Here is a 72,089-nt window from a genome sequence, read left to right on the forward strand (position 1 = left end):
ACAGTTTAATATACCAAAAACTGAAGGCTGAGGTTTTGGCACACAAGGAAGACTTTTATCTTTTACAACCCATCTCGTAACATAAGCAAACCTATCTTTAGCATCTATATTCTTATCACTACCATGCCATAACCGTGAATCAAAAACTATCGCATCTCCTGCTGAAATAGGTAGTGACTTAATTTTATAATTTTCCCGGTTATCCGAGTATTGATCCAAAAAGTATGGATGCCAAAAATCAACTAGAGGCTGTATTTTCCAGTTGTGACTATCTTCTATAACTTGTAGTGCACCTGAAGTTTTATTGACATTATTCAAAGCTAGCCAAACAGAAAAATGATAAGGGTCATTAAAGCTATAAGAGATGTCCTGATGGAAGGGAACTGCATCTATTAAATCAGCAGTTTTACATATAACATTTGATTTTTTCTGCAGTATCTGGCATTGAAGTGACTTTTCAAGATAATTTTTAATAATTTTATCTAATACTTGAGATACAATTCTAGTTACCTGAGATGATGTACCCCATCTTCCAGTGCAGTTTAAATAGTCAGAAGTTGAAACACCTAATTCTTGAGATAACTTTGATATCTTGCTTATTATATCATTTAAAGACTGAGTTATTAACTCTAAAGGAACTAGATTTTTGATAATAAAAAAACCATTTTTTTGCAATGCTTTCATATATTAACACCTAATGTCAATAACTGATAAATAATCTGTTAAAGGTACAATACTAAAAATTTTAAGCCCTTTTACTTGTTTTAGTATTCTTTTCCAATCGCTCAATGTCCTTAGTTTACCCCCTGTTTCAACCATTACATTAATATCTACAGAACCTCCCACTGGGGAGTAGTAATCTAGGATAGTTTCTATCACTAAAACGCGTGGTATTCCTTTATTTTTTACCAATTTTAAATAAGACAATACCTTATTATCATCATAATGCTGCAGAAAGCGGCAAAAGACACCTAATTCATAATTTGTAGCTGATAATTCTTCTTGAGTTATGAGTTTAATTTTTAAATCTTCTACTGCCTGCCTAGGCACTTTATGTTCGTTGTAATAATATAAGCCTATAGAACCTTTATTGTGTATATCAGAATAAGCAAGAAATAAAGAGTGTACGCCAAATAGCAATATATTTTTAGCACCATCTATATTAACCCTAGAATTAAACTCTTTAGTGTCAAACCTGGAATATCCTAGCAATGCTTGGTAAAACGCTATTTTCCTGTCTTCTGATGTTTCTTTCTCCTTAAAAGATTCAAATGAAGATATTGACTCCTGCCTTAATATATCGGCAATTTTTAACCAATTCTTTTCAGCGGCAACCCTTGCCCACATTGCTGCTGCTTTAGGCAAAAATGGTATTTCCTTAAAACACTTACCTTTTGATGATAGTTGCCATAAGTCCTTGTTCTTATCGTAATCAATAAACCCTATTTCCCACAACGCCCTTAACAGCCTTTCTAGATTTGGAACGATAATATTTAACTTTTGAGATAAAACTGGCATAGTTGCAGGTAAGATATTTAACAAATCAAGTTCAATAGCAACATTTGCGAGGTAAGTTTTCCAAAAGGCTGAAAGTTCTGCAGAAATCTTATGCACTTGAGATTCTTTATCTAAATCAAAAATACTAAACTTTACGTTTCCGGTAATATCGATCTGTCCTAATACACCTTCAAAAGTTTCAACTTTTGCCATGCCATTATAGAATGCTTCTACCATTTTAAATCTTTGCCGGTAAACAGGATTGCCATTAATATCTATATGAAACCAGCCATGCTTATCTTCTGCAATAGCAAATCCTTTATGAAAAACATTAAGCTTTTTATACCATTTATTATGTACTAACTTTCCATGATTATTAATATGTGTAGCTTTACCATCTTTATGGACTACAGCGATACCATCCTTAAAATCCCCAACATAATTGTATTCTTGCTCATAAACTCTATTGCCGTTCAAATCAATATGAAAAAACTTATCATGCTTTCTAATCACACAAATATCTTCTTGGTAATTTCCAATCCATTGATACGAATGTTTGTATACTCTACATCCAGATGGATCAATATGGTAATACCCTGTGTCATCTTCTACGGCTGCTCTATTGCAGTAAAATCCAAAAGTTTTTAAAAATCTGTCGCGATAAATTGCTTCTCCCATTGCATCGATGTGATAAGCGCCTGTCTCATCATAAACTGGTGCAAGGCCAGGCTCGTGAAATTTATCAACTCTAATAAATCTATTTTTGTACAAAGGATTTTCTGACAATTGGTGAAACCTTTCACAGGGGGAAACCCTAATAGATTTAAGGTACTCACTATCTTTCATTAATTGACTAATGGTTTTCTCATGTTGCATGTTTTGCATAATTCATAGTTTAAATAATTCTTTTGTAAGTTTAGGTACTCGCTACTTTGCCATATTTCCTCCAGTTTAACTTCATTAACATTGCCAAAATCTCCTAATGTTTTGCGTAGTTCATCTGGAGCACAGCAGGGACTAAACTTGCCTTCATTGTTTATCCATGCTTCTTTACCTAAAAATGGGCACTGACCACCTGGAGCCAAATCCTTGATACCCTCTTGAGAAAGGATCGTAAAATTTTCTAATTTTATCTTTTTACCATTTGGCAATAGCATATTATCCCTAAGTTCATATAACCTTCCCACCTCCGTATTCCATCTACTAATTGCTAATTCATCTCTCCTCATAGATAGATCCTTAATTTCCTTAAAATGTGCCCAAAGATGATGTCCTTTAACTCTATCTATGCCATTTTTTATAGCCATCTCAACTATGTCGTAAAGTTCATGTAAATTACTTTCTAAAAATGTTAATTGTAAAGTAACGGTACACCTTTCACCTGTATCGCTAAAGTATTTATCTCTAACTTCAAGGAAAGTTTTTAAATTTTCTGTCACTACTTCCCATTTTGAACCTTTCATGATTCTTTCATGAGTTTCTTTAGTTGCCCCATTCCAGGAAATCTTAACATCAGATAAAATTGGTACCAATAGTTCAGCCCATTTTCTAGCTCCTTTAATAGGAAAAGAACCATTGGTCGTGAGGTTAAGCTTCAGGCCGAACTCATGGCACAAATTGATTATTTCATCAAAGCTTTTATACATTAAAGGCTCACCCATAGTAGAAGGAATGATTTCCCTTAAAGGTGTTCCATCTGCTTCCTTAATTACCTTCCTGATAGTTTCTATTGACATTATCTTGGGTTTTATCCCTTTAGCTTTCTTCTCCTCTTTAACTTTACTATATGGTGAAAAGCATTCACACATTACACAAGCAAAGTTGCAGTAATCTGGATTAGTATCAAAAGTAATTCTCCAAGGACCAGGTTTTGTAGCCACTGATTTGCCTTTATTTTCAATAACATTACGGTAAATTTTGTTAAGTTTCTCAGTATGCTCACTTATAGAAGGTACATTACCATTTTTAGTATAAAGATAGCCTCTTTGGGTCAGTTCACTGTATAATTCCTGGTCTGTAGATAGGACTTGCATTTTTTCTGACAAACTATTTGTATCTCTATGCTTAAATAATAGTCCGTTTATTCCATCTCTTACATATTCTGCCATGCCACCATAATCAGCCGTTATTACTGGTACACTCAGTTGCTGTGCTTCATGTATTACTAATGGTGAATTTTCACCCCAAATTGAAGGAACAACTATCGCATCAACTTTATTAAATACATCAGTAACTATATTTTTATTGTTATAACTTCCCATCCATTCTATCCTTTCTTTAACAGCATGTGGAAACTGATCGGCAATCGCTTTTAAAGTTTTAGTTTCTTCCCTTGCCGCTCCCCAAATTCTAAGTTTTGCTTTAGATGATAAGCGAGAAAAAGCCTTCAATAATAGGTCAACACCTTTCTCGGGAGTATGAGTACCTATATAACCGAAAATAAACCCTTTTTCTTGCACCCTATTTCTATTCTTAAGACGATTTAGATCAAAACCATAATCAAGATAAGAAATTTTGTTTATCGGAACATTAAAGTCTTGAGTAAATTTATCCATTAAGAATTTTGACGGAGCAATGAAGTAATCTATATAGTCCACTACTTTCTTTGTTTGCTTCATTCTAGTTGCAACCCATTGTTCCCAATAATTTAAGTCTGAATTCAAGAATTCTTCATCTCCTGTAAAATGCCCCTTGTAACATTGGGTTGCACATTTTTGATCCTTCTGTCCATCACAAAGCCGTAACAAATCTTCAGAATTACGTTGAATAAATCTTCCTCTTGGACACATTAACCAAAAATCATGTAGCGTAAAAATTGTAGGTATATTTTCTTTAAAAGCAACTTCTGGTAAAGTAATTGATAGATGATTAAGATGACCAAAATGTATAAGATCTGGTTGAAAGTTATCTATTATTCTTTTAAATTTTATATTTACTTCTTCATTGATAAATTTGTAACGATATTTAGTTGTAGGTATATTAATTAAATTCAGTAAGATCCGGGAATCACTACAGTCCAGAGCTATAGTATAATGGAAATCAGGTAAGAAGCTGTTTTCATGCCTAGTAAATATTTGTACCTCATTATTATTGGCTAGTTCATGGGCAAGAGTTTGGCTGTAAACCTCCGAACCAGCGCTATAATAAGGAGGGTAACCATGAATAACTTTTAATATTTTCATATATTACCATATCTATATTGTTAGGATATTCTTGTGTATTGTTTTGTAGACTTTTTATAAATTTACCTAATCCTACTTTTAATGAATGCTTTGGAGACCAACCAAGTAGCTCTTTAGCTCTAGTAAAATCACCATGGAACTTAGTTACGTCAAAATTTCTTGGAGGATAAAAATCAATTCTAGAATCACTTTCCGTGACTTTTAATATTGTTTTTGCTAAGTTTTCTAAAGTACATGGGCTATTAGTAGTAAGATGAATAGCAGGAAGAGAAGATTTCTCGTTTTGTAAATATTTAACAGTTAAGTATATACCCTCTATAACATCATCCAAATAGGTAAAATCAAAAACACATTCTTTACCTTCTATCCTAATTGGATCGCCTTTCAATGCATTGATACAGAGTGCAGGAATTACTCTACTACTATGATCTAGTAAACCACCATATACATTTGAGAAGCGTAATATTGCTACATTAAAGTTAGAACCTTTTAAATTTATTACTTGTTCTTCAATAAATGCTTTACCTTTGGCGTAATTATTTATTGGGTTGATACTAGCAGACTCTGCAACTGGTAGTTCCTTTTGTTCTCCATATACTTCTCTACTGCTTGCATATATAAACCATGGTTTATTCGGAAGCGACTTGCAGAATTCTAAGAATTGGATTGTACCATCGACATTAACTTTTTGGCACAATTCAGGATAAAGCTCACCATGTATAACTCTAGAAATTGCAGCCAGATGAATAACCCCCGTACACTTAGCGAGTAGCGGCATTATATCTTCTGAAAAAAAACTGAGTGGGTTGTCGCGAAACCTAATATCGCAGCTTATTACTTCATAACCCTGCTTTTCTAACTTTTCTACTAAAGCCGATCCTATCAAACCTGCAGCACCTGTTATTAATATTCCCATGTGTCCCTCTCACTACAACCAGGAAAATCTTTCACACCTATCATCTTACAAGTAAGACTTAAAAAGCATTATAAAACTAGTATAAAACAAATGTCAACTTAAATTAAGGATCAATGAATAAAAAAATATAGTTATGAAAGAAGGGTTGGTTGTCTTCTTCTATTTGCCTGAAAATAACGTTCTGCTTTGACCAAATCCTCTTTGTTATTTACCCCCATTGCTTCCTTTTCGTCAGCGACTACATAACCTGCACGTAAGTTATTGCTTGCTGCAATGGGTATTATATCATTAAGACAACATTCGTTGGTCGAATCATTAAATTTTACTTCTTTTATTAGGGTATAAAGATCTTTAGCGTATGAAACCATTATTCCAGAGTTTGCAAGAAGAATTTCATCTTCACTTTTCAAGACTTTTTGAACATTGTCATTATCATCAATTACTAATCTTCCATATTGCTTATCTTGACTATTAAATCCAAGAAGAACTAAATTTTTATTATTACACTTTAAACAATCAGTCATTCTCATAACTGTATCACTAGATATAAACGGGGTGTCTCCGTACTGTATTAAAACTATGTCTTGGTCAGATAACCGCTCCAGGCTTTCTAGGGCAATTTTAACTGCAGTGCCAGTACCTGTAATATTTTCTTGAATTATCAATTTTATATTATATTTATCAATTATATCTTTTAAGGTACTAAATCTTTCTAACTCCTTTAGAAAAGGCTTGCTAATGACAATTGATAGACTTTTTAAACTCAGCGGTTTTGCATTGTGAATTATATGCTCTAAAAGAGTAAAATTTCCTACTAGGTGTAGTGTTTTTGAGTACTGTGAATTCATTCTACTGCTTTTTCCTGCTGCTAATATTATCAACGTGTTATCCATACATAACTCAAGAACTTACTAGGAGGTAAGTTAAGTGATAATTAATGAGTTGTAAAGTCTACTATAGTTTCCTAAATGATCCAGAAAAAATAATTAACATGCTTGAAATATATAAATCCTCTATGACGCTAATATAGATTAGCCGATAAAGTAAGCTTCCCAGAACTACTCATTTATATTGACCCATCAGTACTTATACAAAAGCTAGTTGATCGAGAAAATAGGCAAATCCTTATCAACGGCCTACTACTTTTCCTAACTTATGCTTCCTTGTTATATTGTTGAGTATACTTTTTAAATAGTTTTTTTCTGTTTTCTATCAACCAATAGAAGTTTCTTTTAGCCCATAAGGATATTTATATAGGAACTGATATTTTCTATGCTGGCAAGAGTCTTGACGCCGTAAAAAAAACTACTCAATAATTGGGTAACTTCTGATGACATTTTCACTGTACATTTATCGCACAACATTAGTGCTACAATCACAGGTGTAAAGGTATTAAACAACCTTTAAAAAGTTTCACTTTTCCCTTAATCAATTTTTCCTTTGATATAAGTGTTTATTGCTTTTGCCCTCTCTGTTGTTATAATTAACATTTTGTAGTAGTTCAAGATGAGTTTTGCATATTCAGAGAAAATCGTCCATAGAATCAGCATCTAGCTTATCTAGGTTAAAATATATAGTTTTACAAGATGACTATTTATGGAAGAACATGGTGGGGTAAGAAGTGGCTCCAGTCTTTTGACGGAATAGATTATGATAACCGTCTTCCACGTGGCAGAACTTGTGCTAATACTGGTCGAGCTTTTGGTATTAAAATTAATGGTCACATAGTTACAGCTAAAGTTCATAGCTCAGGATCTTACCCATATCGTGGTTCAAAACCTCAACCATATAAAGTCAAAATTATACTCAATGAATTAAGCTCATCAGAACAACAGACCATTCGTCAAATTATTGAAACTTCACCAGCTATATTAGCTAAATTGATAAATAGACAATTATCAGCGAGCTTGTTTGATAAGCTTAATGATCTTGGGATTAAATTATTTCCTTCAAATTGGCAGGAGATGAATGCAAGTTGTAGTTGTCCTGATTGGGCTATGCCTTGTAAACACATTGCTGCTGTAATTTATCTTATTGCTGCAGAAATTGATAAAAACCCCTTCATGATTTTTAATATTCATAATTGTAATTTGTCAGCACTTATCGATGATTTTGGGAATGGAAAATTAGAAAATGCTCAAAACATTTTAAAGATAGATGATATATTTAAGGCATGTTCTAAAATTAGAATACATAACCAAGCAATTTTAAATGATATTGATTTATCAACTATTCCTAACCTTTTTGATTGTATCAGTAGTATTTTAACAGATAATCCACTTTTTTTTGAAAAAAACTTTCATAATATCTTACAGATAGCTTATAAGCATTGGCAAAAGTATCCTGCAGGAAGATTAGTGTACTATCCAGCTTCTAAGAAGGAACTATCAGAAGAGGAGCTATTTATTAAAAGATGGGGAAATATTGAGAATTGGCAAACATTTCAACTATTCATTGATGATCAGCATTACCTTACTCAAGTGAGCAATGGTACAACTAATTTATTTAGGCTCAGTGGAAATGTATTGAGGGATGTAGCACGATTTTTAAATGATATTCCTAGTTCGTTACTCCACAAACTTAACCCTGAACTTCGCTTCATGCATATGATTTCACAGTTTGCACATATGCTAATGGAAAAGTCAGCGCTAATACCACAAGTATTACAAAACAAAAGAGGAGAAGTAATAATTAGGTGGATTCCGGCGTTGTTTAATGAGTCAGTTAAGGAAATTCATAGCAAGATATCATCTATTTGTCCGCCTCTATTGATTAAATATCAAGAAATCGTTATGGAACCAGAGGAACAAGTAAATGTTGCTATCTCTCTCATCCTTTTAGGGTATATAGAAGATAACTTTCCTGCATCACTGGATAAGCATAGAGATAAATCCATCTTTGAATTATTCTTTACTGGAAGATCATACAAGTTTACTGAGTTTAGCAACAAGGAAATACCGCAAGCAATTAATCTCTGGCTTTCACGTCTTTATTTAGCAGATAAACCTTACAAACTCTATTTAATGATAAAAGATCACCATGAAAAATTTGAACTTGAGGTACAGTTATCACTGGATGATGAGAAGTCATTCATCAAGCTGGAAAAAGCACTCTCTAATCAAAACGTAAAGCTTAGTATTTTATCTGATCTTGCACTTTTGTCTGAATATATACCTGAACTAGAAAAGTCGATTGACGATAATAGCACATTATCATTTAATTTAGATAATTTTGCACCATTATTTTTGCATATCTTGCCTGTACTAAGAGCAATAGGCATCAAAGTTATTTTGCCGAAATCTTTACAAAAAATCTTAAAACCACAATTAAGTCTTAATTTGTCTACTAAAGATAAAATAAAAGAAGATCGCGAAAGCTTTTTAACGCTGGAAAATTTATTGAAATTTGATTGGAAAGTAGCAATAGGAGATAAAAAACTAAGCGTTACAGAATTTAAAAAATTGCTAAAAGATTCCCGAAGGCTTGTGCGAATAGTCGATCAGTACGTCCTTTTGGATGACAAAGAGGTAGAAGCTTTATTAAAAAAACTTGATAAATTGCCTGATTATTTAAGTCAAGCAGAGCTTATGCAAGCTGCTCTAACAGGAAAAGTAAATGAAACTAAAGTAGCATTTGACCAGCAGCTTACAAGCTTATTTAATAAACTTAATACTTACACACCTGTTACTACACCAAATAATCTAATAGCACAACTACGCCCATATCAAGAACGTGGATTTAGTTGGCTTGTACAGAACATAGAAAACGGGTTTGGTAGCATAATTGCTGATGATATGGGTCTTGGTAAAACATTACAGGTTATAGCAGCTATTCTGTGTTGCAAAAATACAGGGTTTTTGGATCGGGACAGAGTCTTGGTAGTAGCTCCCACAAGCATATTAAGTAATTGGCAACGAGAGATGGAACGTTTTGCACCAGAATTAAAGCTTTTCGTCTATCACGGACAAAATCGAGAATTGGCAAGTGATTATGATGTAGCTCTAACATCCTATGGTCTTGCACGTCGTGATAAAAAAGAACTTAATAAAATTCGCTGGTTTTTGCTCGTGATTGATGAAGCACAAAATATAAAAAATCCTAATACCGAACAAACCAAGGCAATTAAAACTATTGCAGCAAAACATAAGATAGCTATGAGTGGTACGCCTGTTGAGAATAGGTTGCTTGAGTATTGGAGCATTTTTGACTTTATCAACAAATCTTATCTTGGTACTCCTAAGCAGTTTAAAAGCAGCTTTGCAACACCGATTGAAAAAGCAAGAGATAAAACTTGTCTAGAAAGGTTTATGAAAATCACTAGCCCTTTTATGTTACGTAGGCTTAAGAGTGATAAAAGCATTATTCAGGATTTACCAGATAAAATTGAGAACAATCGTTATTGTTCCCTCACTTCAGAGCAAACAGCGCTTTATCAAAAGGTTGTTGATACAACTATGGAGAAGATAGAAAAAAGTGAAGGGATTGAACGTAAGGGACTAATCTTTAAACTTATCAATGCTTTAAAGCAAATTTGTAACCATCCATCACAGTTTGGCAAGAAAAAGCGTGCGAGTATTGAACAATCCGGTAAAATGCAGATGCTTGAGGAAATATTGATTAGTATTGGTGAAGTTGCAGAAAAATCATTGATATTTACTCAATACACTGAAATGGGTGAGATTATAGCTAGGCTACTTGAAGAAAGGTTTGAATCAGAAGTGCCATTTTTACATGGAGGACTTTCTAGAAAAGCACGTGATACAATGATTAATGACTTTCAAAACTTATTCCAGTCCAACATTCTTATAGTGTCTTTAAAAGCTGGTGGAACAGGGCTTAATTTAACAGCGGCAAACCATGTAATACATTACGATTTATGGTGGAATCCAGCAGTGGAAGCACAAGCAACAGATCGGGCCTATCGTATCGGGCAAGAACGTAATGTCATGGTGTACAGGCTACTTTCAACAGGTACATTTGAAGAGCGTATTGATGAGATGATTCAAAGCAAGAAGGAATTAGCAAACCTAACTATAAGTAGTGGCGAGAGTTGGATTACAGAATTTAACAACGATCAATTAAGAGATTTAGTTAATATAAAAAATGCACTATAATATAGCTGAGTTATTTAATGTAAAGAACCAGCTAACTACCGCTAATAGTTCAAAATAGAGACAAAGATTTATATTTCGTACTTTATGTCTCATTGGTAGGCAAAAAGCCTGTAATTACGTTTTAAAGTGATTCCACTTTAAACTGTACCCTTTAGCACCTGTAATGCCCTTTAAAATTTGAATAAAAAGCATCTTTAATAATTCTATTCATGAACCAAAAAGTAATTGCCGTTTTCAGAAACTTTTCATTTTTACAGATGGCTTGAAAAGATTATCATTAATAGGTAGGCCAAACTCCTCCAAAGAAAAAAGTTTTTAATTTTTTCAGAAAAAGTCATAAGAAACCCGGTATATATATAGTAGAGGGTTTTCTATCAAAGACACCATTATGAATTATATAGCAGAAAGAAAACATTAGTTTTTTTAATTTATTTTAAATATATCAACAGAATAAAAACTAAGTGGTTGACATGGTGAGTAAAATGTAGTAGAATTATAATAGAGTATTTTTCCTTAAAAGAAAGAAGATACTAAAACCTCACTTTTCACCTGAACTGACTTCCTTTACTTGTTAATATATTTTTCAAGCTTTGCCAAGAGAACCCCCACCGTAGTTTTTACTTACATAATGAAAGAGTAAGACCCCAATCAAAACAGCCTTACTCAAAAACCTTTCAAACGCTTAATCTTAAAAGGAGTTTCAACTTATGGTACAAGATTTTTTAACTGATGTCAAACAAAAAAATACTTTAAATGATGAATATTATGATTTTAATAATACTGTAGAACCATTAGAGCAATTTGATGTAGAAGAAATAAAAAGACAACTATTATTAAACATAAGATCATGCCTTTCTTATTTATTCCCAAGGGGAACTTTTCATGGAGATGAATTCCGAATAGGTGATGTGCATGGTAACAAAGGACAAAGCCTCAGAGTAGCATTAACTGGTGGAAAAGCCGGACTCTGGCAGGATTTTGCAACTGGGCAGAAAGGTGATGTTCTTGATATTTGGGCAGGTGCACAGGGAAAAGATACAAAGAGAGACTTTTGTGAAGTGATGGCCTCTATAAGTGAATGTCTTGGATATAACAAGAAATGCGCAAAGGCTGACGAAGACTTCGAGAAATTTATTACCCACAGTTGGAATTATTATGATGAAAATGGTCAGGTCATTGTAAAAATTTATCGTTCTGATCCTCCTAAAGGAAAAAAGCAATATAAGCCTTTTGATGTTAAACAATCTCGGTATGGTGCGCCAAAAGTAAGACCTCTCTATAACATACCAAGTATTTTAAAGTCTGATAAAGTTGTTCTGGTTGAAGGGGAAAAATGTGCAGAAGCGCTGATAGAACAAGGTATCACAGCAACAACAGCAATGTCTGGAGCAAACGCACCAATTGATAAAACAGACTGGTCACCACTTAAAGGTAAGCATATTATCATTTGGCCAGATAATGATGAAGCAGGTAATAAATACGCAAAAAATGCTGAAAAAAAGCTTTTAGAGATCGGAGTTGCATCACTTGCTGTGCTTGAAATTCCTCGAGGTAAGCCTGAGAAATGGGATGCTGCTGATTGTGTAGAGGAAGGTATAGATGTCAAAGAGTTTTTAGCTTCAACTCCGTTGCTTACTATTGATACTCCAGCTACTGATACTTCAAATATGAAAAGTTTAGAAAGATCCACAAAACAGCCACTTAACATTTTAGATTGGAGTGCAGAGCGCTTTGTAGGTCCGGTACCAGAGCAAAAGTTTCTTGTTGAAGGTCTATTTCCTTTAGGTGTTACTTCAATAATAGCAGCAATGGGAGATACAGGCAAAGGTATGCTTCTTCTTGACCTAGCGCTTAAGGTTGCAAGTGATAAGGATCAGATGTGTGGCTTTGGTTCACTTGTTACTGAACATGGATCAGTAGTGATTTTTTCAGCAGAAGATGATGCAAGTGAGATACACCGCCGCTTAGAACGACTCGACCCTAAGTGTGAAAGGTTGAAACATAAAGATAAATTATTTATTGTACCACTGCCAAACGTCAGAGGATCACTTACAATACTCAGAAATGTTCGTGGTAAAATCGTCGAAGTTTCTCCTGAATTCGAATCCGTAATGAAACAGCTCGAGGAAATTAAAGATCTGAAATTGATAGTATTTGATCCACTTGCTTCATTTATCCATGCAGATATAAATGCTGATCCTGCTGTAGGGGATTATCTAATGTGCTTATTATCTGATTTAGCATGTAGTACTGGAGCTTCGATAATTACTGCTCATCACATGAGAAAGCCAAAAGGAGAAAAACCAATATTAACTGCTGAACAAGCACGCGATGCAATTAGAGGTACCTCTGCTCTTGTTAATGGTGTTAGATGCTCATACGCTTTTTGGCCAATAGAAAATACAGCTAGGCTAGAAATCTTTAAGGCAGTAGGAGAAACACCAAGACAGAATGCTTTGTTTCATGGGGCAGTTGTGAAGGCCAATGGTTTAGCTGATCGCACTGTAAGAACTTACCTAAGAAATCAGGAAACAGGGCTACTAGAAGATATAACAATACAACTAACAGTTAAAAATGCTAGTGAAAAAGACCTTAAAATATGTCTTACTGATGCAATTACACGATCTGCTGTTGCAGGACACCCATTTACTCACACAGGAAGCACAGGAGTATATAAACAACGGCATAGGCTACCTGAGATTTTCCACAGTATGGGAAGAGATCGACTAGAGCGTATAGTTCAGGAACTTTTACAAGCAAAGCAGTTAGTTAAAGGAATGTCTACAGGTGCAAAAGAGGATAAGTGGCTTGACATTCCAACTGGACCATTTGCTTGTGGTATAGGAAAGTTCACTCTTGGAGCTGAAGATTTTAGCTATAGGCAAAATTTAATGTTAGGATAAGTCTTTCTTTATGGGTGGCTCTTTAAATATTTTAGAGTTGCCCTATTTTCTCTATTCAATCTACCATCTACTCAATCTAACTTCGGAGCCACAACCCTATTATAAGTTATGATTTCAATTAAAAAGGGATAAGACATCAAATGGTTGAATTATATTCCTGATTCCTTGGTTACTAAATAAGTAATGAGAAACTAGGAAGCTAAAGATCGCTTGAATCCTAACCTTTTGCCCTCTATTCCTAAAAGTGTTCCTAGTTATTATGTGTCTGAAGTCAGCCAGTATAGCGGATTCTGCGTTCCTAAAACCCTTATATATTATATATATATAATAGTAATAAATAATAATAGATAATATAAAATAATAGTAAAATACAAATAAAGTACAATAACTTAAACAGCAAAAAGAAAGAAGTCCAGAAAGGCTGCCACAAAATATTATTAAGATATTTACATTTAATGAAAAATACAATTAGTGCGTTTTTAAAAGGCTCTTACTCTCATCTTTTTTTTATGCTGATAAAACTCAAATAAACGTTGGTCTGCTAATGCGGTTTTAAAACGATTCTACGACTTCAGGGTACAATTATACCACCAAGACCTAAGTTGCTCATGTAAGGTAGCTTAAAAATCGATTATGAGGCATTTCTAAATTATTTTTTATCTCAAATTTTTATTTATTACAAAAAACCCTAAAGCTAGTCTATCATGTTTTTTTGTTGGTTGCAAAGAAAATTTTTCAAAAAAGATTGAACAACTTGTGGTGAGTATAAGGGGTTAATGGAGACTATATGAGAATACAACAACTTTTATTGCAAACCTCTGAGCAATTGATTGCAAAACTCTCAGTGATGAAACAATCTTTATCAGCAAATTGTAGATGAAGCTAAAGGAAAAAAGTTTGAAGTTACTGCCATAGAAGAAGAGACAGAAGCTCGTAAAATTTGATTGCTGCTTAAAATGGAGACAAAGAGCAAAGTTTATTTACGTCTCCAACAGAAAAGCTTCTTTTGTAGTAGTCAAAAAAAGCAGAGATATAGGGCTTTCTGAAGGGAGGGGGTCTGGTAGAGACTCATGACCTTGAAACCAGCGATTTGGTCTCATAACCATAGTCTCCCCAAAAGAACCGTGCTTGCGGATTTCCCGCACACGGCTCCACAATACAGCGTTCACACTAGTGCTCCTGTGTATAAAGAAACATATACCTTTGGTTTTGGTAATGGATTTACTTTTAAATAGTGTATAAATTGTTCCCAATCCATACTTTTCTTTTGACTACGTCGGTTTATCCACTTAAATGCTAACTTTGTTACCGGTCGATAGAATTGAATCAAACACCGATAATTTCCGCTAACTCCGAAGTAGCTATAGTGTCCTGTTAGTTTGGCTTTAAGTTTCTGCCACCAATCTTTGAGACAGATACGACTTCGTACCATCTTCAACCATTCTTTGATTTCTTTAATCTTTCTGGCTAGGCTTATTTTTGAAGTTTTCTGCTTCATCATAAGTTTACCATTACGACTTTTTCCACAATAATGTGTAAATCCTAGAAAGTTGAAGCTAGCCGTCCTACGTTTCTCTCTTTCTGCTTGATACCATTCTTTCTTACCAAACTTTACTATTTTTGTTTTATTTTCAGCTATTTCCAACCCAAATTTACTTAGTCTTTGTTTCAGTAATTCTAGAAATTCTTTTGCGTCTTCTTCCCTCTCGCAGCCAACTACAAAATCGTCGCAAAACCTTATTAGCTGTAAATATCCTCTGGCTTTTGGCTTAAATTTCTTTTCAAACCATAAGTCCAGCACATAGTGTAAGTATATATTAGCTAATACAGGGCTTACTATACCACCTTGTGGTGTGCCTTGATCGGTTGCTTTATAACATCCAACTTCGACTATTCCTGCCTTTAGAAATCGTTTTATTAACCACAATAAATTTGGGTCAGCTATTCGTTCCCTTAGACAATTCATTAGCCATTTATGTTGAACATTATCAAAGAACTTCTTGATATCCACTTCTACAATATAGTTAATTGGTTTGTGCATAACTGCTTTATCTAGAGCGTTTATCGCCTGATGACAATTTCTTCCTGGTCGAAATCCATACGAGCTGTCCATAAAGTTTGCTTCATAAATATTTTCTAATATCTTCTTTAGCATTACCTGTACCAACTTATCTTCCGTTGATGGTATTCCGAGACCGCGCTTCTCTTTGCTCCCGGCTTTGGGTATGTATACCCTTTTCACTGGTAGCGGTTGATATTGTTTTCTCTTCATACTATCCACTAGTGTTTTAAGTTTCTCTTCTAGATTTTCTCCATAAGCTTCCACTGTCACACGATCTATACCACAAGCCTTGTTGCGTTTTAGTTCCTTATAACACTCTGCAAGATTCTCTTCATTAATCAAATGAACTAATGATGTAAATTTTACTCGCTTATCTTGCTTAGCCCTTACTGCTATCTGGTTTAGTTTTCCTTGCATACTCCTCCAATCTCTGTTGTATTGGTATAGCAATCCCTATACCAGTCACTATATTGCTAACCGCTTCCCCTTGTATGTGGCTTTCCCACACTCCGAGTACTATCAGTTAGTCCGACTTCCTTTGCATCTTCCTCCAGTCCTCGCCTTTATTGACTTGTTCCAGAGTACCCTTACAGGAATACAAAGGATCTCCCAAGTTCACGTAAGGTCCATCTCAACACATGACGCGGCCTTCGATCCCGATGAGGTGAGTAATATCTTGCCTTAGCGTTATTACCCATGTTGCCTTCCACCAAATGTAAAGTGTCAGCCCCCATGACGCGTGAATTACGGGACTCAATACCTTCACTTTCGTTGCACCCTATGTTGTCCATTCCATTAGCTTTACTACGCTCGTTACCTTACGCAGCATAATGGTTTGTTCCAGGTTGCCGGCTAAGCTTTACCCGTGTTGGATTTTCACCAACTGTTCCTTACGCACTTCTTGGCGCACACAATTTTTCACCCCCCTTAAAATTAAAACAAAAGGTGGTAAACAAGATGTCAAACACAGATAACTCAACTACAAGCTGGTTTTTGTTGTAGTTAGATAGTTATTTTCTCACTTTCTTTACTTGCTTTAATTAATTCATCAAAATCAGATTCATGTAATTTGTCCTGTATAACTCTGTACTTTTCGTATTCTCCTTCAGCCAGGGCTTTTGCAACTTCAGCACTAACTTTACCGGCATCTTTAAGTACTTCATAATCATTGAATAATAGAAATGCATCCAATTTTTCAGCCCAGTCTTGCATTTTCATCAGCCGATTCTTTTTTGCTTGAAGTTCTGCATAATCTAGATACATCGAAACAATGTGGTTTAGTTCACTTAGTTCTTCTTCAGTTAAGTAATTTTTCGCAATACTTACATCACTCTTGTGAATTTTTTTACCTGGACCATCTTTCCATGTAGTTAGCCCCATATGTGGTTTTTTGTGATCAACCCGAGAACATATCAACTCTGCTGCAGTTAAACCATAAATTGCCCAATATAATTTGTTTTGTACTTTTGCGTAAAATTGTTTTGTTATTTCTGAATTTGGATCGTAATCTGCAGAACATTCGGCATAAATGTCGGTAATCTTCTGGTAAAATCTACGTTCGGATGCTCGTATTTCCCTGATTTTTTCAAGTAATTCATTGAAGTAGTCTTTGCCAAACTTTTTCCCGTTTTTTAGTCGTTTACTATCTAAAGCAAATCCTTTGATAATAAAATCCTTCAAAACTTTTGTAGCCCATACTCTGAATAATGTTGCTTTTTTAGAATTAACTCGATAACCAACAGCTATAATTGTATCTAAATTGTAAAGTTGTGTTGGGTAATTTTTACCGTCTGCAGCGGTTACCTCAAAAGTGGAAACAACTTCTTTTTCCTGTAATTCACCAGATTCAAATATGTTCTTGATATGCTTACTAATAGCTGGCAGTTGTACATCAAATAATTCAGCCATCCTTTTTTGCGTAAGCCAAAGATTTTCATCTCTGCATAAAACTTCAATTTCTATATTTCCACCTGGAGTAGTATAAAATACAATCTTATTCTCATCCATTATCTATCTCCTATAACTTACAAACAAACCATTGATCATCAATAGGAATTTAACCAATTAATTGTCTCTACTGCAACTAAATTCTTTAAAACGTCTTTAGAGGGCTATTATAACTTATTAATGAGCTGGATAGAGGGGAATATCTGTTTTATCAAAAATTCATGTGACCTCTTCTCAGCTCCAGTAAACAGTTATTTCCAAAATGGAAACAACTCAAATAGTAAGGTGTCTAGGAGGTCGGACTTCCGTTTAGCGGGTTCTTAAAGTTTAGGCTCTCTTTAATTTCTGAGCTGCATTCAAATTATTTTAACTTTTTTTCAGAAAATCCCGGAAAAAGTGGTGAGAAATCCGGAGTATAGGGGCATTGAGTGTAGATGTGCTTCAAACACAAAAGTCGGCAAATAAACAGAGTAGAAAAGATTGAAGGAAGCAAAAGAAATTTAGGCTTTTGGTAAGTTACGTAATTGAGAATTTGTATTTTTTTAGATGAGGTAAAAACTTTGTTTTAAGGCTAGATGCAACTTTAGGGTACAAATACTACTATTACCAAAGAACGCATATAATACCCCTTAGAACTCGAATAAATGGCATTCTTAGCAATTCTATTACTGTATAGCAAACTCACAGGTGAGTTTAGCACGTTTTTTACGCTTTGCAAAGAAAAATTAAAAAAAAGTGAACAGTTTTTGTAAAATCGGTGAATATATATAATACCAAGTCCTAACTAAGGTAGGTAGCATAAGATTCTTGTCATTGGCCAACAAAAACCCATTCATAGCGTATTTTGAAGGAACCAGACGATATTTAGCGCTACTTATAGTTTTAAATAATAGCAAATGTCAATCCTCACACTCGACCTCGGCAAACAAACCGGCTGGGCAATTCTAACAGATGGAATAATTGAAAGTGGGAGCAAAAGCTTTCATGGTAGTCGTTTCAGCGGAGGTGGAATGTGTTTCTTAAACTTTTGCAATTGGCTCAATTCTTTGAAAGACATTTCTGCAGTGTACTTTGAGGAGGTGAGAAGACATTTAGGAACTGATGCAGCCCATTGCTACGGTGGGTTTCTTGCAGTGCTGTCTGCTTGGTGTGAAGAGAACAATATTCCCTACCAAGGTGTTAATGTTAAAACTATAAAACGCTTTATAGCAGGCAAAGGCAATGCAAGTAAGAGTGAAGTTATTGAAGCGATACGTGAAAAAAGTTTTTCACCTAGAGATGATAATGAGGCCGATGCTTTGGCATTAATGTTCTATATTAGTAAAGATATTAATAAGACGAAAAATCCATAAAAAGTGGGTCCTTTCAGCCAGAATGGCGGATTTGGTGGGTTCAACCCCAGGCCTTCTTTAGCGTCAGAGATATTTTGAATATTAACTTTTTAATTATTAAGGATTTAAATTATATGAATTTAGCAATCCACTACTATCCTGTTGAAAACCTCGTCGAATATAAGCGTAATCCTCGTAAAAATGATGATGTAGTAAATAGAATGTGTGCTTCAATCAGGGAATTTGGCTTTCGTATACCAATAGTTGCAAAAAGCGATGGAACTGTGGTTGATGGTCATTTAAGACTTAAAGCAGCAAGAAAACTTGGTATGGAGAGTATTCCAGTGGTCTTAAGTGATAATTTAAATGAACCACAAACTAAAGCTTTTCGGTTACTGGCAAATCAATCAGCTAACTGGGCAAAGTGGGACGATGAGCTTTTGAAAGTGGAAATTCAAGAGTTAGAAGATTTGCAGTTTGATCTTAAAATGACTGGATTTGAATTGGAAAAAGTTCAACGTTTTCTCGATGATTTTGATGGAAAAGAAGAAGTAGAAAGAGGAGTTTTGGAGTTAATTGATAAAAAGGTAGAAATAGCAAAACCAGGGGATTTATGGATTTTAGGTGATCATAGAATCTATTGCGGTGATAGCTGCGTAGTTGAATCATTTAAAGCAGTATTAGATGATAAAATGGCAGATATTACTGTTTGTGATCCTCCATATAACGTTGATTATGGTAGTAGCCAGGAGAGAGAAGATAAAAAAATATTGAATGATAATCAAGGTGAAAAGTATGAGCTTTTTCTCTACGACATCTGTTCCAATATTTTAGCATATACGAAAGGAGCAATTTACATCTGCATATCATCATCAGAGTTTTCAACGCTGCAAAAAGCATTTGAGGAAGCAGGAGGAAAATGGTCAACATTTATCATTTGGGCAAAGAATCATTTTACGCTAGGCAGGTCTGATTATCAAAGACAATACGAAGCAATGCTCTATGGATGGAAAAGCGGCAATAAACGTGAGTGGCATGGAGGTAGAAATCAAAGTGATCTATGGTTTTATGATAAGCCAATACATAACTCACTGCACCCAACAATGAAGCCAGTAGAGCTAATGGAGAAAGCAATAGTTAATAGCAGCAGACCTGGGGATACTGTACTTGATCCATTTAGCGGTTCTGGCAGCACACTGATTGCATGTGAGAGAACAGGAAGAATTTGCAGAACAATAGAGCTAGATTCAAAATTTGTAGATGTAGCGATAAAACGTTGGCAAGTATACACAGGTAGGGAAGCAATTCTTTCTGGTACTGGCAAAACTTTTGCACAAATTCAAGAAGAAAAACAGCAATAAAGGGGCAAAAGAAGTGGAAAAGATCACACAAACGGAATGGGCAAGAGAGATAGGAGTTTCAAAGCAATATGTCTGTTATTTAGTAAAAAAAGGAATAATTGAGTTGGAGAATGGTTTGGTAAATAGAGAACAAGCAAATGAAGCAGTAGCGGCAATAAGAGATCCAAGTCAGCCACTTAGGAGGAAAAATCCAGAAAACGAAAATACAAGTAACCTTTCCACGATGTTGCTAAAAACTCGAATAAAAAATGAAATGGAACGAGGTAAACTTCTTGAGGCGAAAGCTAAGGCTGAGATTGGTGAACTTGTAGCAGTAGAGGAAGTAAAGCGCGATGCATTTAATGTAGCAAGAGTTGTACGTAATAATTTGCTTAATATTCCAAATAGAGTTTCAGCACTGCTTGCATCACTGAGTGACACTGAAAAGATTCATATGGCGCTAACCGAAGAGATTACAAACTCATTACAAGAATTATCTAATATTAAGTTTTAAATAATGTCTGCTAACTTAAGTTTAGAATTAATAAAGTGTCTTATTAATCAACCAGGAGTGGATGTAAATGTTAGAGGATTAAATGGGAAAACCCCACTACATTATGCAGTAGAAATTAACGAGCTTAGTATGGTTGCTCTCTTACTAAATAGGAAAAATATTAATCCACTGATCACTGATGATAATGGTAAAAGTGCGCTGGATTGTGCAAGAGAAGAGATATTACAAGCACTAATCAATCACAAATATGGATTGGAGAAAGATAGCTTACTTCACTTAGCTGCGATGTTGAATGAAGCAAATGCTGTAAGGTTTTTACTCGACAAAGGGACTAATGTTAATGAGCAGAATGCTTTACTACATACACCGTTACACTTAGCGGCAGGAGCTGGGCATGAACAAATAGTAGAAATTTTAATTAGAGAAGGAAATGCGGACAAAGATGTTCTTGATGCGAGAAATCATGCAGCAATTCATTATGCAGTAAACAACAAGAAGCTAGGAGTAGTAAAATTACTTTCAAATCTTGGTGCGAATGTTAATGTAGTTGGCAGCGGCAGAAATGCAATGAAATTATCTTCTTTGCACGTAGCTATAAGTAGTAGTAATTACGACGAAAGGGACTTATGTTTAGATATTGTAAGATGCTTAATAAATGTTCCTAATGCTGGGGTTAACTTACAAGATTATGAAAATAAAACGCCACTACATTATGCTGAAAGGCTGAAAACAATAGAAGTTTTACTAACGCGAGAAGATATAGATCCTTTAATTAAGGATGATAATGGCAAGACACCATTTTGTTATGCAAAAGAAGCAAATAGATTAGATATAGTAAAGATTTTAGCAAGTAATAGATACGGAGCTGATAAAAACAGTTTGCTTCATTTAGCTGCCAGAAAAGGATATGAAGACCTAATAGACGGTATTCTTGGTGAAGGAGTTGAAATAGATGCTGTAGATGAGAGTGGAAAAACGGGAATTTATGTTGCTGTAAAGCATGGTCACTTTAACGTAGTAAAGTTGTTGCTAAAGAGAGGAGCAGATGCCACGGATGTTTTGCAATAATAACGAACAACGCAAAATTAATAAAATTACTGAGCAAAGAGAAGGAAATAGTGTTATTTGGAAGACAGAAGAACTTTCCAACATTTCATTTATTGAGCAATAAATATTTTGAAGAAAGGAAAATAGCAGACAAAAAAATAAAGAAATATATCAATATCGTCTGTGTTTCTATAACAGTATGTGCAATAGTGATAGTGGGAATTTACCCTAACATTATAGCTGCGGTAATGGTGGGAATAGTTGCGCTCATAGCTGCAATAGCAATGAGTAATTTAACTCAGAAGTACATAGAAGAAGCACTTGAAAAGAAAATGTTTATTGAACTCGAAAGTGAGAAAACAAGTGAGTGCAGTTCTATTTTAAGTGATGTTGAGGTATCATCTAATGATGGTGAAGAGCTAGCGATATGATATATGCTACATCTTTTTCTGAAGGTTTAAAGCCAGATCCACTACTTAAAGTGTCAGAGTGGGCGAATGAGTATCGAGTTTTAGCGCCAACTGCAGCATCAGAGCCAGGTAAATGGAGAACAGAAAGAACTCCTTATTTAAAAGAAATCATGGATTCACTTTCTCCGTCCTCACCAGCAGAAAAAGTAGTATTCATGAAAGGAGCGCAGATTGGAGGAACAGAAGCTGGTAACAATTGGATAGGCTATATTATAGATCAGACTCCTGGTCCAATGTTAGTTGTGCAGCCAACAGTTGAAATGGGAAAGCGTTGGTCAAAAGGAAGATTTGCGCCGTTAATAGAGAGTACGCCATGTTTAAAGAGTAAAGTAAAAGACCCAAGGTCAAGAGACTCAGGCAATACTGTACAAAGTAAGGAATTTCCAGGTGGAATAGTAGTAATAACCGGAGCAAATAGCAGTGTAGCACTGAGATCTATGCCAGTAAAATATCTCTTTCTTGATGAAATAGACGCCTATCCAGGAGACTCAGGTGGTGAAGGAGATCCAGTGCTGCTCAGTATTGCTCGAACTAATACATTTGCACGGCGAAAGATTTTTTTAGTATCAACACCAACGATTCATGGAATAAGCAGAATTGAGAAAGAATTTGAAGCAACAGATAAGCAGTACTTTTTTGTACCATGTCCGTATTGTAATTACTATCAAGTTCTAAAATGGTCACAAATTAAATGGGAAAACAACGACTCAAGAACAGCACATTATGTCTGCACTGAATGTAGCGGCAAAATAGAAAATCATCAAAAGACAGAGATGCTTGAGCGTGGAGAATGGAGACCTACTAATAGAGTAAAAGGTGAGAAAAAAGGATTTCATCTTTCAAGTCTTTATAGTCCAGTAGGCTGGTATAGCTGGACTCAAGCAGTAGAAGATTTTCTTCATGCAAAAGAAAGTGAACAATTACTAAAAGTATGGATAAATACTACGCTTGGAGAAACCTGGGTAGACAAAGGAGAAGTACCAGATTGGAAGCAATTATTTAACAGGAGAGAATTTTTTCCCGTAGGCACAGTACCTAGGAGAGAAGTGGTGCTTACTGCAGGAGTAGATGTCCAAAAAGATCGTTTAGAAGTAGAAGTTGTAGCATGGGGAAAAAGCCGCGAAAGTTGGTCAATAGAATACCGAGTATTTGAAGGTGATACTGGAAGAGGAGAAGTATGGGGAAAACTCTCTGAGCTCTTAAATCATCATTTTATCGGTGAAAATGGTCTTGAATACATGATAAGTATGATGGCGGTTGATGCTGGGTATGCGACACAAGAAGTATACAATTGGGTAAGAGGTCATCAAGGCTCTGGAAGAGTAATGGCAGTGAAAGGTGTAAATAAAGCTCTAGTACCACTTAGCAGCCCAAGTAGAGTAGATATAACAGTTGGTGGTCAAAAGCTAAAAAGAGGAATAAAGCTCTGGCCAGTGGGAGTATCGATTTTAAAGTCAGAACTTTTTCAATTACTTAATGTTTTAAAGGACGGTGAAGAAGCTCCAGCAGGATACTGTCATTTTCCCGAGTATGCACCTGAATATTTTAAGCAGCTAACGGCAGAGCAATTAGTCAGCAAAGTAGTAAAAGGTTATACCAAACAAGAGTGGCAAAAGGTAAGAGAAAGAAATGAAGTATTAGACTGTAGGATTTATGCAAGAGCAGCATCTATTGCGCTTGGAATCGATCGTTGGCCAGAGAGTAAATGGAATAGTTTAAGTGAAAAACCAGAAAGTAAAAAATCAAAGAAAATAGTGAAAAGCAAATGGATCAGCGAGTAGTAAATGTATAACGAAGATTATCTAATTCAAGTCGAAGAAGCGATAAAGAAACTACAAAACGGAGAGCGAGTAGTATCAATTGCATATGGTGACCATGTTGTAAGATATGCTGAAGTAGATATAAATGATTTACTAAGCTTAAGACAACGTATTAAGGCTGAATTGAAAATTGCAGGTATGAAGCCAAAGAGAAAAATTGTTTTTTCAACAAATAAAGGGGTTGACAAAATTATGTAAAAATGTTATAGTTTAGAGTTGATATCTTACAGTGAATAATATGGATCAAAGTCAAGGAAGGCTTAATGTTAATGTAAATTTTGAGGGGGAATTTGCTCAGTATCTTACAGAAATGGCAAAAGTTCAAAATAGAACTATTGAAGAAATTGTAAAAGATCTAGTAGAAGAAGAACTTGAGGTAAGTAAACTATCTGAAGGTGACGAAATGGATGAAGGAGAAATAGCTCTACTTGAACTTGCTGCTAAACGTAATGTTCCTGGAGCAAAAATAATTAGACATGAAGATATCATGTGGGAATAATTTACCAAATTGGTTATTTAGAAGGTGTAGATACCGAAGATCTTCCTTCTCTTCCGAAAACAATACGGTTAAGGGTGCAAAAAGCTATAGAAAAACGTCTCACAATTATTCCTGATAAAGTAGGTGAGGCTTTATCGCATAAATGGGTAGGCTACTTTAGGTTGCGTGTTGGCGATTATCGAGTCATATACTTAATAGATAACTCAGAGCACATGGTCAAAATTGCAGCAATAGGACATCGAAAAGAAATTTATAAACGTAGTCCAGAGTAATGACTCTCTACATACAATCTGTTGACCAAATTCTCTAGCAACTTGCTATAATTTTTCAATGTCAAATTGTGCAACAACTTGTTGCATAATCAAAGAGGCAAAATGTTATTAAAATCATTCAAACAACTATTTAACAAACCAAAGATAAAAAGCTCAGCCTGGGATGCTGCAGGCTCAGGAAGAAGATTTTTTCACTTTCAACCAGAGTTAGGAAGTATAAACAATTTGCTGTCTCAAAACCTTGAAACTTTACGTAGTAGATCACGTGATATGGTGAGAAAAAATCCATATGCAGCAAATATTATTGATACAATAGTAAGTAACTCTATTGGAACAGGAATAAAACCGCAATCAAAAGCAAGGGATGGGGAATTTCGAAAGAGGGTGCAAGAATTATGGCTAAGATGGACAGATGAAGCAGACAGTAACGGAGTAAGTGATTTTTATGGATTACAAGCTCTAGTATGCAGAAGTATGATAGAGGGAGGAGAATGTTTTGTACGTTTAAGAACGAGAAAGCTGGAAGATAGATTTTCTGTGCCATTACAACTGCAAGTACTTGAGTCTGAACATTTAGATAATAAAACAAATCAAACTTTAGGAAATGGTAATGTAATAAGAAACGGGATTGAGTTTAACAAGCTTGGGCAAAGAGAAGCATATTACCTATTTAAAGAACACCCTGGTGAAGGCTCATTTGGTGAATCAGTGAGAGTGCCAGCAAATGATGTTTTACATATTTATAGACCATTAAGACCTGGGCAAATTAGAGGAGAGCCATGGCTTTCGAGTATACTGCTAAAGCTCTATGAACTTGATCAATATGATGATGCAGAATTAGTGAGAAAAAAGACAGCAGCGATGTTTGCAGGGTTTATTACAAGGCTCGATCCTGAAGCAAATATTTTAGGAGAAGGTGAAAGTAATGAGCAAGGAGTAGCACTATCAGGTTTAGAGCCAGGAACAATGCAGCTTTTAGACCCAGGAGAAGACATAAAATTTTCAGAGCCATCTGATGTAGGAGGAAGTTATGAAGCATTCATGAGACAGCAGCTGAGGGCAATAGCAATAGGCACAGGGATAACATATGAGCAACTAACAGGAGATTTAACGGGCGTTAATTATTCATCCATTCGAGCAGGATTAATAGAGTTTCGTCGTAGATGTGCTATGCTGCAACACAACATTATGGTATTTCAATTTTGCAGACCAGTATGGAGTAGATGGCTAGAATTAGCAGTACTCTGTGGAGAACTGAGTATAGATAAAAAAGTAGCAAAAGCAGCGAAAGAAGAAGTAAAATGGATACCACAGGGATTTGATTGGGTGGATCCTTTAAAAGACCAGCAAGCACAACAAATGGCAGTAAGAAATGGATTTAAGAGTCGATCAGAAGTGGTTTCAGAGCTAGGTTATGATGTAGAAGAAATAGACCAAGAAATTGCAGAAGATCAAAGACGTGCTAGTTCCTTGGGTTTAAGTTTTGATTCCGACGTTACTACTAATCAAGAGATAATATGAAAAACCAAGCGATATGGCTAAACAGATGTGTAATGGTAGAACCAAGGAGTTTTGAATTACTGTCACTACAAACAGGAAAGCAGCCTATCTTTAAAAATATAAAACATTGGTAAAAGTAAAAGTATAAAGAAAAAGTATTGGTAACTAGAACTTCAGGAGTTGGAAGCATAGGAGTAATAGCAAGTCATATAGATCAAAGTGGGTTTGATGAAAAACAGGGAATAAAATATACGACAGTATTTGCAGGAAGTAGAAAAAATGATTTAAATCCACATGAGCCAATAACTTCTGAGAGTTTAGAAAGCCTAAAAAGCGAAGTGAATCGTTTATATGGAATGCTGGTTGAGCTAATAGCACGCAATAGAAACCTTTCTGTAGAGGCAATAAAATCAACAGAAGCAGGGCTATATTTTGGCGAGAAAGCAGTAGAAATAGGTCTTGCAGATGGAATTACAATTCTTTCAGAGTTTAAATCTATTAATAAAAAAGGGGATATTACTATGAATGAAAAAACTACAAATGACCTAGAAACTGACAATTTAACTAAGTATCGTACTGAAGTTCTTGAATTAATACGTTTATGTAACTTATCACGAATGCCAGAAAAGATAGGAGAATTTATTGAGCAAAGCGTAAGTGTTGAGCAAGCCAGGGAAGTTTTAATGGAGTTACTTGCAGAGCGAACGAAGAAGACAGAAATACTAAGTGCAATACCACAGAATTCAGGAGAAGAGTTGATGATGCAGGTAGCGAAAAGTCGTGCGCAATCAAACATTTAAAGTATGTGTATAACCGCCGTGTATAACAACCACAAATATGGCGGTAAAAAAATAAAAAAAGGAGAGAAAAAGACATGATAAGTATAACTGAAGGAAATAATTTAGGCGATCTTCTGAAATATGAAGTGTCCAACCTATATTCAAGAGATCAAATAACAGTAGCCAAGGGACAAAATCTAAAGCTGGGAAAAGTAGTTGGTTATGATACTAAAGATGGTTTTATTAAAGCTTTAAATCCAACTGCCACAGATGGGACACAAACGGCTATAGGAGTGATAGCAAGCGATGTAAACGCAAAGGAAAATAGTAAAGGAGTAATTATTGCTCGTGGTGCAATACTAGCAGATCATGCAGTTGTATGGCCAGCAAATATCATTGAAGAGCAGAAAACTGCAGCAATAAAGCACCTTGAAGGACGAGGGATCATTATCCGCAAGGGAGCTTAAAAAAACTATTAAAAATACAAAAGGGGGAAAAGAAAAAATGCAAAATCCATTTACAAATACAGCATTTAGCATGACGGCACTAACAAATGCGATAAATATATTGCCGATAAATTATGGACGAGTTGAAAATTTAAATTTGTTTCCAAGTAGGTCAGTAAGATTTAGACATATTACTATAGAGGAGCAAAATGGAGTATTAAGTTTACTACCAACGCAGTTACCAGGAGCACCAGCAACAGTAGGAAAACGTGGAAAACGAAAAATAAGAACTTTTACCATTCCACATATACCACATGATGACGTAGTGTTGCCTGAGGAAGTACAGGGAATAAGGGCATTTGGGTCAGAAAGTGAACTGAAAGCATTGGCAGATGTAATAACTGATCATTTGCAGCTAATGAGAAATAAACACGCAATAACGTTAGAACATTTGAGAATGGGAGCGCTGAAGGGAATCATTCTTGATGCTGATGGGTCGGAGTTATTAAACCTTTACAACGAATTTGAAATTACACCAAAAGTAGTAAATTTTGCATTGGGGACTGCGACAACCGATGTAAAGCGTAAGTGTCTGGAAGTATTGCGCCATGTTGAGGACAATTTAAGTGGTGAATATATGACGGGGATTCATGCACTGGTAAGTCCAGAGTTTTTTGATGCACTAATTTCGCATAGTAAAGTGAAAGAGGCATATGAAAGATGGCAAGAAGGAGCAGCGCTGAGGAATGACATGAGATCAGGATTTACGTTCTGTGGAATAACATTTGAAGAGTATAGAGGGCAAGCAACCGACCCTGAAGGAACCGTAAGAAGATTTATAGAAAGAGAAAGTGGAAACTGTTTTCCACTAGGAACAGCGAGCACATTTACAACGTATTTTGCACCAGCAGACTTTAATGAGACAGTAAATACTCTTGGACAGCCACTTTACGCGAAACAAGAGCCAAGAAGATTTGATAGAGGGACCGATTTACATACTCAGTCAAATTCTCTGCCAATGTGCCATAGACCGGGAGTATTAGTAAAAGTCGTTGTAACATAACAACACAGGTAGAGCAACTATAAAGTGGTGAGGCAGAAGAATGCTTTACCTGTGTGCCCCTTCTTAGCATGTAAAGGTTAGTATATAGCAGAAAAATATGCAAGAAAATATTAAGAGATTATTGCAAGATTGTTTTGCCCATTTAGGAAAAGTAGCTTTGTATGAATCAAAGGATAAGTCATATATGGTACAAGTACTAAAGCAACAGCCAGATAAATTATACGAGATTGGTGAAGGACAATTTGTAGGAGAAATTTTATTGTTGGAAGTAAGTGTGTTTGATGTATTAAAGCCAATGGTAGGAGATACTTTTTCCATAGGTAGTTGTAGATACAGAGTACACACACCACCACTTAGAGATAATTCAGGAATGGTATGGAAAATTCAAGCATCGGGGGTGTAAAATGTCTATTAATATAGAAGTTACCGATAATATTAATAAGGTAATTGAAAATGTAAATGCTGAAAGGAAAAAAGTGGAAAAAGCAGCGGTGAGGGCATTGAACAAAACAGCACTATGGTTAAAAACGCAAGCAGCTAAGGAAATTAGTGAGGAAAAGAAGATAAAATTAACGGTAATGAGAAAAAGGCTAAGAATTTTTAAGGCTAAGACAAGTAGGTTAGATGTATTAATGAGAGCAAATTTATATGATATTAGGGTATCAGCAATTGGCAAGATGAGACAAACAAGAAAAGGAGCGAAAGTAGGAAAACATAAGTTTATAGGAGGATTTATGGCAACAATGCCAAGAGGAAATAGTGGTGTTTTTAGGCGTGAAGGAAGAACAGCTTTGCCAATACAAGAGGTAAAATTAGGACTGGAACCAGAAGCATCAAAAATAATAAAGGAGCTAGTTAATTATGAAACAGAAGGGATATTTGAGAAATATTTTGAGCGTGAATTAAACTATATTGTAAAAGTATGATTTTAATTGAGTTGCACAAAGCAATTTGCAGAATGTTGAAGAAAGAAATACCAGCGATACAGACATGTGAAATATATCCAATGATAAGAAGGGAAATAGTAGCACCAGCGGTATTTGTGGAATTGTCAAGTTTAGAGCAAGGAAAAGATTCAGGAACAGAAGAATTAGCCCTGAAAGCAAGATTTGAGGCACGAATTGTGATTGATAGCACAATAGAGAATGCAGCTATTATTGTCAGAGAATTAGCTGCTGAGGTTGCGAGAGTAGTAAATAAAAATACTTGGAACGTAAAAAATGTTTCGCCAGGTGAATTTATATCAGCAGAAATTGACGGATTTAGGCCAGAATTAGACGCGTATTTAGTGTGGATGGTAGACTGGGTGCATGAAGTACACTTGGGTCGATCTATTTGGGAAGAGGGAAAATTTATGCCACACAAAATAGAAATCGGTGAAATAAATGTTGGAAAGTAATTTTGCTATTTCAGAGTTGCAAAGAAAGTTAGCTAACATTGTACGTATTGGGCTTGTGAAAGAAGTAGATTATGAAAAAGCGAGAGTAAAAGTGCAAATAGGGGAATTTTTAACAGATTGGTTGCCATGGATAACAAGTAAAGCAGGAAAAGATAGAAATTGGTCTCCTCCAGATATCGATGAACAGGTTATTATACTTTCTGCGCTAGGAGAACTATCATTAGGGGTGGTATTAGCAGGAATATATCAGGAAAAATACCCTGCACCAGAGAATAAAAAAGAAATAAATAGTGTAAAAATTCAAGATGGGACAAGATTGTTATATGATAAAGAGAAGCATCATTTAGAGATTGAAGTAGTGGACAAAATAACATTGAAAGCTGGGGAATCAAGTATAGAGATGACAAGGAGCGAAATAAAACTGAAAGCAGATAGAATAGAACTTAATTAATTGGAAAATGAATAAATCAGTTGTGCGAGTAGGAGATTATTGTGGAGAAGCAACACCACATTTTTGCATTAGCGGCAGTAATAATGTTTTTGTAAATGATTTCCCAGTCTGTAGGAAAGGAGACAATTTTAACGAAGGAAAAGTAATGATTCAAGGATCAAAAACAGTGTTTGCAAATGGTCATGGTGTAGGAAGAGTAGGGGATTCAGTATCTTGTGGGTTAAAAGTAATAAAAGGCAGTAAAAGCGTCTTTGCAAAATAGAAATGAAGGGTATGGATGGTAAAACAGGAAAAGCGTTAGAAGGAATAGAGCACTTAAAGCAATCAATAATTGATATACTTACGACTCCTATAGGATCACGAATTATGATGAGGAATTACGGGTCTAGGCTATTTGAATTATTGGATAAGCCAGTTAATCGTGATTTAACACTAGAAATTTACGCAGCAACTGCAGAAGCTTTGGAAAAATGGGAAAAAAGGTTTAAATTAGAAAAAGTAAAAATGACAGAAGTAAAAGAGGGAAAAGTAACGCTTGACCTGGAAGGGTTGTACGTACCAATGGGGAAAAAGATTCGCTTCGATGAGGTTGTAGTATAAAGATGCAGCAGACTAACATTATTGAGCCACTGAACTTCGAAGAAATCTTTTCACGTATGAAAGAAAAATTAATAAGTCGAGATGAAAGTTTTACGGCATTAGTAGAAAGTGACTCAGCGATGAGGTATTAGAAGTAGCAGCCTGGAGAGAGCTTTTGCTGAGACAAAGGATAAACGAAGCAGTAAAGAGTAATTTACTTAAGTTTGCGACAGGAGAAGATCTTGATAATTTAGCTGAATTTTATGGAGTGGAGAGGCAGAAAGAAGAAGATGACGAACGTTTTAGAAAAATAATTAAAGCAAAGATAATAGGCTGGAGCACGGGAGGAAGTAAAGAACACTATCGATATCATGCACTGTCAGCAGATAGTAGAGTAAAGGATGCATTAGTAGAATCACCTATACCAGGGAAAGTACAAGTTTCAATCTTATCCACAGAATTATCCACACTGCAAGAAGAATTACTAGAAATTGTCAAAAATCAGCTAAACAGGGAGGATGTGAGGATTTTAACAGATACAGTTGAAGTGGTAAGTTGCAATATGATAGAAATAGATATCCACAGTAAAATTAGCATTAAAAGACCAGATATTATTGAAACGGTGAAGAAGAAATTTATCGAAAAATTTGGAACAACGAAAAGATTAGGATGGAAGGTAACAAGATCATGGATAATAGCCAATTTGTTTATGGAAGGAGTAGAAAACGTGGAATTAATAGAGCCAAGAGAAGACATAGTTGTGAAAGGAAATGAGTGCGCTTTCTTAAAAAGTTTAAATGTTGAGTTAAATTAATGCTATTACCGCCAAACGCAACAAAAAAGGAAAAAGCGCTGGTTGATGCAATAGATTACAAAGTAGATCCTGGTTGTATCAGAGGGTTTAAATTTAGCCAAGGGGAAAAAGTGTTGCCATGGATAATAGAGGAATATGGGCTAGGAGAAATCCTACATTGGGTAAAAGACAAAAGAAAGGCGATAAAAAAAGGGATAAAATTTCAGCGTTTAAGAGGAACACCTGCTTCACTGAAAATAGCACTAAAATGGGCAAATATAGAAGATATTACAATTATCGAAGAACCATCTGGCAAGCACTTCTTTGAACTGCAGATAGGGATAAAAGATGTTCCGAATGACTTCTTCGTTGATGCAGTAGTAGAACTAGCAAAACTATCATTGCCTGCAAGATCGAGGCTAATGAGGATTTTTAACGATTATTACAACATTAGCAGGTTCATATTGGATGAGAGTTTTTTCGGAAGTTTATTATCGGATTATTCCGGGGTAAAAATAGAAAAAGATGGGCCAGTTTTATCATTTGGAAGAGTAAATTTTTTCAGGTCTCATGGTCCGGTTATTAGGATTGTAGAAAACTATCTACGCGATCATTATGAACGAGCTTTAAGCAATGACATATATCGCTTGGATGTAGCAATACTTGGAGAAACCGAGCCTCATACTAAGAACTACAACGGTATTTATGAACGAAATCATGTGTGGTATAACTTCAAAGCGCTATATCCGCTACCACAGAGCTTATTACCTAAGATTAAGTTTGCTAAAGCGCAGATAGTATTATCAGATAGCTGGAACTTAGGAGAAATAAACGCGTGTTTTCCGGTTACGAGTGGAGAAGAGAAAGGAAGTAAATTTTTACTAGGAAGTGATAAACTATCTGAACAACTGTGGAATTTAAAACACAAGCCAATTTTAGAAAGGTTTAGCGTTACTCACCACTACAAAGTAGAAGATTTTACCAACCAAAAAGTTATAATATTTGGTGTGGCAGAGCACAATATTCATTTTGAAAGGGATTTAAATTCAGAGCAAAAGGATTCAATACATGAACCGGAAAATTACGTTTTAGTGTTTTACCCAGGCGTACTAACGTGGCACGAACATCGTCATTTGAACAGAGGTTGGGAAGAGAAACAAGTAATATGTTTAATGCATTAAGCATATATATTTATATCTTCATATACTATATTAGTATTTAGTTAAAAAGGTGTACTACGCGAAAAAAGACTTGCCTTTTTATGCCAAAACGCACATAACTTGAATAGCAGCAGGTAAATATAAGAAATTTGTCTGGCGCTAGAAAAGATAATTTTGTGAGGTATGAAATGGGGTTCAGCGAAGAAAAGAAAGAATCTTTTAACAAGTTTTTTAAAGAAGTATCAAGGAATGGATTTAAAAATATTAATAAAAGGGATGAAAAAGGAGAAACAGTATTGCACCATGCAGTAGAAAATTCCGATCACAAAACAGTGAGGTTATTAATAGAAAAAGGAGCGGAGATCAATGCAAGAGATAAAAATGGTTATACGCCACTGCACTGTGCAGTATTCGCAAAAAGTTTAGAAAATGTAAAAGTACTGCTAAGGTCAGGAGCGGAAATAAATGCCACTCAATATGTCAGTGGATGTACGCCACTGCACTCTGCATGTAAAATAGGAGGAGCAGGAGTTGAAATAATAAAAGAGCTAGTAAAAGCAGGATCTGAAGTTAATCAACTGAATAAGTATGGTTCAACACCAATGTATTACATATGGGAAAGTGAAAAGTATTGTCTATGTGATAGGGAAGAGAGTGAAAAGGCAAGTAAATTTTTGAGAGCAAAAGGTGGAGTAACAAAAAGTAGAAAACTGACGTGCTATGGAAGAAATAGTTAGGAAGCTAGTGGGAGAAATAGCAGACAAGTTGGATAGGAGCTATATGCCAGAGCTAAAAATAATGGAGATCGAAGAAATAAGGAAGAGAGACAAATCATTAATAAAGAAAGAATGCCAAAATTTAGCAACCAAGATAATGTGCCAAGTAAACGAAATGATAGATGAGGTGGTGAGAATTAAAAAAGGGACTTAAATTTAAAGAAAAGGTGAGGTAGGTTATGAGTAAAAAAGAAAAAGAGGATGCACTAAAAGAATTATTAGAGAACTCAGGTAAAAATATTAAGGGGACAAAAAAGGAACTGCATTATGCAGTAGACGGAAAAACAGTGAGCTTATTAGTTGAAAAAGGAGCGAATGTGAATGCAGCGGATGTAGAAGGATATACAGCACTGCACCTAGCGATAACGGAGAAACGTCTAGAAACAGTTAGAGAATTGATAAAATCAGGAGGGAATGTAAATGCTGAAGAGTATGGCAGTAAATGCACACCGCTGCACCTTGCATGTATGGTGGGGAAAGTGGAAATAGTGGAGGAGCTAGTAAAAGCAGGGGCTGAAATAGAACAAGCAGATAAATTTGGGATGACAGCGATGGATTATGCGAAAAATAGTAAAGAGGTAACTGAAGTATTGAAGAAAGAAACAGACAGAATAGAAAAGTTATTTGAGAAATTATGAGAGGCTGAAAATATGGAAAGAAAGGAAGAAATAGAAAAGAAAGTAATGAATTTAGAGAAAAAAGCGTTGGAAGAGGTGAGGAAAATATGGAAAAAGGTATATGGAGAAGGAGCGCCTAGATACTCAAAGAAATACCTGATACCAAGATTAGCTTATAGAATGCAGGAAAAAGCGTACGGAGAAATATCAAGAAAAGGGGCAAAAAGACTAGAATACCTGGCAGATCGACTAGAGAAGGGAAAAAGGATAAGTAGCGATAAACTGCCAGTAGAGGGAACAGAGCTAATATTAGAAAGAGGGGAAGAGACGCATGCGGTAATGGTAACAGATAAGGGTTTAATCTATAAAGAAGAGTTTTATACGTCATTATCAGCAGTAGCCGGCAAAATAATGGGAATGAGTTATAATGGACCGCTCCTATTTGGAATGAGAGATAAGGAGAAAGAATGCTGAAAGAGGTAAGATGCGCGATATATACGAGAAAATCAAATGAAGACGGGCTAGAACAAAAGTTTAATAGTTTAGATGCACAGCGAGTAGTATGTGAGAAGTATATAAAAAGCCGAGAAGGGTGGGTAGCATTGGCAAAAAAGTACGATGATGGAGGGTTCTCAGGGAGTAATTTGAATAGACCAGCGATAAAGGAATTGTTTGAAGATGTAAAGGTAGGAGAAGTCGACTGTGTAGTAGTATATACGCTAGATAGGTTATCAAGAGAAACAAAGGACTGCATAGAAGTAACATCATTTTTTAGAAGGCACCGGATAAGTTTTGTAGCAGTAACACAAATATTCGACAATAATACGCCAATGGGAAAATTTGTACAAACAGTGCTATCAGGGGCGGCACAACTAGAAAGAGAAATGATAGTAGAGAGAGTAAAAAATAAAATAGCAACATCGAAAGAACAAGGGTTATGGATGGGTGGAACTTTACCGCTTGGGTATGATGTAAAAGATAAAGAATTAATAATAAATGAAAAAGAAGCAAAGACAGTGAAGCATATATTTGAAAGGTATGTAGAGCTGAAGTCAATGGCAGAGTTGGCAAGGGAGTTGAACAGAGAAGGATATCGAACAAAAGCAAAATCAGATATTTTTAAAAAAGCAACAGTGAGAAGAATAATAACAAATCCAATATACATGGGAAAGATAAGACATTATGACAAACAGTATGAGGGAAAGCATGAGGCGATAATAGAAGAAGAAAAATGGCAAAAAGCGCAGGAATTGATAAGGAATCAACCATATAAAAAAGCAAAATATGAGGAAGCTTTGCTTAGGGGAATAATTAAGTGCAAGAGCTGTGATGTAAATATGACGCTGACGTATGCAAAAAAGGAAAATAAAAGGTATCGATACTACGTATGCAATAATCATTTAAGGGGAAAAAATTGTGAATCAGTGAATCGAACAATAGTAGCTGGAGAAGTGGAAAAAGAAGTAATGAGGAAGACAGAGCAGCTATATGAAAATTGGAAAGAAAAGACCGAAGAAGAGTGGAAAAATTTAAGTTTTGGAAAGCAGAAAGAAGTAGTGAAAAAGTTAATAAAAGGAGTAATGGTAAAAGGAGATGGAATAGAAGTGAGTTCAGAGGATAAGATAGAATTTATACCAATAAAGAAGAAAGGAAACAAATGTGTAGTAATGGAACCTGAAGGAAAAACGAACAATGCGTTACTGAAAGCAGTGGTAAGAGCCCATCTGTGGAAACGGCAACTAGAAGAGGGAAAATATGGAAGTATAAAAGAGCTGAGTGCCAAAATTAATATAGGTGCAAGACGTATACAGCAGATTTTAAGGTTGAATTATTTAGCACCAAAGATAAAAGAAGACATAGTAAATGGGAGGCAGCCAAGGGGTTTGAAGTTAGTTGATTTAAAAGAAATACCGATGCTGTGGAGTGAGCAAAGGGAGAAATTCTATGGTCTTGATTTATAAAAGCAACAGAAAAGGGCCACACAAAAAGATGTTGAAATTGATATAGAAAAGTAAGTCAATGTTACAGAATCAATTATGCGAAAATATCAATATAAATAATGAAGATTTTAGCATATCAGATGCAATAGTGATAAAAAATGTATCCAACTTTAACTGCATATTTTAATAGTAGATTTGGAGGAAAATTCTGTAAACATCAAAAAAAGCAATACTCTAAACTTCAGCACACAACTCCACGAAGTAGTACATGTCGAGCAATCTATAGCCTCTTTGAATCTGAAAGTGTACTTGAAAATTCATAAGCACTAAGTAAGTTTTTTAAGTAAAATAATTTCTTTTTTAACTTAATAAATAAACTTTCCCCTTCATTGTTGTGTCACAAGTCATATACAAAGCTATGGTCTACTTACAAGCAGTGCCTTATGTTGGCTTTTTCTATTTTTAACTCATCCATACTACAGCTTGGCAAGCTTGAATAGCATAAGGAATCTTTTTGTTCTTGCGTTTGTTTTGCCAAGGCCTTATTTCTATAAAGTAGGGGTTGAAAATGATCATGGCCTCCATTTACCATATGTAAGGCACTATTGTGACTATAATCTATCTTACCTGCTTTTGATCCTGAGCTATCTATTAACTGATGCAAGAACGGATCTTGTTGCTTATCAATAGTGTGCAATGGGTTACTTTCTGCAACATGCAATTTCACACCATACTTATCACAAAGTACTCTGCCCTCGATATCGGAACGTCCCCAAAATTCATTCTTTCCAATGCTATTGATATATTGGTTACACGTAATTCCACGATTTACGAGCTCACTTTCAACCTCATCAAAGTCATTACCAATTTTACTTATAAACCACTCTGGAGGATTGTCTTGCGCAAATCTCTTACACTCATTCCTTAACTGCTCTACAGTAACTTTGATTCCCTTCTGTTGTTCTAGACTTTGCCTGAATGAATCAAAAAAACAGCTTCCATTATTGATTGTGTGCCCTAAATAGAAGTCATCAGGTATGTTTGATTTTTGCTCTTTATCACCTTGTTTTTCTACCTTTTCAATAATTTCTTCCTCTAAACCAAAAATCTTACTCCAGTTGTATTTACCTTCTAACCCCAATTTTTTACTTTCCTTTTCTGCTGCTTTAGCTAAGTCTGTTTTAGAAATATCCCCTTTTTCTTCATAGAACCTAGATAAAGTTTTAAAGATGTCTATCAGGTAAGTTTTTATGTCAAAATTCTTCTCCTTTTGTACAATATTAGACTCAATATTGCGTAAATCTTGTAATAACTTATGCCTTCTAGCAATTTCCTCCATAGAATCCCTTCTTAACTCTTCACGTTCTGTCCATTTGTTGTTAGACTCGCTTATTACTTCAGGACGCATTAATTTTCTAGACCTTTCAAAATATCCCTGTTCAATAGCATTGTAGACCGAGTAGCCACCGAGCGCGCAATCATTGCCTAACTCTTCTTCGCGACCTTTGAATTTTTCTAATATTTCTTCTCTATTACTCACTTCTACTATAATCTTGCTTTTATCCTGTATGTCAGGATACAGTCTAAGGTCTATATTTCCCAAACTAGTATAGAAAGTTAATACTATATCGCTGCCTTCTGTAAGATCTGTGTAATACCTTATGCCGTTTTCGGTTATAATTTCCATCTTACTTTTGCCAATTTTTATTATATCCCTTCTATATGATTCCTGAATTAGTTCCAGATTTCTTGTTCTATTTGTGATTCTTGCAACATCTATTATACTATCCTCTGAGTATTCTAAGTAAAATACATTATTATCGATTTTTCCATCATATAGTTGACCGCTGGTAGCAGCCTTTGCAATTCTAAAAAATTCCTCAGCATTACTAACATACTCTAAATGAGCACTGATCATATTAGCCTTATGAGCTTTGAACTTTAATTCTATTGTATCAATGACTTTTAAACTTTCTGACCTTTTTAACTTTGCTCCTCTTGATATTAATGTACATACTATATCACTGGCAATTCCATAGCTTCCTTCTATCTGAGCAATTTTTTCTAGTACGTGATCTGCAAAGTAATAATCTTTGTCTTTAGCAAAATTTAATCTCATTCCAGAAGCTATAATCTCATTTACAACTTCTTGTAATTCAATCATGCTTTTAGCTTTTACTACCTTACTTAAAAACTCATTGCGTTTAGCAAGGTAATTTATTTGATAAATCTCTGATAAAAAACTATCGCATTTTTCATAATTGTCTTGTTTTTTACCTATAAAATCAGCTGCTCCTGCTTTTAAGAGCAAGGCTTTTACATTAGGAAATTGACGAGATGGCGAATCAAGAAGTACTGAACTATCATCCTTAACATTTAAAACTATCTTTAAGTCGTTGTCATTTTCATATTGATTTAAAAACTTTCTTAGATTTTCAACCTCTGGATCATAAGCATTATCCCAATCTTCATCAGAACTTGTAGCGAGAAGCATTTTACCTAGTTGCTCTCTTAATTTTTTTTGACTATTAGTTAATAAACATCCTATAATGTTGTCATTATCAATTGCAACTTGCAGTGGAGTTTTTCCATCGTTATTTTTTATGCTTAAATCAGCTCCTTTGCTTATGAGCAAATCCATAGTTTTTCTGCTTTGATCACTACACTTAGCAGCATAATAGTGTAAAGGTGTGTTACCTTTTTCATCTTGTATATTTGGATCAGCTTTTGCATCTAAGAGATACCCAAGATCTTCATATCCACTAGAATAAATAGCAGTATCATGCAAAAGTGTTTTACCTTTATTATCCTGCATATTTAGATCAGCACCAGCTTTGAGAAGAGAAGGAATAATTTCGTCGTATTCGAGAAACACGTTCAATATTGTTGTTCCTAGATGCCCTCTTTTTAAATTAAGAACGTACTTCAGGTCTTTATTTTTCTCGTTACTTTCTAAAAACTGCTTAAGATTTATTAACTGCATATTAAAATCTTTTATAATACTATTGAGTAATTTTTGATTTAACTTTTTTTGACTCTCTTCCAGTCCTAAGTTAGGTGCATGAATAAGCCACTCATCTATTAAATCCTCTAAGTATTTTTTATCATCTATCAAACTTCTATCAGCCGAAAATAAATCTCGCTTAATGAATTCATAATAACTATCTACTGGTAATCCAGTTGCTTCTGTTTTTGGGCTACCTATTTCTGAAAACTCTTGTCCAGCACTTAGGTCACACTTCAGTTTTTGCTCATCAGTGTGTTTGCTTTGTTCACTGATAGGTTCTGCAATATATTTTACTGACCCTGTATCCATATTACCTCCTAGCTCTAGATATAGAATATATTATATAGAATGTGTAGTATGTGTCAAGTTAATTTCAACATAATCTTTTTACTAATCATATTTTTGTTACTGCTGAAGCTTATACAGTAACCTGCGGAGCCACTTCAGCAGAATAAACAAACATATGCTAGTATTAGTAGAGAATTATTTATAAGTCAACTAACTTTTTAAAAAAATATTTTAGTGAAGATACCATGCTAGCTAGTGTTATAAGGAATTGAATTATTGACTCTTCCTAAGATTGCAAAAAAGGTCGTATATTTGTGAGAACAGGCCGCGTAAAAATAAGGTTATAAAAATAGAAGATTTAAATTATTTCAATAAGCTTAGGCAAAAAAGTTCGTATGTAGATATGGATGAAATGGGCTAATATAGCTAGTTTTAGCGTATAGTTAAATTGTTATATTAAAAAGTTCGTATGGTACATATGGTAGACCATCCCATCCCAAAGAAAAATGTTCTCACGGGTAGCGTTTTTTGTTGCTGGAAATGGTTGGATTATTTAAGTTATTAGCAATATATAATACTAAATTAATAGTAATTCATTTGAGAACAAAAAGAAAAATTTATGATAATTTTACATTTCAAATGGATATTGTTCTTTTTATAAAAAATATTCCTACACTATGTAAGGTCAAGTTCTAATCACATCAATTTTTCTTCCAAATTAAATCTTATCTTTTACAGTGGATCTTACGTTTAAATTATTTTATATCCAAAATTAAGGAAGTTATTCTAAACGGTACACAACTTCAGCATCTAAAGCTAGCTGATTTTAAGAAAATATCGCTCTCATGAATGTGCTTTACGGACAAAAGCTTTATTAATATCTTCTATATTATTGTTAATAAACAACCCCCCAAAAAAAATATGCAGAAATAAATTAAAAGACCCATTACAACCAACGCGTAAATATGGAGTAAAGAAATACTTCATTCACCTATTAACCTCTACCTACTGCCTCTACCATTGCTATGATCATAAACTCTATTCACTCCATCAATTTCATCCAATACAGATTGCGGACCAAAATCAATTGATATCACTCTTTCTCCGCCTAATTGCAATGCTCCCCCACCTCCACGCTGTGGATATTGGAGTTCTAAAAATTGTAATAGTAATGGATCAATTTCATGTTGAATTCCTGGACGACCTTGAATCAATCTACCCCTAGGAGAAGATAGAGAATCATTTTGGAATAATTGTGAAATATTTCTTCTCCGATTTCTAAAGTATTGTTCATTTCTTTGAGGTTGTCTAGTGTCATTTCCAATTCCTGCACTAAGAAGACCACGTATATAACCTATAATACCTTCACCTTTCTCTCCAAAGTTACTATTTCCCTGTAAAGCTTGATCAATAGCTTGGTTAATATCCCTAGCATTTTCGTATGCCCATATGCCACAATTATGGCCATCTGTTTGCTGATGAACGGAAACATCATGGACATTATCATCGCTAATATCACATTCTCTTAAAGCTCCTCGAATATTATTGTCAATACGACTATCTGGACCAAGTGAATCAGCATAATACCCATAATAATTTCCATTTTGGTGGACAATAACTAATGTAACCCAATGACGATTACCTACATTAATAATAGCAGTTAATCTATCTTTTTCACCCGAATCTACTTTTTGTTTAAAGTTATCTATGTTACTACTTAATAAGTCCCTACCTGTTGGATCATTTTGATTTCCATCGACTCCTACTGAAGTTATTGCAAAATCATGACGATCATTAGTTGGATTAGATCAATCATCATGGAAAGTATATTGTCGTGCAGCGAAAAACATGTCATGAGTTTGTAGCCAATAACGGAAATTTTGATTTTCTGTTGCAAAGTCTAGTGCAAGTAGATTATGCACATCTTCTATTTCACGAGCGTTGTTTCTACGAAGGATAGTGTTTATTTGTTGTAATATTCCTTGTGCTGTAGAAGTACCACCTCCCCTTATTCTTGACCTTAATGTTTCTATTGCCTGTGCTCTAGTACCTTGCAAGTAACTAAATGGAACGTGCAGATTATCATCTATATCAAGCAAAAAAATCGAGTTCTGTCCTGGTCTTTTTTCCATGTAAAAGCGCCTGAAATTTTCACGAGTTTGATCTGACAATAGATTTTCTGGTGGATTTTCATCAATAACACTTTCAGGTCCCACTAATACTTCTGGTCTTGAGTCATGACCACGACGATCAAGTCTATGTACATACACTGCTTGTTGTGGAAGAGATATAAAGTCTTCTGCTCTCTGTGCACCTCTATTAAATACAGCATAAGACAAAACCACCTCATTTCCAGAAGTAATAGGCAAATATCCCCTTTGTTTGCTCATCAATTCTGTTATTTTGTACCTTGCCTCGTCTTGCTCCTGTTCTACTTCTTCTGCATTATCAGCAAATCCTAATACATATCCAATTGGGTGAGTATCTGCTGTAGGTTGTCTTAATAATAGAAGACCTAGTCTCTGTTCTGTAACTCTTGTAAGTATTACCCTTTCTCCTTCTTCTTCCTGCCACCTTTTTAAACTATATGTTTGACCAACTTTATACATAGCAAGCACTTTATAAGGATTATCACTAGCATAAAATGTACCATGTAGTATAGAGCGAAACTTATCTTTGCTATTTACATCTATTATCATATTGCCATGCGTATCTTCTGGCATTAATACTGCAGAAATGTTTCTAAATAATTCTTGATGCTGAAATCTATCTTGCCAGCCATCATTCATAACTTGATTTAAAGCATTATGCACATTTCCAGCATTAGGCACTTGCACAAGATTACCACCAAGAAAATTATTTGCATTATTATTTTGGTAATTGTGATATAAACCAAGGTTATCTGTATGAATATTAAGGCCAAGTTGATTATTAAGTGTGCATGAAACTTCCCGTACATGAACATTATTTCCGTCAACATTAAGATCTTGTAAATTGATGGCTCCTTGTTGTACAGCGTTGTTATCTCTAATATGAAGTATAACTATATCAGAACCTTGAGTATGGAAGACCATGGTTAAAGCATGATTCTCATCACCATATCTAAATATATACTTTCTTACACGTTGTTGAACTGCGTTTACTAATCTGAACTCTTCTAAAATACTATTCCCAAAAGCAAAACCAGTTATGCAATCAAATATTCTGTTATAATTCTCTGCATTTCTTGGTATTTCGTTAGGAAGATGTTGAAGCAAGAAATCTCTAATATTTTCTCTAATTCCTTCATCCTCCAAACACTCAAATAATCTTTGTACCAAAGGAAATCTATTCTCTAAAAACTCTACTGTATCAATACTAAAAGGATCTATATTCAGATTAAAATTTAATCCAATACAAACAGCATTTCTTGATTCAGTGTGAATAGATATAAATGAAGAAGCATGTAATCTTTTAGCATCAGCTCTAGCGCGGTTTAATGCAATATCAGACGATGTCCTCCATCTAGTAACATTAATAACGATAGGAATGTTTTCTCTCTCTGCCTGATGACATATAAGAAAAGCAACATATGAATTTCCAGGAGACAAGTCAAGGTCAATATCTATTGTGTAGAGATGAATAAAATTTGCCAACAAACCTAAGAAAAATCCGTGACTCTCAAACTTTTGACTGCGATTTTGAATGTCATTTTGTAGGCTGCCTAGGTAACTACGATAGATTCGAGTTATGTATGGCAAAATTCCTTCATTTATTCCACGTTCTATATTTATTCTTTGGTTACTTGCTAGCACTTCCATAAAACTGAAAATCCCTTGCTGACCCGGTGCAACTTGCACAAAATTGACCAAATGACCAAGCTGTACTCTCTGATCTTGATTGAGTCGTATACTTCCTATTTCCTTAACTGTCAACAAACTGCGTGGCGCAGGCGCATTAATCCCATTAAGCCTATTGCGTTCTATATGCCTAAGAAGGCTAATCTCAGACGCTGAATATTTAGCAAATCTATCTCTACCTTGAGAATCTTTTTCACGAATCACCTCGAATACTGTTGCAATCGCCTCTCCCTGACTCTTGCCCTTTCCATGCATGCATACTTTGTATTGCTCAAAATTTAGGTCTTCTTCCCTTAAATTTGGATTTTGCCCTCTAATCTCTCGCACTAGAGCATTTCTTTCCCTTGTACTGAACCTTAACCCATCACTATTAAGACGATCAGAAATACTGTAGCATCTGACAACTTGCTGTCCGTCACGATAAACAGCGACTTTTAGGTTCCCTGTATTTCTATTTCTACCACCTGTATCAATACCATGATTATCAAAACGAAAATACACTCTCTCATTTGCTTTTAAGATATTAGCATCATGAGCAGTAGCAAACATACTGAAAAAGAATACAGGAAGGAAACGTCCTGTACTTACATGATACAAGAAAAATGGACATTGATCTAAAAAGGATTCAAACTCTTGTCTAAAACCATCAAGATCTCCATCCACTAAACTTCTTATTAAAGACACAAAGCACCTCTCTATTTGCTAAGACCAGAAAAACCACTCACATTAATGAGTAGACTAGATTCTTCTTTTCTTATGAGAACCAGAAATACCACTCACACTAGGAGCTTCAAACTCAGACTGTGGGCCATCACCAGAACCATCAAGTGGCAAAGATACCTTAGATTGAGACCGCAAATTATTCCAAGGACCATCACCTACAGAAGGTAAAGTTACTTTCTCTAACTGAAGAAATAACTCTTCTGCAAACTTGCCGTAATCTACACCTTTCCTCTTTCCTTCCCTACCACATATTCTAAGATTTTCTATCATGACTTCTTTAAAAAGGTCAAACTTTTCAGGAAAGCAACCTTTGGCAAATGAAATCATATCTAATATTTCTTCTTTCTCTATTTTCCTATCGGGCTTACAAACATCTTCTCGTTTCCAATTAATGATTAATCCCCCAAGTACACTCTTTATAGGAACTGTATAATTAGAAGTATTAACAGAGGTCTCTCTGTATTCAGCAAAGCGTTCACATTTCCAAATCTCCATAATAAGGGATCTAGCTTGAACACTTAACTCAGGATTTTTCAACATCACATTTGAAAGTGAATAAAGAAAAAGTTCATAGTCTTGCTGTGAGAATATCTTGTCCGAACAGTCTCCTCCTGCTGAAACGCCTTTATAACACCAGCACTGTACCAAATCATGAACCGTATCAAAAAAACATGACTCTATTAATTCAGCAAGAAGGGAATATACTCCCTTATCTTTCTGCAATAATTTCTGTAAAAGAGTATCTTTATCGCCTATATTCCTTACACAAAAATCTAAAATAGGAGCGTCTTTCTTAACAGATTGAGGACGAGAAAGAGCAACAATAGCTTCTGTAAGCTTCTTCTCCTTATCTTTTTCCTCTAACTGATTATAAAAATACTCTACCCCTTCGCTCCACTTAAGTTTTACAGCACTGTCAAAACCTTCTACTGCATCATACTTCTTTAATTCCCCAGATTCTCTATCGATCCAGAAATCAAACACAGGACCATTTCTCTTCATGGATGATAGCAGAATGTTTCTTACATATTGATCACTGATCGGATTACCTTGACTATCTACCTCTTCTGAAGTAAATTGACCTCTAGAGAGTACAAACTGTTTGTTGAAAAAATCACCTATCTTGCCCGTTATACAGTACCTAGATGCCATACCATACCTTGGTAGTGGGTTATCGATTTCTCCTATTTTCTCTTCAGTCAATTTCTGACCTAAAACAGTATTATTTAACCTTGTACCTAACCAACAACCTTCATCTCGAAAAACATTATATAAGAATTCCAGCTTATCATCCTTAAAAAGTTTGATATACTCTATATAGGTCTCGACCCACCTTTTAATAGCTAACTTTCTTCCAGCCGCAATGTCACGATCTGTATGTTTTATCACATCTTGTAGCTTTTTAAGCACTTCAGCCTGACGTTTTGTTTCTATTGGCATTTAAACCTCCCTATATCATGAAAACAACGCTATGGTACTAAATTTGTAACTAAGTTACAACACCTAATTACTCCAGAAAGACCTATTTGATACCCAAACGTTCTGGTCAGGCCTAGAGAAATCTGTCTGGAATTATTGAGTATTTTCTAGAAATCTTAATTTGACAGCTAACACCAGGTTTTCTGGAGACTATAGGTGATGCACTTTTTCTATTTATATTCCCAAGAATAAGGTCAGTAGATATGTTGTTTTCCAGAAGAATATTAGTAAGATTAATTGGAGAAGTGCTTATGACTTTAACTAAGTGTGTTTTAACTTCGCCCTTAAGTTCTGTTCAGCAGTATCTGTTAGTGTTAGGTAAGGTTATGGTTGTAAATACAAAATCCGATCAGCAGAGGGCTGAAGATGATCTATATACTGTTTTGAGATTCAAAGAAAAAGGAGATTTTGAAAGACGGATAAGAGAACTGCTTGTTAACGATTATAAGAAACTTAAAAAACCACTGAGCAAACTCCTTGGTAAGTTAGAAAGTAAAATAAGGACTGATAAAGAGAATAACCAAGCAGCCAGAAACGTTTATGATCAAATCAAAAAATCTAAAACTAATGAAGATAAATTAAGTAATTTATTGAACTTTAAAAAACAGCTAAAAGCTTTCCTAAAAAATCAAGATGATTGTAGTATTGTGTTAAATGCGATTGACTCTGCAAGTGTTATCCCTGTTATTGAAGTTAATGGTGTGCATCCAAAAGATAGTGAGATCAAAAAGTTAAAAAAAGCTCAACCTCTCACCTCTAACAGACAAGACTTTGAAGAAGCTCTAGGATACATAGAATCACAAGAAAAAGTTATGGGAATTACATTAGAGGAAATTATGGAATACAAGCAACACTCTGTTAAGATTTTTCTACTGAACCGTGTTCATTCATGCAAAAATGGGCATTCTCAATTGCATCCTGATGTAAAAGAAGCTATAGCAATATTATCAAATGATAAGCTGAGAGCTTTCTACGATGAAGAAGTAAAGAAGAAGACGCTACAACCAATATTGTCCTACAAAGAATGTGAACAATTATATGATAAAATTAACTATGAAAAAAATGAATCTCGTATTATAATCGAAAGAGAAGAACTTGGAGAGAATGTTAGGAGGGTAATGGGAGTGAAGCGCTTTACGAATGAAAGCAGTAGAGAAGATCAGAAAAATGGTACTAGTCCAACAGGAACTTCTACAAATTATAGACAAGAGCAAGTTGCCTCTAGTGGTGATAGAACACTTTATAATAGTGATATACCTTCACTAGGTAGATCGATTAAGAGCAGCCGAAGTGCACTGTTTATGCCATTTGGAGCTTCTGTTGATACGAGTACCCCGATTAAACCTGCCAATCCATCTAACCTAGTTACCACTGGTGAGAATTATACTAGTAATGCAGATCTGAGTGATGAATTGAACGTAAGTGAAGTAACTAAAATTGTTGAACGAATGGAGCTATTATCCAATAGTTTAAAAAAAATCCAAGAAATTGTGGAAAAGCTGGGTAATACTACACTAAGTGAAGAAGTGATAGTTCATGAGAGACATTTCAAAAAGTTTATGGATTTTGTAGGAGAAATTCTCGTAAATATTGGTACAAGATTACCACAAAGTGATTCTAAAAGCATGTATCTTGAACAAAAATTGAAGGGATTGGAAAAGATGAATGAATCCTTAAATAACAGTGTTCAAGAGTTAGAGAAAAAAGTAGATAAACTTGAAAAAGAGAATAAAGATTTTCTAGCAGAAAATGATGAACTTAAGGAAAAACTTGCTACAGCGAAAGAAGAAAAGGAATTGCTATTTAATAAAAAAGAAAAGATGCAGGAAGTTATAAATGGGCTGAATGAGAACAATCAACGATTAATGCAAAAAATAAATGGGTTAGAAGATGATTATGAGTATTTGTTAAGAGCGGAAAAGACAAAAAGAGAAACCGAAGATTCGTGTATACAAGTGGAGGATGCAGATATACCGGAAGGAAAAGCTGAGTTATGTAAAGACTATGAAATTAAACTAGTAAAGCTGGAACAAGAGATAGATGCAAAAGGGAAACAATGTGAGGAATTGCTATTAGAAAATAGTATATTACGAGGAAATATAGAACGATTAAAGGAAGAGAATAAACGATTAGAAGGCATTGAAGAAAGCTTTAGTATCGATCCCTCACATTTTTGCTCTGTAAAAAATTTGCATGATGAGCTTATTCTAGCTAATGAACAGCCGGAAAATATTGATATATCAATCCAGGATGAGATGGATTCAAAAGTTGCCACTGAGTCTGTGGGTGTTAATGTAAAACAAGGTTATAGTAAAAGGACTAGCAACCTATCTCGAGTCTCTGAACAAAGTTCAGCAGTAAAATCTCAATTCTCAGAAGCAAGAGCTCAGAGTAGAAAGCAAATAATTTATGCCTCTGCTTCTCTTATATTATCTGGAGTATTTGCTGTTGGCACAAGTTTAACAATGTCTCATTTAGGAATATCTATTTCACTTGCTTTGACTGCATTAACTTTCCTTACATTGGGATGTTATTGTTCATATAAGGCAAGTACAACGCTTAGGAATATTGAACTTGATCGAACTTTTAAAATGGCTGATCATGAAGCTGTTTTTATGGTTCCCAGCTTATAACTATGTGGAAAAATATATTGTTTTACTCACCCCAAGAAAAGAGATAATGGGAAAGATAAAAAGGTCTATCAGTTCTCGGTGCGGCAGATTAATTTCTGACGGTGATATAGAGCTTGTCTATCTTGTGACTTTGCTTCAGAACACTCATCACTACTTTTTCGATCACTTTCATCAGTAACTTGCTGTTTTTCAGGTTCCTCATTAGAACCCTCAAGATTTAAGAATGTTGAATCATTCCATGCTGTAGGAGAAGGAATCGATAAAGATAGCTGTGATTGATCACCAGTGGATTGACTTGAATCTATTTTCCCCGGCACCAACTGAAACAGCCCCCCTTTTCCTTCCTCTCTTTCTGATCCTTGCCTGGAAGAATCCTTTACTACACCCTGACTCTGCGTGGGAAACTCCTGTGTCGGTGATGCTTCAGCTAATAGCGTTCGAGGAAGCCCAGGATCAATCTCTATTTGACCATCTTTATTGATTACAGAGTTTTCTATAATTACAGGAATTAAAAGAGCAATCTGTCTATCGGACAAAGCATATACCTCATCAAATTCATTTGATTCTGTATCTTTAGTTTGACCTCTAACATTAGTGAAAAGATCATGAGAAAATTTAGCATTAATCTTATTTGCCTCCATATAATTTAGGTACCTTAAACTATTACCTTCCTTGACCATAGGTATAAAAGCAAAGTGATCTCCATTACTTATCCTGTCTTCGCTAATAAAATTATCACGATAGTACCCACAAATTGATACCCCAGCTAAGCGAAAGATTAGCTCGCCCATAGCACCCTTGTAGCGCTCAGCCTTCACTTTCAAATTACCAACTCCTTGAAGATTAAAATTATACGCTGTCTTCTTTTTAGAAGTCTCTGTTACACTTCTTACAAAACCAATATTTTCAACGTCTTTAAAATATACTTTATTGTCATCAATATCATAGAAACCTGAGTAGTTATAACCATGCTTCTTTATTTGTTCTTGAAGTGCTCCTATAAAATACGTTTGCAGATTTGGACTATTAAACAAAAGACATTTTATATAACCAGAGAACGAATCTATTTCTACCTGCCCTATACTTGCGTTTAAAATCTCTTCAATGTGTTTTTTACCAAGATGATGTTTTTCATCAATTGCTTTAATCACTTGGTTTTTCACGTCCAGTTTGAATTCCTCAGCAAAGTGCACCTTGAGATTAAAGATTACTCCAGAGTCTATAGGAACTGTAAGCTTAGTTATTCTTGTTTTCCCATCATACTTTAACCATTCCTTATCAAAGTGAAATGGAAAAGATCCAAGATCAAAAGCGTAACGCGCTACAGACTCATCAGAATAATATTCTCTTACTAAGTCTCTTGCCATCTGTGATAAGTACCTCTTTGCAGAGCGCCGACCACAGTTAAACTTAACGACGATATTATCGCCTTCGACAACAAAATTAGTGTTGACTTTAGAGCCGTAATTACTAACGTTAAATGCATTAACCAGCTCCTTAACAAAATCTAAACTAGTCATAACTCCCCCCTATTCAAATATTACTTTTTTTTATTACTACCTTGAGCACTCTCAACTTTAGCATCACTCATCCCTGTATAAGGATAGTTATAACACCTATCAAACTTACTAGGATCTTTATGCATGTCCGGTCCTCCACCCCCTGTTCCACGATTAGCTGCCATCCAAGCAGCAGAATCATACCCACCAGAGCCTACCTTAAAACGAGGATCCCCTTGTGAACTAGAGCTTGCTTGTTGTTTTTTATCCATAATACCCTCCATTAATAAAAATATTATGTAATCTATATATTATAAATAAATCATAAGTGCAAGAACTTTTTTGCATTTTTATAAATTTTTTTTTCATTTCCCTTTATAACCTCCTTTAGGTTGAACATTTATAGAATTAAGTTCTGATTCTGGTGAAATTTGATCCTGTCCAGCAAATAATTCACCGCAAATTTTATCTATATCAATTGTTTCTTTGCCAATATTACCGCTATTTCTCATATTTTGCTCACCAACTGACCCTATTGTTGGTATCTCTTGTCTGCTGGCATCATTTTCCCATTGGCCTCTTTCACTAGACTGCCCTGTATCTCTAAAAATTACTGGCTCCTTCTTTGGAGCTTTCTGTTTAAGTGCAGGTTCAGTTTTCTTCGGTTCCTCCTGCTTCGCTTTTTTCTCTTCTTCCACTTTTGGTTTTGTTTCTTTTACCTCGCGGTTCTCATTGTTTATAACCTCCTTAAATATAGAAGGCATTATAGGCTTTGGTAAAAGATCAAGTTCTGGTTTGCTCAGAGGGACTGGCCTTACAAATCCTGGTGAAACGTCAAAAAGGAAAACTGGCACTTTAGGTTTTTCTCTTTCATCCACTTTCATTTCTACGTTTTCGCAAACTTCTTTATTTTCTTCCTTTAATGATGTTTTTTCTGCTTTTTTATCTTCTTTTTCTGTAGATGCCGCTACCGCAGCCGCCAACTCAACTCCAAACATCTCTGCGAACATTGTAACAATCCATCCGACAACGGCCATTTGTAACCTGAGTTTCAGATCTTGCAATGCAGTTAATCTTTCTAACGCCCTTGTAAACTCTTCTTCTGATAACTCACCACTGCCTAATTTCTCCTGCAATTCTTTTATCTCTTTGTCCAACCTCTGATTGAAACTTAAATCGCGTGCAAAAATCTTCTTGATTAACTCCTTAAGCTTATCACGCAAAAACTTCATTATCGCAGCAATCAGGTTTTTTTCTTTCTTCTCCTTGAGCATTTGGTAGATTTTCGGATCATCTACATCTACTTCAAAAAGGGTAAAGAGAGATTCAAAGAAATTCCAGAAATCTCCGAGTACTCTTCCTTTTTCACCAGTGAAGTAATCCTCATCATCACCTTCTCCGATATGTAGCTCTGCTTGAGATGATATTTCATCGATACAACTAGAAGCCTGACGCTCACACTCGAGCCTTCTGAGCAAATCTTGTCTGGTGAGCTCCTCTATGGCTGCTTTTAGTTCATTTAACTTCTGCTCTGCAGAGAAATCTTGCTCCCTGAGTTTTCCTTGGAAGATCGAGCTACCGTTTCCGTTATTATCTGAAAAATTTTCCATTATTTTTGCTTCCTCAATAAAATTACTGCCTTTGTTGTTACCTGAAAAGCTTTCCACCATTTTTACTTCCTTCATAAAACTTAATAATTTAATTCTACAGTACTAAATATTTAAGAACTATTAATGTAAAGATGTCAATAAAATTATTTATATCTTTACACTATATTATATCATACGCCATTTAACCTTTCAATAATATTTTTTATTCTTGCTGTTTTTTCAAACTCTAGCATGCGCTTTTCTTAAATTATCCTTATTAATATTTGCTTTTGCCTCTATCACCACTTTTTCTTGTAAAGTATTTGATATAGATTTTATTATACTCTTTGGCATAACATTTGCAACATACTTTATCTATAAATGGAAATTATTATACTTGCAGCTAGACACAATTTGAAATAATTTACACTATAAAGTTAAGGAACGAGATCCCAGATACAAGTGTCTGGGCACTGGGATGACAGGAGGGGGGGTTGGAATGACACCAGTATGGTTATTAATTGAATAAATAACCTCCTTATTTTCAGAAATCATTGGCAAACAAATGTGATGCCATATGTTTTTTGGCTTAGATAAGAGGTGCCCAGTTAAGTCTTCCAGGTGGAGCCTATGCATCACAAGCACAATTACTCCTTTTTTTCTATCGTTGAGTCTCGTTACTAAAGTCTGATCGAACCAGTTTGTGGCACGTTTTCTAAATGTTTCACTCAAAGCTTGAGCAGGGTTAAGCGGATCATCCACAATAATAAAGTCACCACCTTCACCGGTTAATGTTCCTCCAACTGATGTTGCGATTCTAAATCCTCTCTGCACTGTTTGGAATTTATATTTAGTGTTCTGGTCTTTGGATAGTTCTACCTCTGGAAATAGTTCTTTATACCAATCAGATTGCATTATGCACCTGGTATCAAGCGAATGTTTTTCACTAAGCAACTTAGAATAACTTGCAACTATTATTCTTGCAGTTGCCCAGTATCCATGCGGGCCACGCAACACCCATACATATAGACTTCATTGAACGCGGAGGCATATTGAATATTATGCGCCTTACTTCGCCAGCATTCGCTGCTTCCAGCCTGTCTGCTATGACTTTTATGTACTGATAATCATTATACTCACATCCCGGCACTACTGTTTGAAAGCACAGTTCAATGAATTTTAGAAAGTTCATGTTAGACCTCCTATAGTATCACCCAAGTAACCCCTATGGTGTTATCCAAGTGGCCGACACTGGTTCCTTTATGACGGCGTCATGCAAGTAGCTGACACTGGAATGACATCCTTTGATTTTTTATATGGTTATGCAAGAAATCTAGTGTAGATTTTTATTTATTTTATAAGATTGAAGTGTTACAGTAGCGAGCTTACAACACTACTGTTTTGTAAATTTAGTGAATAAAATTACTTCTTCAACTTTATCGAAGTAAAGAATTGATTTCCATTGCGGTAAATGAGCAACATTATTGAATCTTTACCGTTTTTCTTTACTGCTGAATCAACTTGTTTTTGAAAATCATTAGTATTTTCTATATCGGTTCCATCTAATTGGATAATAATGTCTCCTTTTTTAATACCACGCAACGTGGCATTACTGTTACTATCTACATTGGTAACTATCACACCTTTTGTAGGATTACTTTCTTTTGATTCTTTTGGCAGATTTGAAACAGTTAAACCGGTTACATAATCAGATGTTGATTTATTTTCTTCTTGATTGTTATCTTGGCCATCATTTGTAGATTCCCCGATCACAACTTTAATATTAACCTCTTTGCTCTTTCTAAGTAACTTAACTTGCACTTTTTTCTCAGGTCCAGCTCTTGAAACCATTTGAGGTAATTGTGTCATTCTATCGATTTTTTTACCGTCAAATTCTAATAATATATCACCTACTTTAATCCCACCTTTTTCTGCAGGACTATCCTTTACTATACTTGCAACCAATGCGCCTTTTATATCTTTTAAACCCAAGGACTCAGCAAATTCTTTCGTTATAAGCTGAACTTGCACACCAAGCCAACCATGTTTTATTTTTTTGCCACTTTTTAATGTGTCAATAATTGACATAGCTAAATTAGATGGTATGGCAAAACCTATACCCACGTTGCCGCCAGACTCAGATGGAGAATAGATAGCAGTATTAATACCTATAACTTTTCCATTTAAATCAAATAACGGTCCTCCAGAGTTACCCCTATTAATTGCAGCATCAGTTTGAATAAATTCATTCATAGTGCCAATACTAATGTCCCTGGACCTTGCAGATATAATTCCTGTGCTTACAGAGCCACCCAAACCAAATGGGTTACCTATTGCCATAACCGTATCACCAACCCTTGCTTTATCAGAATCACCAAATGCAACAGAAGAAAGATCTTTATCAGAATTAATCTTAAGCACAGCAAGATCAGTTCTTGCATCATAGCCTAAAACTTCTGCTTTGAAATAAGTATTATCGTTCATAGTAACTGTGATATCTTTGGCGTTTTTAATAACGTGATAATTGGTTACTATAGTTCCACCTTTATCTATAATAAACCCAGAACCAAGCAACACCACCTCTTTGTTAACACTAGGGCCCCTATCCATAAAAAACTGATCAAAATGCTCAAAAAACTCTCTAAAATCGTCAAAAAAATTATTTCCTGGCATAGATGGAACTCTAGTTCTGCTGTTATTTTCTTGTTTGATGATTTGTTCGCTTGAAATATTTACAACCGCAGGAATGAGTTCTTCCACTAAATCGGCAAGTCCTTGATTACAGTTGCATGCAGTAGTGCTAGCATCAACGACCTTTTTTGCATTCCAATCAAACATATTAGCATACGAAGAAAACGCAATTAGAAAATATGCAAATATAGATAAAATAAATGCCTTACTTTTCATAAATTATTTCCATCCTTTATTTAAAATATCTAAAAAGTTATTGTTTGGTGAAAGTACAAATTTAGTATTATTTTCGGCAAATGATTTACTGTAAGCGCTCATAGAGCGATAAAAGTTAAAGAACTCTTCATCAACTTTAAATGCCTCATTATAAATTCTAGTTGCTTCAGCATAACCACGGCCCCTTATTTCGTACGATTCTTTTACTGCACTGGAGATAATTTCCCTTTTTAATTTATCAGCTTTTGATCTAACTTCCTGCCCAGCTTGCTCTCCTTCTGCTCTAATTTCTTTTGCTTCTTTTTCCCTTTCAGTTTGCATACGGCGAAATATTGCAGAACTATTTTCTTCTGGTAAATCTGCTCTCTTAATTCTTACATCTATTATTTCTATGCCAAATTTTTCAGCTTCAGAATAAACTCCACGCTGAATCAATTGCATAACCTCTGATCTTTTTTCATTCAACAAGCTAATCAACGAAAATCTGCCTATATTTTCTCTTATGTGTGCTTCTATAACCGGATATAATCTTCTAACCAGACCTGATTCATTCCTCACAGCCTGGTAAAAAGTAACAGGATTTGTTATTTTATATTTTGCATACGCATCTACTATAATACGTTTTTGATCCGCTGTTATCACTTCCCTTGGGATCTTATCAGGACTTAAATCTAAAACTCTTTTATCAAGAAACTCTACACTATTTATGAATGGCAACTTAAAATATAAGCCACTTTCCCTAACATCCCTTACAACTTTACCCAGTTGTATAACTATTGCTTGCTTTGTTTCTTGCACAACAAATATTGAATTAGATAAAACAATCAATAAAACAACAAATACAGAAACAAAAACAATTTTAATATTACTACTCATGGTTATTTTCCTAAATTTGTAAGAGGTAAATAAGAAAACATACCTTTCAGATCATCAGTTACAACAACTTTGTCTACCTTACTGAAAATATTTTCCATAGTTTCAAGATAAATACGATTCTTAACGAGAGAAGGATTCTGTCTATATTCCTCATAAAGAGATAAAAAGCGATTTGCATTACCTTTTGCTTCATTTATTACTTCATTTTCATATGCTTGTGCATCTAATTTTATCTTTATCGCTTCACCCTTTGCTCGAGGTATAATATCATTATTATAAGCATATGCTTCGTTTATAGTACGCTCTTTGTCTGCACGAGCACTTTGTACATCTCTAAACGAACTGATTACTTTTTCTGGTGGATCAATTTTTTTCATTTGAACAGATAAAATCTCTATACCCATTTGGTATCCATCAAGAATCTGCTGCAATAGAATTCTAGTATCTCTAGAAATTTCTGGTCTGCCTTGACCAAGTGCAAAAGAGATCGTATTTTTACCTATTATTTCTCTCATGGCACTTTCAGCAGCATTTTTAACACTGAAACCGGGTTTGTAATCCCGCACTTTGAATAAATAGTCCTTAGCATCTCTAACGCGCCATTGAACCTCGAAGTTAACGTTGACTATATTTTCATCTCCAGTTAGCATCACGCCTTCACCGCGATCTGTATCTCGCCCATAAGAACTACTTACCCCAATTTCTTCACGATTTACTTCCTTAACGTTCACTTTAAAAACCTTGCCAATAGGGTAGGGGAAGTGATAACGCAAACCGGACATTTCTGTGTTAGAGTATTTACCAAAGGTAAGTTCTATGCCTTCTTCACTTGGGTGAACAATGTAAAAGCCTGTACAAGCATAGAGTAGCAAAATAATGAAAATGATGAAATAAGGTTTTTTGCCCCTGTTTTTGGTTAATCCATTAAGAAAGAACCCTATATCAGATACAGCTTTACTTAAAATATCTTCATTATTAGGAGTTTTGTTCCCTACCGGTTTCTTTCCCAAATTCCAAGGATTATTCTCATCAAACATAATGATTGATTCTATAATTAATACGCTAATATTACTCATCTTATAAGAAAATGCAAAACTATTTTATTTACAAATTAATTATCAGAGCGAAGGACATGATCATACACTTCCTTTTCCCTATGTAATATGGTCGATTCTATGGAATTTTCTGGCTTTTTTTTGAATTCTTTATTGTCACTCTTTAAGTGCACTACGTCTTCGTGAAAATGGAAATGATAGCTGAATAATAAAACCATTATTATTAAAGTTATAACAGCCAAAAAGATGAGTGTTCTTTTTCTATACCTCATAAATGCTGCAGCTTCTTGACCTAATTTTCCACACTATCAAAAAACACGTCAAGCGAAATTATTTGAAGACAAATAAATACTGGCAATCAATTTAACACTAACTTAAGAATCAAGGAATACAATTATAATATATTTAATTAATAGTGAGGTTTAAAATGTCACCTAATGAAAAAAATTCTGTTGTAACTGAACAAGGAAATGATCTTGGTTTGAATAAAACGACGCAAGATTCATTAAATTTAGAGGCTGCTAAGGATCCCAAGAAGCTAAAAGAAAGAATTACTGACCTGTTAAAAGGGGATACAGAATTCTCTAAGATGAAACAAGGAGATAAGATTCTTGTAGTAAGTGCAGCAAGTGGATTATTTACGGCAGTACTACCACTTTTGGCAGTTGGTGCAACACTTGCTATACCAGGTGCTATAGTTGGTCTTGCTTTATATTTCGCTGTAAAAGTTGCTGTAAAAGCAGTTCAATCTGGATATAAAGGGCTCAAGTGGTCAGCAGAAAAAACAGTTGATGGGGCGAAATATACTGCTGGGAAAGTTAAGGACGCGTCAGTATATACTGCAGAAAAAGCAAGAGAAGGTTATTATTCAGTAAAAGGAGCTATAAGTTCTGTGGGACGAGCAACAAGAGAGGGAACTGGTGCTACGTTAGGAAAAATGGGGCGCAGTTTAAGTAATTTAAGTAAAAGTATGTCTAGTTTAGACGGCATCCCATATTCAATAGGTAACGAAGGTCAAACTGTTGTTTTGAAAACAGAAGAAAAAATAAGGAATTTCAATAGTGTAAAGGAGATGTTTATTAAGGAAGTTCTTGAAGACAAAGCCGTAAATAACGCTGCTTTAACTAAGGAAATATTTTCTAAGCTGGGAGAAAAAATATTAGAGAAAGCTTATTCTGTTGATGGTCAACAAAGTGCCAAAAAGGACCAGTTGATCAACCGGTTGAGACAGCAAGTAGATTTTGTCAATAAATTAGACGCTAAGAAGTTGCAAAATTTGTTGTCTAAGGATAATAATAGTCTTTATGAAATTTTCTCTGAACATCATAATGAAATTAAGGAGATTATTAAAAAATGCAAAACAGAGCATAAACTTTCTAACTCTATAGAGAACCTTAATGAAGTAGCAGGAAAGTATGGTATCAGAAAAGGTTCAATGCAATCTTTTGAAAACAGCTCATCAAGAAGCAGTTCAATGAGTTTTCTAAATTCTGTAAGTACTGACAGTACCATTAGCAGTGAAGCGGAATTGTTAAATCCTGCAAACCATAAAGAAGTGAAAACAGCTACTTCACTTTGGGATAAGGTTTCATCACCTTTCAAAAGTGGCAAAAAGTCAGAAAAAACTTCTGAAGTTAAATATCAAGTTCTTTCTGAATCAGACACGTTGCCTAGAAAAATAGGAAATAGCACTTTTTACGTTGATACTCCTACTCCAATTGAGAATACTAATAAAACTGCAACAATAGGAGGAAGACCAGGAGTTGCACGACGTAATAGTACTAGCAACCTTACTAGGGTAGAAACTCCAGAAGTACCAACTAGAAGCGCCTCATTGACTAACTTAAATGGACAAAGTTCTTTCAGTGAAGATGTTCTCAGTGATCCTAAAGTAAACCAATATCTTGGTAATTCGAATAAAGGAACTCTAACTCGCAGTAATTCTTTTGATAGTGCAAGAGGTTCATCTGGTCCTTCTACACCAACAAGCTCATTAGAAAGATTGTTCCAATCTTTCAGTAAAGATGAAGTTGGGGCAGCAATGGAGAAAGACTTAAAAGAATTTAGTTTAAGTGCTAAAACTGAATCTACATTACACAATTCTTTTAGTAATCGTAATGGTTCTGATAGTGGATTCAATTCACCAACTTCTTCTCCAACACATACAATGTTTACTGAAAATGGCAAGGCAAAAACCCAAGCTGACTTAAGAAAGACAGGTCATCTGGACAAACTGGTGGGACAGCCTTCTACGAAAGTAGCTGTTGACACTGACGTTCAACAGCAAGCTGCACAAACAGCTGTGAAAACGAACTAAACAAAGCTATCCACCTTCTCCAAAAGGATGTTACTCAATGAGTAACATCCTTTTTTGTTTTTAAACTATAGAAAAATCCTAGATCCCAGCGGTATGCGTACAACCGTATGAACATTGTGATTTCTCTGCTAGGAAAGGTGTCATCCGAGTAGCTGACACTGGGATCCAGGAAAGTTTGCTTGTTTACAAGCAAACTAGCATAGAAAGTGGTTACAACGTTTTCGATGAGATTATATGGAAAACTGGATTCCAGTGTCAAGCACTGGAATGACATCACAGGGGCACTGGGATGACACCTTTACGTTTGAGGCAAACTAGCTATAACACTTAACATACTACCTTTGCAAACAAATGTTCATACAGTACGCGCTGGCGTTATTTTCTCTTGATGAATAAACCTGAGTGGAGTATAGTAGCAATGCGTTTATATAGATTCTAATGAATAATTTAGTTTTCAACTTTTTCAAATTTAAATGAGGCTAAAACTATTTCTGAAGAATTGTTAAACGAGAAGTTAATTGTATGTGTAACTGAAGTAAATTCTCTGTATTTATGGAAGGGTGAAATTAACAGTGGTTGTGAAGTAGTGGCAATTATGAAGAGCAGGAATGATCAAGTTGATAAAATTGTAGAAAAAATCGAAGCAATGCATTCTTATGATCAGCCAGCTATTGCTGTGATGCCCATAGAAAAAGCAAATAAATCTTTTACTAATTGGGCTAATAGTGTTATTGATGTAAGTAGTATTGGGGTGTAGCCAAGTGGTAAGGCAGCGGTTTTTGATACCGCCACGCGAAGGTTCGAATCCTTCCACCCCAGCCATATTGAAGTGGGTGTGAAATGATATCACTTTTCTATAAATTAAGATTATTGAATTATATATTAGGTAGTCTAAAAGATATAATTGTGAAACTGTTTCTCTTCACAATGTATCTTTACACATTCAGCATTGTGCTCATGTTTCTCAGCAATGGTTTTTGGTATGCTGTAGAATTTTGCTCTTTCAAAAATGCGTTTTACCGTTTGTTTCAATATTGCAAGTGGTATTATGAAAATAGGGAAGATCTCGGTTACGGAATTTCTATTCGAATATTAGTGGCGTTTCTTACTCCGCATTTTCTCTATAAATTATTACTTGGCACAGGCTGGAAGTCCTTTTTAAAGGAAAAGATAATACAGATACTCAACACAAGAAGAAAAAAGGGTAGTGAGTTCAGTAACAGTAGCAAACCAAGTGGCAGTAGTTATAGTAATAAGAATAATTACAGCAATAGCAGTGGTAACAATGAGCGTCAAGCTCAAGATGCAAAGCGAAAAGTAAACATGATAAAGCAGCTATTAATCAAAGATATAGAGGCAACTATAGATAGGAGATTGAATTATATTTTTTTCGGTAAAAGGAGTAAACCTCATTAAGTATATAAAAAGGCTTTATCTAGTAAGGCTTTTTAAGGTTGGCTGTATTTTATTTTTTACGTATACCGGATCACAATCAGCCAATATACATGTGTGCACAAAATCTTGACTAAAGTCTGACAACCAAGAAATTGCCTTACGTTTTTCTACCAAGCTTTCTGTTTTTTTGCAGTGACTTGCTGCATCAATCATTGCCTGCGCTATTACTGATTTCCACAGCAAATAATACCTTTGTATATCATCTGACGTACTATTTGTTTCATAGTGGTTAAAAAATTCTTTAAAATTGAAGTTGTTTGACATAATGATACCTCTTTGGATTGAAATTTGAAATGATTTGAGTTTATGTCGCCACAGCAGATTCCGCTAACAAGCAGCGGGATAACGAATTACTTAACCGTCATTACACCGTCATACCGCGATTCATTCGCGGTATCTCGCTAACAAGCAGCGGGATGACGGTTGTCAGGCCAGCGCCCCTATGATGTCATTCAAGTAGCTGACACTGGTTCCTTTATGACGGCAGTGCCCCTATGGTGTCATCCCAGTGTCCCTATGATGTCATCCCAGTGCCCAGACACTGGGATCCAGGAATTTTGATTGGACACTGGGTTGGTAAGCATAAAAGTGTTATGTAAAATACAACGTTCTTGATGGGATTGTGTGAAATGCTGGATTCCAGTGTCTGGGCACTGGGATGACACCATAGGAGGCTGCTTGGATGACAAAAAAAGGAGCACTGGAATGACAGCAATCTACGTCATACCGCGATTCATTCGCGGTATCTCAGCCGCTAACAAGAGATCCCGCTAACAAGCAGCGGGATGACGGTTGTCGTTTAGCCATAAACATTAAGAAATTTACCAAATGAAAAAAAAGGCAAAAGAAGCCCCGTGGTTATTATCCGCTTTAAAATATTGGCGTTTTTTATGTTTTAAACGCTTGACAAGCGAGATTCAGCCGCTTTTAATTGCAACTAACTTACGCTGCAAATGTTTAAGAAGTTTACTAAGCAGAAAAAAAGACAAAGAATCCCCGAGTTAGCTAGTCTTTTACTATCTCTGTCGAGTATTGGCATTTTTTGATGTCTTGTAACGCTTTATAAGCGCGTTCAGCTTATTTAGATAAAAATCTAGATGTAGATGAAGTTTTGTAAAGACATACAGTATCTATATACTGCAAAAAATTGAACATAAGACGCCGATACATTAAGTAATCCTTACCTTTTAATCTGCAGATTGGCGAAAGCAAATACAATAGCTTCAGTTTCATGATAAGGGGGCTGGTGAGGTTTGTCAAGGAAGTTTTTTCGTTTCTGCGGGCTACCTGGTTTTCCTACTGAAATTTTGAAAAATGTAATCTACTCCTATATTCAAATATATCAAGCAGTAATTCAAAATCAGCCATTGCGCCTTTTGCGTTATTATACGCGAGATTGAGCAGCTCTTTGTCCTGATATAAATCAGCAAATTTAAATTCCATACATCCTGATTGTTTTGTGCCTAAAATATCTCCACTGCCTCTTAGCATCATATCCCTTTCAGCAATGTAAAATCCATCTTGTGACTCACACATGATCTTTAACTTTGAAGATGAGCTTTTACTTAAATTATCGTATAATAATACACAAAAAGATGGCTTGTTTCCTCGCCCTACTCTGCCTCTTAACTGATGCAATTGTGATAACCCAAATTGCTCTGCATTTTCTATAATCATGATGGTTGCATCTGGCACATCTATACCAACTTCTATCACAGTGGTTGCAACAAGCAGAGAAAATTCATTCCTTTTGAAGGAAAACATAACTTGATCTTTCTGCTCCTGAGTCAATTTTCCGTGTATTATCCCGACTTTATCAAGAAATGTTTTTTGTAATTCCTGAAAACGCATCTCTGCTGCAGCAATATTGGTCTCTTCGTTTTCTTCTATATATGGACAAATCCAATATGCTTTTTCGCCCCTGTTTATAGCACCTTTTAGCTTTTCAATAACATCTGGCACCCTACTAATGTTCATAGTTACAGTTTTTATTGGCAATCTGGATTTTGGTTTTTCTTTCAAAATTGAACATTCAACATCACCATACATAGCTTGCTGCAAGGTTCTTGGAATGGGAGTTGCAGTAACGAAAAGTATATCGGCATTTTCTCCTTTTCCTACCAAGCGATTTCTCTGCATCACTCCAAATCGCTGTTGCTCGTCTATGACTGCAAGCCCTAAATTTTTAAATGTAACGTTAGCTTGAAATAGTGCATGAGTGCCAATCACTATATTTAAAACACCACTTGCAAGTTCGTTCATGATAATCTTTCTTTCCTTGCGCGAAGTTTTACCAGTAAGCAGCGCAACTTTTATATCGGTACAGGATAAAACTTCCTCAATCCAATTATAATGTTGCTCCGCCAAGATAGTAGTCGGTGCCATTAGAGCTGCCTGCATGTTGTTTTCTACCACATTTATCATCGCAAAAAGTGCAACTACGGTTTTGCCACTACCAACATCACCTTGCAGCAAGCTTATCATGCGATACTTGGATTTTTGTCTCTCTGAGATCTCATCTATTGCACGAGTTTGATCATTTGTTAATTGAAACGACAATTCATTTAAAACTTGCTCTTTGTATTTACTCAATATTATAAATTCTCTTCCCCTTTCTTTCACATGATTTTTTCTTGCAAGTTTCAGCGCTAGCTGATACGCAAACAATTCATCATAAGCAAGCCTTTTTCTACAAACCTCAGCTTCCGCCAATGAGCTTGGTCTGTGCAACTTTATGATGCTTTCCCTCCAACTTAACCATTTTTTTTGCTTGATTAATGTATCATCTATCCACTCTGGTAAATCAGGCAATTCCTTTAGATTAGAGCTTATTATGTTCCCAATGCGCTTATTGGTAATGCCACGGCATAATTGGTAAACTGGCTCTATGCAAGCTATTTTTTTAAATTGGTTGATGTCAAGCGACACGTAATCTGGATGAGTAATTTGCCAATGTTCAGCAAATTTTTCGAGTTTACCACTGATGATTACAGAAGCTCCAATTGGAAATAACTTATATAAATACTTAACTGAGTAATTAAAAAAGACTATGAATATATACTGACTCTCACTTTCAACAACTATTTTATATGGTCTACCTCTAAAAGTGGGCGACTGATGCTCATAAACTTTTGCAATAAAAGTTATAAATTCTCCAACTTGAGCATCAGGCAGTGACTTACTTCTATCCACATAACTAAGTGGCCTATAAAATAGCAAGTCCATTACTCTATCTCCACCACAAAGTTTAGGTAATATTGTGGAATGAAATTTAGGTATATTCTCCAGCCTGCTATTTAGAAAAATCTGATTGCTCATTGAGATTCATACATGTGTAAACTGTTATAGAGCCTTTTTAAAATCTTGTCACCTTATGGTCAGGTATGCACTATAGCTAGCACAGCTCTCTAACGTCATACCGCGATTCATTCGCGGTATCTCAGCATAGATTCCGCTAACACGTAGCGGAATGACGATTTGTCGTTTTTAAAATCGTCGGTAAGCCTAAGTTACCCCTAACTATATTTGCTGTCATAGAACTTGCGTTTATATAAAGTATTTTATTGACTTATTAATCATTTTCATGTATTATTATACAGTAGTCTATATTGAGGTACTAATAATGAGTAGCCCTATATCAGAAGAAAAGGAAAATCCAATAGTTACACTAAGAGCTCAAGCAGAAAAGTTTGATTTTAGTAAGTTAAGAGCTGATGAAAAGGATATCTCAGCGAACTCTGGTAAACAGATGTATGAGGATTTTGACAGAATGAATTTTGTTATTAACAAGAAAAATATAGACACAATTTTGATTAAAGCACTAATAAATAGAGATAAAGAAGAATTTGACAAATTTTGGGAAAAGTATTGCGAAGGTCTGAAGGTTTCTAATGATAAAGAAACTGATCGGTATAAAGAGGAAGTTGAAAAATTCTACAATATAGGTAAAGGATATACTAACCTATTAACGAAAGAAGAAGATGAAAATAAGAGTTATCGTGCGTTTGCAAAAGAAGTTTTTAAGGAAATATTTAAATATGCTGAAGCTCAAGTTCCAAGTGATTCTATTTTGGAAGAACTGGTTATCAATTGTAATCAAGCAGGGTACGTAGGTGCATTATACGCTGAAGATAAACCTCTTTTTCATGTAGCTATGGCATATGAGTTAGTTTTCGGTTCTAGTCATACAACACATATTAATTGTAGTGATCCAAGTCATGCAACAATCAGAATTGAAGAAAAAATTGCAGTTTGCACTTTAGCAAAATCAGAAGAAGAATTATGTAAATTGGATAGCTCGCTAGAATTCACACTTAAGTCTCAAGGTGATAAAAATGTAACATATGAAGATGGTAAATTGTCACTTACTGTTCCTAAGAGACTGAAGGACTATAATATAGGTGATAAAAACTTGTTTGACGTTATAAAAGAGTGTTTTCAGAAATTTTGCGAGAGGCTTGGATTTTTTAAAATAAAAATAGAGCATGGTTTAGGCGATCCACTAGAAGTAAGCGACCATCTGGAAAATATGGAACCCCCTATTCGTAGTAATGAGCACGGCCTGAATTAAAATATCTTGAGCTTGTTTGCACAATCAATCACTTCAGCATTTAGAAATTGTTTTTTAAACCAGGTATACTGACGTTTCGCGTAGTGTCTTGTGTTTGTTTGAGCAATTTGTATCGCTTCGTCTAAAGTAATCTCACCTTTCAAGTACTTTATAATTTCTGGCACTCCGTGTGCTTTCATAGCTGGCAAATGTGGGGCTAGGTTCATGCTAAGTAGCTTTTTTACTTCATCAATTGCTCCATTTTCAATCATTGTAATGAAACGAGAATTTATTTTTCGGTATACATCTTCACGTTTAGGCAGAATTGTATATATCTTAAAATTATTGAATAAAGGAGGCTGTCTATTCTCTTGCCATACAAAAATTGACTTGCCAGTTTCAGTGATAACTTCAAGTGCCCTTGAAAGGCGGTGCGAGTCATTCATGAACACTTTACCTTGAATCCTTGGATCTTTGCTTAGCGCTAATTTGTAAAACTCCTCTTTACTTAAATTTTTCCTGAGCTCACTTACGTTTTTTCTCACTTTCTGACTTATTTGTGGCATTGATGATAAGCCTTTGATTAAACTGCTGATGTAAAGCCCGCTTCCTCCAGTGATGATAGGTATTTGAGCATTTTCTAATGCGTGATTAACTTCTTTTTCTAAATCTTCTAACCATAGACCCACGGAATAATTTTCTTTTGCTGAAACATAACCATATAGTTTATAAAATACTTCTTGCTTTGGTGGTTGAGCAGTAATTATGGGAATTTCTTCATATACCTGCTTTGAATCACAATTTATTATACTAATATTTCCATATTTTTCTATCAGGTTATCGCATAATTCTGATTTACCTGAGGCCGTAATTCCTGTAATAATTACTATATTATTTTTCATTTATATTAATTTAATTAACATATGATAAAGTGTAGTAAAAGTTTGGATTCTACAATCTAAAGTTTGGAGATTTTTATGGCAGAAAACAACGACAATAATTCATTTACTAAGCGTTTCACAAACAGGACTCCTGGCGGTACAGGGGAAGGTTTTTCCAGTAAGTATTCGTCTCAAAACACCAAAGAACGGGCATTAGGGGAAAAAGGAAAAATTTCTGAATTAGCAGGCAAAAAAACCGAATCCAAGGAAGCTTTTTCTGAAAGTGGCGGCATAAAAAGTAAAAGCAGAACTGTCAATGAAAGATCTTTTGCTGATGCAACAAAAAGAAGTAGGTCAGATCTTATATACTTAGTCCGTGGTAAAGATCGTGGAAAATCAGCGTGGCATTATGTATTAGTTGATAAAGAGAAAAGAGAAATGTTTCTAGCAAAAAGCAGAACTGGCTCTATAGATGTTGCAGACTATGGAGAGATTTTGTATTCAGGATGGGGAGAGGATCCACCACAGGCAATAATTGATAAAGTCAATGAAGAGTTTGGGTTGTAGCAAATCTGCATAACAAATGGTAAGCTGCGTTGCATTACGTTTACAAAAACTAGCAGTTACTATATAAGATACAGTGCAACAAAACTGATCTAGTTGTTATGAATAAGTTTTTAGCTATATGGTATCTAAAATAATAAATGCAATACAGAACAATTTATTAGTGTGTTTTCCAACAGAAACAGTGTATGCTCTTGCTTGTAATGCACTAGATAATGAATCTATAGGAAAAATATATCAGATAAAGAAACGCTCTCAAAATAAACCACTGTCTATATTTGTTAGTGATATTTACAATTTGACAAAAATAGCAAAGGTAAAGGAAAGATATATTGATTTAATAAACCACTTTTCTCCTGGACCAATTACCTATATTTTACCACTTAAAAACAACAACATATTGCCAAACGAATTCTTTAAAGATAGTATAGGTATCAGAATTCCTGAGCATCCTATTGCAATTTCAATACTAAACAAACTGAAAGTTCCAATAGTTGCAACTAGTACAAATATTTCAGGAAAAGAAAGTGTATGTAAGGCAAACGATATACCACAATCCATTAAGCAACATTTATCTGTAGTGATTGAAGATGACGAACTAGTTTCTGGTATAGAATCTACTATTATTGACTTAACCGAAGATAAGATTAAGGTTTTAAGGGAAGGTGCAATTTCATTACAAACAGTAAACAACGCATTTTCAAACTAAAATCTATAGGAGAAAGAATGAAAAAAGTAATAGGCCACAACCAAGCCAAAAAAAAAATAATGAACAACTTATCTGTTCAGTCTTGGCTGATCTGTGGTAAAAAAGGTATAGGAAAAGCAACACTTGCAAAATCCTTCTCCAATTGGTTACTCATAAAAAACTATAATGAAGTAGCATTGGACTTACACATTGTTGAAGGTGATACTATCGGAATAGAAAAAGTCAGAGAAATGAAAAACTTTCTACACTTAAGTCCCATTCAATCAGAACACAAAATAGCTATAATAGATAGCTTAGAGGCAATGACTAATAACGCTAAAAACGCAATATTGAAAATATTAGAAGAGCCGCCAAAAAATTCTAAGATATTTATAATTAGCCATAAGCCATATGATATACAAACCACTATCTTGTGTAGGTGCTTTCAGCTGAATTTACTTCCATTAACTTATGATGAAACAAAGCAAGTTGTTTCATCTCAATGTAAATTTGATAATCAAACGTTTGACGAAATGATTACTTTATTTCCTGGAATGCCAGGAATGATAATAAATACAATAAGTAGTGATGCTTATGAAGCATACAAATGCTTTTATAAATTTCTTCATGATTTAAAGAATCCCAATATGATTAATAAAGTAATTAATAGCGAAATCGAACTAGAACTAGCATCATATATAATTCAGGCCTTCATTTTAGAAAGCATAAAGAGAGAGGTAAATGGTGTTGAAATTCTGCTAAGTCAGTGGAAAAAAATAGATGAACTTTTCGTTGCCGCAAAGCAACTCCACTTAGATAAAAAGCATGTTTTAGCTAATGTAGTTAATATCATGACATAAGTTTACAAAGTATAATACTTTTAACATAAATTCATGATAAAATTCTGTTAATTTAATACTCGAAGTATATAATTTGACTGATAATAAATTAACTGTATGGCAATCAATAGAAGTTTTGACGAAAGCCATATTGAACATGCAGAAAAAATTAAGCTTAATTAAGAATATAGCTTCAGATCAAGACATAACCCTAGAAAAAGGAAAGGAGTTGTTAAGTGGCATTTATGAAGCAAATTTTAAGCTAAACAAGACAATCAATATAGCTACTTTGCCAAAAATTGGCTATCATATGCTAAATGGTGAGCTTGTTGTACGTAATCATATTACGGAAGAGGAAGTAAAGATTCCTGGAGATTTTCATTACCTTAAAGTCGTTAAATCCGATCATGATAATTATAAATTAACGTTTTGTAATTTTTTAGGTAATGAGTTTTTTGAATATAAAAAGTATGATCCACAATATTCTGGTATTTCAGATGAATATAAATTTGTGGATTTTGGTAGTGTAAAAAAGACTCATAATCTAAAATTTAAGGAATACATTGGTCATGCACCTAAATTTTTTGCTGCAGAAGGGCCTATTGAGCCTGGATCCCAAAACCATGTAATTGATCTATTTGAGCTAGTCAAAAGTGGTAAAGGTAGCAAAGTGGGAACCTTTGCTGATGAATTTGGTTATTTTGATGATCAAAATAAATTACATTATTATAATTATCACAAAAGTGTAGAAAGTAATACTTATGATCCTGAAAATTTCAGTGTAAAAATGATAAATATAGATGTGAGCAAAATCGATAAATTCTACCTTATTGCGGAACAAGGTGATATAATCATTCATCCTATTTTGGAAAATTTAGACATATTTTAAAGTTTTTTAGAGTATCTAATCTTGTTGTTATTATAATTGGATTTGGTAGCATTGTGTTATGGAAGATAAATTGCTTGAATCAGTAAAAAACAAAAGTTATTTCAGTAAAGCAGTCGAATGGTACTGCCATAGGTATCTGTTTTGTGTAGCAGAAAGATCTTGGATGGCATTAATAGTATCGCTTCTCCTAGTATGCTTATGTTTATTAACATTAAACATATACCTGTTATTTCCTGTTAAAAAAGATTTAAATTTTGTGAAGTATATGAACCACACAGAAGATGAGTTCTCTGCAATGCATAAGCTTAGTTTCAGTAAAAAGGAAGATGAATACACTTCCACAGCGAGGTACTTAATAAGTAAATACATTGAAATATACGAGTCCATTAAGACCGTTGAACCGAAGTACCAAGAAAATTTTATAAGAAACAATTCTATACATAAAATCTATCAAGGCTTTCAGGAAAAAACGAATAATGAAGCTGGTAATTTGTCTTTATCTAAAAGAAAAATCGCCAACATAAATGTAATAACATTATCTATTGATCGATCGACCAAGGACTTAGTTACATTTGCTGGAAATGCTACTGTAGTTTTTACAACCGAGCAAAATAAGGAGGATACTGTGGAGATTAGCTTCACTTTGTCGAATATAAAAGCAACTCTGGCTGGTATAATACCATTTAAATTTATTGTTAATGGTTATAAATACAGATTTTAAAATATTACTTGGTAGCTAAAAAAAATAACCAAAGTGCACATAGCAGTAATAACTGGAGGTAAAACTAGAAGAATTGGCGTTTTTTTAATAAAGTAATTCTGAGAAGGTTTTAAGAAAAAGGCGTTGTAGATTATCGGCAAAAAGTACAGAGCGTTGAGTATAGTACTAACAATTAACACTAAAGTTACAAACACAGAAAGTATTACATTGCCAGAGTTGAAAACAGCTTGAAAAATGAGAAATTTACCCCAAAAAGTCGGAGCAGGCGGCACCCCTATCATAGACAATGCACCTATAGCAAATGCTGTCATGCTAATTGGCATACTGCGTCCTATACCGTAAATCTTATCTATATATTTCTCACCTGCTCTCGTTATTATTGCTCCGGCAATGAAAAACAAAGTGATTTTTGCAAATGCGTGGCAAACTAATTGAAAAATTGCAACCCTCATGCTGAGCTCACTAAAAATTGAAGCAAATAATATAATATACGACAATTGAGAGATGGTAGAGTAAGCAAGCAATTTCTTTAATTCTTTTTGCTTTAATGCAATCAATGATGCAGTAATAATAGTAAATCCAGCAACGTATGGAAGCCACCCTCCAGTGAACCAATTTTGCTGCACAAAACGTTGCATGTTATCGACGCCGAAAGTGTATAATATAACTTTTATGATGATGAAAACTCCGGATTTCACAACAGCAACAGCGTGCAGTAGTGCACTCACAGGAGTTGGTGCAACCATTGCTTTTGGTAACCAAAAATGCATTGGCATTAATGCAGCTTTTCCTATTCCGTAAATCAGCATAGCAAAACACACTGCAATGAAAGTGATGAGTGAAGTATCAAATTTGAATATTCCACCGCTTACAAAGTCTAAAGTATGAAATTCATTATATAAAAGGCCTATTGCAGGAAAAAACAATACCAAAGAAGAGAAAAATAGCACGCCAAAGTAATAGCGTCCTGCAATCATTGATTCATTTGTTGAGTTGTAAGTAACCAGAGGGTATGTACTAATAGTTAGAAGCTCATAAAAGACAAATGTAGTGAGCAAGTCTCCAGAAAAAGCAATAAACATTGCACAGCTAATCGATATTGAAAAAAAGCATAGAAAACTTGAGTGATTGCTATCAGCATAGTTATTCTGCATATAACATATTGCATATATACTGGTTAGTATCCATAAAAAAGATATTAATAAACTGAATATTACTCCGGTAGACTCTAGCTTTAAACTAATGTGCAAATTATTACCAAAATCCATGAGAATAAATTGAGAATGATCACCATATACCCAATATAAAGTGCACAGACACGTATACGTAAACAGAAGTACAGAAGAAGTGACAGTAATACTATTGTTCACTCTGGGCCATTTACCAGTAAAAAAAATAACTAACGCACTTAAAAGTGGAATCAACGCAGTAATTAATAAATAATTCTCGGTAATTGAAAATGGTAAGGAAAGAGACGTTAAAACACAGTCCATTAAATAATTCATCTTTTTGTTTAGGTAAAGCTAGAATTATACTAAAATCATAGAAAAACCGCTATGTTTTTTTAGTTGTTGCATATGCTATAGCTATACTGCCGCGGTATCTCTAGATCCCGCTAACACGTAGCGGGATGACGAATTTGTCGTTACGTCATACCGCGATTCATTCGCGGTATCTCATCCGCTAACTAGTAGCGGGATATGAGGTTATCGTCATGCCACCGCGAACCGTCACGGTATCTCTTAGCATAGATCCCGCTAACACGTAGCGGGATGACGAATTTGTCGTTACGTCATACCGCGATTCATTCGCGGTATCTCATCCGCTAACACGTAGCGGGATGACGAGCTTATCGTCATGCCACCGCGAACCGTCATACCGCCGCGGTATCTCGGCATAGATCCCGCTAACACGTAGCGGGATGACGGTTTTTCAAATTGTTGTAAGTCGGTTTAGCTATATAGATAGCATAAAGTCAACTGCATAAATTGAAACAATATCTGCTAGACGCAAATTACAACAAATGCAGTAGCGTAATCTCCATCGTCACTCAGAGAAAGATGAATTTTGGAGATAAAATCCTTGCTAACGGTAAGATATGGCTTGCCTCTTACATCATTGTATATTTCTATATCTTTCATTATAATACCCTGACCACTACCTCGTGCTTTAACAAAAGCCTCCTTTGCCGCAAAACGCTTAGCGAAATACCTTGCTCGCATTTCTTGACTATTATACTTTCTACTTAGCTCTATTTCTTTCTCAGTGTAGATTCTATTGAGAAATTTTTCCCCGTATTTTTGTAATATCCTCGATACTCTTGGTATATATACTATGTCAGTGCCGATACCGTGTATCATTTTGTGCTAAAGTGATTTATTGCTTCCTCAATCTGCATTTCCTTTACCTCTCCAGTTGCTCTATTTTTTACTTCAACTATCTTTTCATCTATTGCCTTTTTTCCGACAATTATTTGCCACGGCAAGCCTATCAGATCCATTCTAGAAAATTTTACTCCTACACTTCCTTCCGTGTCATCGTAAAGCACTTCATCGCTCTTCAAAGCTTTGTATATTTTATCTGCAGCCTCCGTTACTTTCGTTTGTAAATTGATTAAACCAATTCTGAAAGGAGCCACCGATTCTGGCCAGATAATTCCTTTATCATCATGAAAAGCTTCTATTATTGCACCGACAAGCCTTGAAACTCCAATGCCATACGAACCCATATGTATATTGACATTTTTTCCATCTTGAGAAGTAACACTTGCCTTCATAGGCTTTGAGTATTTGTCGCCAAAATAAAAAATATGCCCTATTTCAATACCTTTACTAACATTTAACTGCTCTTGTGATATAGGGCAAGTCTCAGGAT

Source organism: Drosophila ananassae, assembly GCF_017639315.1.
Source record: "Drosophila ananassae strain 14024-0371.13 chromosome 4 unlocalized genomic scaffold, ASM1763931v2 tig00000241, whole genome shotgun sequence".
Classification (NCBI taxonomy): Eukaryota; Metazoa; Arthropoda; class Insecta; order Diptera; family Drosophilidae; genus Drosophila; species Drosophila ananassae.